Source organism: Vulpes lagopus, chromosome 7 (assembly GCF_018345385.1).
Source record: "Vulpes lagopus strain Blue_001 chromosome 7, ASM1834538v1, whole genome shotgun sequence".
NCBI lineage: Eukaryota > Metazoa > Chordata > Mammalia > Carnivora > Canidae > Vulpes > Vulpes lagopus.
Window position 1 is genome coordinate 10757156 of NC_054830.1, and position 57632 is coordinate 10814787.

The following is a 57632-nucleotide window of genomic DNA, read 5'->3' on the forward strand; positions in this document are numbered from 1 at the left end:
CTTGAAAAGAAGAATAGACTGCCAGGAGATAGCAGGCTGGGTCCCCACCACATGTCAATGCTTTGAAGATAAAGAGACCTAATCCAGGTGAGTTCCTGGGTCTTAGACTTGGAGACAATTTTACCTCAGAGATGAGATAAGGTGCTAAAAGATTCACACTTCAGGAAGGGGGCAAAGTGATGCAAAAGGACATTAAAAAAAAAACTGGGATGAGGGGCAAGACGGCGGAACAGTAGGGTCCCCAAATCACCAGTCCCCACCAAATTACCTAGATAACCTTCAAATCATCCCGAAAATCTACGAATTCGGCCTGAGATGTAAAGAGAGACCAGCTGGAACGCTACAGTGAGAAGAGTTCGCGCTTCTACCAAGGTAGGAAGACGGGGAAAAAGAAATAAAGAAACAAAAGGCCTCCAAGGGGGAGGGGCCCCGCGAGGAGCCGGGCTGAGGCCGGGGCGAGTGTCCCCAGGACAGGAGAGCCCCGTCCCGGAGGAGCAGGAGCTGCACCAACCTTCCCGGGCGAAAAGGGGCCCGCAGGGAGTTGGAGCAGGACCCAGGAGGGCGGGGATGCCCTCGCGCTCCCTGGGACACTAACAGGCACCTGCGCCCCGGGAGATGCGCCGAGCTCCCTAAGGGCTGCAGCGCGCACAGCTGGACCCGGAGCAGCTCGGAAGGGCTCGGGCGGCGGCTCCGCGGAGGGGGCTGCGGGGCGGGAGCGCGAATCCAACAGCGCAGGGCCCCGGAGCACCGGGCGCCGGGACACAGCCCAGGATCCGGCCTCCCCCGGGGACAGGCAGAGGCCGGGAGGGCCCAGGACAGCGAGGACGCTCCTGCCCCGAGCTGAGCAGATCAGCGGCCCCGCCCGGGAGTCCCCAGGCCCTGCAGACGGAGAGCCCCGGAGCTACTGCGGGGGCTGAATCCAGGGCTCCAGAGCTGCCGCCGCCACTGTGGCTTCCTCCCGGGGCCTCACGGGGTGAATAACACCCCCTGAGCCCTGCACCAGGCAGGGGGCTGAGCAGCTCCCCCAAGTGCTAACACCTGAGAATCAGCACAGCAGGCCCCTCCCCCAGAAGACCAGCGACACGGACCAGGTCCAGGGGAAGTCAAGGGACTTAAAGTATACAGAATCCGAAGATACTCCCCCGTGGTTTTTGTTTTTGTTTTTGTTTCTCTTTCTTTTTGATTTCTGATTGCTTCCCCCAACCCTTTTTTCACCTTTCTTTTTTCTTTTTCTCTTTCTTCTCTTTTTTCCTTTTTTTCTTCTTTTTCTTTTTTCTTTTTCTCTTTTCTTTCCTTCTCTCTCTCTTTTTTTCTCCTTTTCCCAATACAACTTGTTTTTGGCCACTGCACTGAGCAAAATGACTAGAAGGAAAACCTCACTTCAAAAGAAAGAATAAGAAACAGTCCTCTCTCCCACAGAGTTACAAAATCTGGATTACAAATCAATTTCAGAAAGCCAATTCAGAAACACTATTATACAGCTCCTGGTGGCTCTAGAAAAAAACATACAGGACTAAAGAGACTTAATGAGTGCAGAATTTAGATCCAATGGGCAGAAATTAAAAATCAATTGAATGAGATGCAATCCAAACTAGAAGTCCTAACCACGACAGTTAACGAGGTGGAAGAACGAGTGAGTGACATAGAAGACAGGTTGATGGCAAAGAGGGAAACTGAGGAAAAAAGAGACAAGCAATTAAAAGACCATGAAGACAGATTAAGGGAAATAAACGACAGCCTGAGGAAGAAAAACCTACGTTTAATTGGGGTTCCCGAGGGCGCCGAAAGGGCCAGAGGGCCAGAATATGTATTTGAACAAATCCTAGCTGAAAACTTTCCTAATCTGGGAAGGGAAACAGGCATTCAGATCCAGGAAATAGAGAAACCCCCCTAAAATCAATAAAAACCATTCAACACCTCGACATTTAATAGTGAAGCTTGCAAATTCCAAAGATAAAGAGAAGATCCTTAAAGCAGCAAGAGACAAAAAGTCCCTGACTTTTATGGGGAGGAATATTAGGGTAACAGCAGACCTCTCCACAGAGACCTGGCAGGCCAGAAAGGGCTGGCAGGATATATTCAGGGTCCTAAATGAGAAGAACATGCAACCAAGAATACTTTATCCAGCAAGGCTTTCATTCAAAATGGAAGGAGAGATAAAGAGCTTCCAAGACAGGCAGGAACTGAAAGAATATGTAACCTCCAAACCAGCTCTGCAAGAAATTTTAAGGGGGACTCTTAAAATTCCCCTTTAAAAAGAAGTTCAGTGGAACAATCCACAAAAACAAGGACTGAATAGATATCATGATGACACTAAACTCATATCTGTCAATAGTAACTCTGAACGTGAACGGGCTTAATGACCCCATCAAAAGGCGCAGGGTTTCAGACTGGATAAAGAAGCAGGACCCATCTATTGCTGTCAACAAGAGACTCATTTTAGACAGAAGGACACCTACAACCTGAAAATAAAAGGTTGGAGAACCATTTACCATTCAAATAGTCCTCAAAAGAAAGCAGGGGTTGCCATCCTCATATCAGATAAACTAAAAGTTACCCCGAAGGCTATAGTGAGAGATGAAGAGGGACACTATCTCACACTCAAAGGATCTATCCAACAAGAGGACTTAACAATCCTCAATATATATGCCCCGAATGTGGGAGCTGCCAAATATTTAAACCAATTAATAAACAAAGTGAAGAAATACTTAGATAATAATACGCTTATACTTGGTGACTTCAATATAGCTCTTTCTACCCTCGATAGGTCTTCTAAGCCCAACATCTCCAAAGAAACGAGAGCTTTAAATGATACACTGGACCAGATGGATTTCACAGATATTCACAGAACTTTACATCCAAACTCAACTGAATACACATTCTTCTCAAGTGCACATGGAGCTTTCTCCAGAATAGACCACATACTGGGTCACAAATCGGGTCTGAACCGATACCAAAAGATTGGGTTCGTCCCCTGCATATTCTCAGACCATAATGCCTTGAAATTAGAACTAAATCACAACAAGAAGTTTGGAAGGACCTCAAACACGTGGAGGTTAAGGACCATCCTGCTAAAAGATGAAAGGGTCAACCAGGAAATAAAGTAAGAATTAAAAAGATCATGGAAACTAATGAGAATGAAGATACAACCGTTCAAAATCTTTGGGAGGCAGCAAAAGCAGTCCTGAGGGGGAAATACATTGCAATACAAGCATCCATTCAAAAACTGGAAAGAACTCAAATACAAAAGCTCACCTTACACATAAAAGAGCTAGAGAAAAAACAGCAAATGGACCCTACACCCAGCAGAAGAAGAGAGTTAATCAAAATTCGAGCAGAACTCAATGAAATCGAGACCAGAAGAACTGTGGAACAGATCAACAGAAACAGGAGTTGGTTCCTTGAAAGAATTAATAAGATAGATAAACCATTAGCCAGCCATATTAAAGAAGAGAGAGAAGACTCAAATTAATAAAATCATGAATGAGAAAGGAGAGATCACTACCAACACCAAGGAAATACAGGGATGTCCACTCTCACCACTGCTATTCATCATAGTATTGGAAGTCCCAGCCTCAGCAATCAGACAACGAAAAGACATTAAAGACATTCAAATTGGCAAAGGAGAAGTCAAACTCTCCCTCTTCGCCGATGACATGATACTCTACATAGAAAACCCAAAAGCCTCCACCCCAAGATTGCTAGAACTCATACAGCAATTTGGTAGTGTGGCAGGATACAAAATCAATGCCCAGAAATCAGTGGCCTTTCTATACAGTAACAATGAGACTGAAGAAAGAGAAATTAAGGAGTCAATCCCATTTACAATTGCACCCAAAAGCATAAGATACCTAGGAATAAACCTAACCGAAGAGGTAAAGGATCTATACCCTAAAAACTATAGAACACTTCTGAAAAAATTGAGGAAGACACAAAGAGATGGAAAAACATTCCATACTCATGGATTGGCAGAATTAATATTGTGAAAATGTCAATGTTACCCAGGGCAATTGACACGTTTAATGCAATCCCTATCAAAATACCATGGACTTTCTTCAGAGAGTTAGAACAAATTATTTTAAGATTTGTGTGGAATCAGAAAAGACCCCGAATAGCCAGGGGAATTTTAAAAAAGAAAACCATCTCTGGGGGCATCACAATGCCAGATTTCAGGTTGTACTACAAAGCTGTGGTCATCAAGACAGTGTGGTACTGGCACAAAAACAGACACATAGATCAATGGAACAGAATAGAGAATCCAAAAGTGGACCCTGAACTTTATGGTCAACTAATATTCGACAAAGCAGGAAAGACTATCCTTTGGAAGAAAGACAGTCTCTTCAATAAATGGTGCTGGGAAAATTGGACATCCACATGCAGAAGAATGAAACTAGACCACTCTCTTGCACCATACACAAAGATAAACTCAAAATGGATGAGAGATCTAAATGTGAGACAAGATTCCATCAAAATCCTAGAGGAGAACACAGGCAACACCCTTTTTGAACTTGGCCACAGTAACTTCTTGGAAGATACATCCACGAAGGCAAAAGAAACAAAAGCAAAAATGAACTATTGGGACTTCATCAAGATAAGAAGCTTTTGCACAGCAAAGGATACAGTCAACAAAACTAAAAGACAACCTACAGAATGGGAGAAGATATTTGCAAATGACGTATCAGATAAAGGGCTAGTTTCCAAAATCTATAAAGAACTTATTAAACTCAACACCAAAGAAACAAACAATCCAATCATGAAATGGGCAAAAGACATGAATAGAAATCTCACAGAGGAAGACATGGACATGGCCAACACGCACATGAGAAAATGCTCTGCATCACTTGCCATCAGGGAAATACAAATCAAAACCACAATGAGATACCACCTCACACCAGTGAGAATGGGGAAAATTAACAAGGCAGGAAACCACAAATGTTGAAGAGGATGCAGAGAAAAGGGAACCCTCTTACACTGTTGGTGGGAATGTGAACTGGTGCAGCCACTCTGGAAAACTGTGTGGAGGTTCCTCAAAGAGTTAAAAATAGACCTGCCCTACGACCCAGCAATTGCACTGTTGGGGATTTACCCCAAAGATTCAGATGCAATGAAACGCCGGGACACCTGCACCCCGATGATTCTAGCAGCAATGTCCACAATGGCCAAACTGTGGAAGGAGCCTCGGTGCCCTTCGAAAGATGAATGGATAAAGAAGATGTGGTTTATGTATACAATGGAATATTCCTCAGCCATTAGAAACGACAAATACCCACCATTTGCTTCAACGTGGATGGAACCGGAGGGTATTATGCTGAGTGAAGTAAGTGAATCGGAGAAGGACAAACAGTGTATGTTCTCATTCATTTGGGGAATATAAATAATAGTGAAAGGGAATGTAAGGGAAGGGAGAGGAAATGTATGGGAAATATCAGAAAGGGAGACAGAACATAAAGACTCGTAACTCTGGGAAAAGAACTAGGGGTGGTGGAAGGGGAGGAGGGCGGGTGGTGGGGGTGAATGGGTGACAGGCACTGAGGGGGGCACTTGATGGGATGAGCACTGGGTGTTATTCTGTATGTTGGTAAATTGAACACCAAGAAAAAATTAATTAAAATAATTAAAAATAAATAAAAGTAAATAAAAAAAAAACTGGTTTCACTTGACCTCTAACCTAGTTGTTTGGGAACTGAAGTTCATTAGAAAAATATCCTTCCTAAAAAATAAATAAATAAATAAATAAATAAATAAATAAGAAAGAAAAGAAAAGGAAAGAGAAGAAAAGAAAAGAAAAGAAAAGAAAAGAAAAGAAAAGAAAAGAAAAGAAAAGAAAAGAAAAATATCCTTCCTGTCCAGAGGACTTTTCCACTTGGGAATCGTGTGCTTAGAGGTTGGAGTCACAAGTGGTAAGTGCACCTGATGAGCAGACACAGGGAGCTGTAAATATCTCCTCATCTCTAGTCCTTCAGTTTCTGCAACGTTTGACAGAAAGGGCTATGCTTCTTGTCTCTGTTCCAAATCCTACTTCTGGCTGGGGGACAATGCTTTACTCCTTCCTGCTGCCTTGGCTGAGGACAGAGCTTTAGTCCCTATCATCTACTGTCCATGGAGAAAGTCAGACTTCTACAAGGTGACCTTTTTGTTAGACATCCAGCCAGGTAAGCCCAACACATCAGTGGGCTGTGGATCACAGGGTCAGAGAGAATGGAAGCCAACAACATTGACCCATCTTCATCTGAGAGCCAATTCAACTTAGCCCAGAACTAGTGATCACTATGTTTGTTGGTTTGCTTGATTAAGTACTTAATGTATTAAAACAGTGCAAGTATCAGTTTCACAGAGTGAAAGCTTCTCACACTTTTGAAAGTCTCTGATACTCTTTATCATTAAACTTCTATTATAGCAATGCTAGAAAAGGTATGCTGAGATTGTTAAACTGAATGTGTGGAACTAATCAGTTGTGATTTTGTCCCCTGGGCATTATTGATCACTTGTCTGGAGCCAGCTTTGCCTGCCACACTGGAGAGGGGTTGGTGGAGACCAGGGATGCTCTTAACACCCTATCATGCACAGGACACACCCCACCCCAGGGCAGCCTCTGGCCAGAATGTCCTTGGTGCAGAGACAGAGAAATTTTGATTTAAAGACTATCAGTATTTGGAACATAGAAGCCCTCAGGTTCTACCTTCAACCTTGTAACACTTACTGTCCTGGCAGAGAATTCAGGTAACCCATTGGCGACAAGTTTAAAAGTTCCAATCACAAGGAATGTAAAAGCTCTGTAAGTTTCTTCAGCAGGCTGCTGAGTGAAAGAGACATTTCTTCTTAAATTATCCCTCAGGTTCAGCAAACCTCATATATATGATGGCCATTCTGATTGGCCTTTATAATTATATGCCCATATGTTGTGCTCTTTTTTTGTTGTTTTTGTTATTTTAAAGTTTTACTTGAATTCCTGTTTGTTAACACAGTATAATATTAGTTTCAGGTGTGCAAGATAGTGATTCAGCTGTTGGATACAATGCCTGGTACTCATCTCCAGTGCCCTCCATCATCCCCATCCCCCATTTCCCCATCCCCCGCTCACCTTCCTCTGGTATTTATTAGTTTCTCCTCTATGTTTATTTTTTTATTTTTTAATAATAAATTTATTTTTATTGGTGTTCAACTTGCCAACATACAGAATAACACCCAGTGCCCATCCCATCAAGTGCCCCCCTCAGTGCCCATCCCCTATTCACCCCCACCCCCCGCCCTCCTCCCCTTCCACCACCCCCAGTTCGTTTCCCAGAGTCAGGAGTCTTTATGTTCTGTCTCCCTTTCTGATATTTTCTCTTTTATTTTTAAAATATCACCATTTCAAATGATTTCCTCAGATCATTGTTTCTCAATTGACTTTTGGAACATATTTTGACCATAAATACTTTACATTTTATATAAATATGTCTACCTACCTACTTCTGCTTTTCTTGCTTTATTTAGTGGTGTTGCCCAACTGTAAATTTTATATGTATTTTTCTTGATATTTTGCTGTATTATATGGTTGCACTTATTCTAAGATCATAAGCCCTTTGGTTTTTGAGGATCTGAGGCAGTGGACAGATTTCATATTCTTTCAGACAGATACCGCTTTAAGTCATCATTTATTTAGCAATTGAACCTTTTCCAATGAAATTTAAATACAACCTTGCCATATGGTCAATGTCTTTATACATTGAAACCTAATTTCTAATTCATTTAACAAATAAAAACTGAGCATTCTAGAAACATTATATATTATATCCTTTTGTGTCTAGGATTTTTACAATTTAATTATTGATCCATGTCGATATCATTAATGCTTGCTATTTTATATGCTTTTTCAGTTCATTTTGGTTTTTCATACAATTTTGCCTGGGACGGCTGTTTTGAAACTACAGATTTTACATTTTAACCTGGTTTTGTGATCCCCTCACTCTTTTCATTCTATACCTTTTCATATTCATAGGATCTTATATACTAAATACATATATTCACATTACTTGGTGAAAAAAAGTGAAAAGCTGAGGTCCCTGCACTTTTGAATCATGTATCATAAGAGTGAGGACAGAGAACAATGAAATAAATGTGTGTGTGATATGATGTCTGCAGATAGAATGATATGAAGCAAATTATTGAGTACAAAAGGATATAATTGTCACGGAGCAGACAGGATTTATACAGCATGAGCTGGAGATTCCATTACATATTAGATGAAATCCAGAATGAGGATTACAGTGTGTCCCATGGGTTTGTCAAAGGAGAGATCAATATTCAAAGCCCAAGAATATTAATGAAAAGATGGCACATAAGAGAAAGGAGAAAGGGGCTAACCTCATCCCCTATCATACCACATAGAGATGAACCGGCCAAATAATGATGAAGGAGGTAGAGGAGAAATAAGTCTCCTGTGCTTGATATAAAAATGCCCACCTTTTGTTGAATTGTGTATACTTTCTTTTGTGAAGTGTTGCTTTATCCTTTTGCTCATTTGAGGGGGCATTTATATACATTATAAATAATTATATATATCTTAATATTATAATAATAAATATATTACTATATATCTTAATATATATATTATTTTTCCTTAGGAGGCTTAAGAATTGGAATTTATGTATTTTGCAGGGGAAAGATCACTGACTTGACCTACTTGAGTTGGATCCATTTCTGCCATCACCAGGATGACAGAGGCTGAGAAAGACAGGGGAATAACACAACACAGGAGGCCACAGAGTCCTGTGGGTGTGTGACTTGTGGAGTGTGAGAAGTCCCCACATAAGGGTGCCAGGACTCATAAATCTCAAGATGACGCAATACAGGGGCCAGGACTCAATTGAGGGAGGCCACTAAGAAGAGGATCTGGTTCAATTCCTGGAATACTTTTGCACAATATGATGAACACAGTGGGAGAGGCAGTGTGGACAGATAAGTCCCTGTGCCTTGAGGTTTCAGAGGGAACAGAGAAGCTACTTCTCTCCTCAGCATGTCTGACTGTGTCTCTCCTCAGTCTCCCTCCTGCTCCTTCCCCTTGCAGCACTGGCTGTGCTTCTTCAACTTGAACATTAGAGACAAATACCTTCCTCGGGGCCTTTGCACTGGCCACTCCCTCCGCTGAGAACACACCTCTCCAAAAATCCTTCATCTACCTCCTTCTCTAACTTGAGTTCTATGAGCCAAGTCACATCGTTTGCAGAATTGGCCTCCGTACCCATGAAATAGCATGCTCTATTCACTCTCTGCTTTATACCTCTTTTCTTTTTCTTTTTTTTTTTTTACAAAAATAAAATTTTTATTGGAGTTCAATTTGCCAACATATAGCATTACACCCAGTGCTCATACCGCCAAGTGCCCCCCTCAGGGCCCATCGCCTAGTCACCCCAACCCCCTGCCCACCTCCCTTTCCACTACCCCTTGTTCATTTCCAAGAGTTAGGTGTCTCTCAAGTTTTGTCACCCTCACTGATATTTTCACTCATTTTCTCTTCTTTTCCCTTTATTCCCTTTCACTAATTTTTATATTCTCCAAATGAATGAGACCATACAATGTTTGTCCTTCTCCGATTGACTTATTTCATTCAGCATAATACCCTCCAGTTCCATCCACGTTGAAGCAAATGGTGGGTATTTGTCGTTTCTAATGGCTGAATAATATTCCATTCTTCATACCACCTTCCACCATATGAAATGTTTATTTTTTATTTGCTAAAGTATTCTTTCTCCATTATCAAATGATAGGGATTTGTTCTTTAGCACCCTATATTCCTTGCCTAGACAATGCCTAAATCATGGCCAGCACTCAATTTATATATCTGAAATTTGAAATAATTTTTATTAAAACTATAGAATATGTGACCGTTTGCAACATAAGTGATTGGAACAAAACTTCCATAACTATGGTAGTAAAGAATCCCCTGGTGTGGACATTATCCTTGCACAAAATACTAAAATATTTAGACTACAAAATTAAAAAGGTGGCTATTCAAATCTGTGAGTAATACAAATATGTGAAAATTAATCATGATATTTGCTTCTGTCTTTGAAGTCACCTCTACCACATAAAACCAAGCAACAATACACAAATTTCAGAGTTTTTTCTTCTGGGATTTTCAGAGGAACCAGAACTTCAGCCCCTCATTTTTAGCCTTTTCCTTTCCATGTGCCTGATCACTGTGATTGGGAACCTGCTCATTATCCTGGCATGAGCTCCGACCCCCGCATCCACACCCCCAATACTTCTTCCTCACCAACCTGTCCTTTGTAGAATCTGTTCTACCTCCACCACCATCCTTAAGATGCTAATGAATATACAGAGAGCAAAGTCATAACCTATGCAGGTTGCCTCACACAGATTTATTTTTTCATACTGTTTGCCATGTTGGATGTCTTTCTCCTGAGTGTGATGGCCTATGACCGGTATGTGGCCATCTGCCACCCCCTGCACTACACAGTCATCATGAATCCCCAGCTCTATGGACTGCTGGTTCTGGTGTCCTGGATCATATGTATCCTCAATTCCTTGTTACAAAGTTTAATGATGTTGTGGCTGTCCTTCTGTACACAGGTGGAAATCCCTCACTTTTTCTGTGAACTCAATGAGATAGTCCAACTTGCCTGTTCTGACACCTTTCTTAATAACTTGGTGATGTATTTTGCAGCTGTCCTGATGGGTGGGGGTCCTTTTGCTGGGATAATTTACTCTTATTCTAAGATTGTTTCCTCCATACATGGAATTTCATCAGCTCAGGGCAAGTATAAAGCATTTTCCACCTGTGCGTCTCACCTCTCAGTTGTCTCCTTATTTTATTGTACAATGCTTGGTGTATACCTTAGCTCTGCTGCTACCCAGAGCTCCCACACAAAGTGCAGTAGCCTCGGTGATGTACACCGTGGTCACACCCATGCTGAACCCCTTCATCTACAGCCTGAGAAACAAAGGCATAAAGAGAGCTCTGAAAGCATTCTTTGCGAAGGAAACTCTACATGGCCAATTGTGGTAGGACTGAACAATTGCCTACAATTGCTTAATCTCAGTTAACTGAGAAAATTTTATCGATACATGTTTGTATTCAAATCCTAATGCTAATGTAAAATGATTATGTTACACATTTATGCTCTTACAGTTTGGGGTGGCAGATTCTGAAATCATTTTCACTGAGCTAAAAAGATGTTCACAAGGCTTGAATAATTATGTAAGTAACAGGGGAGAATCTATACTTATCTATTCCAAGCTTATAAAATAGTGCAAAAAATCTAAATATCTTTCTTATCTTTAACAAATGCTTTACAATGAGGGACCAAATGAAAGCTCTTAATTATGCAAGTATGAAATTCCCAGTAGTTTGGCAAATGTGTCATGAAGCTGAGATATGTCTTGCTCAAGGTTTATATCAACAAAGTTAGTTCTCCTTGTTGAAAAGGAAAACAGCAGTATTCTGTTGGTGGCAGGGTTGTATGCTCACCACAAGTCAACATTTTGGAGACCTGAGAGATCTAATACAGAAGGATTGCTCAGTACTATACTTTGTGGAAAAGTTAGTCAGGATTGGGATATGGTGCTGAGAGGTCCAAACTCTGGGAACAGCAGAGATCCTAAGGAAGCAGGAATTCACTTGGATTCATTTGGTTATAACCTGGTCTATTGGGAACACACAATCTCCAGGAAAACTTTCCTTTGTGTCTACCAGTGTCCCACAGGGAAATCATGCACTTAGAGGTTGGAGGAGCAGGAGAGAAACTGCCTCATGAATAGAGGAAGCTCTAAATATCCCGGGTGGCAACCCCTCTGCCTGTGCCACCGTGGGCTGGATGGGACCTAGTTGTTGCCTCTCGAGTCCTAAGCTTGTCTGAGAGACTAACACTAGCCTCTTTCCTGTTGTCTTGTGTGGGGACAGAGTTTAGTCACTCCACCCAGGAGGAATTCAGACTGCCACACGGAGACTTCATCAGAGTTCCCATGCAGGTGAGTCCCAGAGCCCAGCAAGTCCTCCAGGAAAGGGTCAGAGACAATCCAAGCCAGGCGCATCAACATAAGGTCAGCTGACAGCCACCAGCCTAGCCCAAAACCAGAGATTTCTATGCTCATTTGCTTGCTGATGAGTTGGTTGATGGATTCACTGATGATATTTTTAAAAAGAAGTGGATGTAGAGCTAGCAGCACATGGGTGATTGCTGACAATGAAGTAAGGGGGTGTGAGGCATAAAGTACTTCCAATAAAAGTAGCACTCAACCAGTGAGTTTAGCAATTAAAGGGAGTAGAAATATTAGGGATGGAGGGATGACCAGTGAAATCTGATGAAAATTTCTTTTTCATCTTTAAAAAGGGGCTTATTGGACTCTGTTTCCATACTGATGAGAAAAACCTAGACCGATTCATGGCTTGCAGATAAAGGTAATTCATGAGATACACTTTTTCACACCATCCCCATTACTTAGGGTATTCACTCAAAAACAATTATCTGACAGGTGAAAGCTATGCTAAGGAGCATTGATTGCAATAATTTCATTACCAGGAAGCTAAATATTTGTAGATTAGTTATTCATTGGTTTTCTCTATTATACATTGTCTCTATCAGGTCTTTGCATTTGTACAGTGGGTCCAGGGAGGTATTATTTTCATTTTTTATTGCATTTTTTTCAAACAACGAATTAGAAGAAGGTTTTGTTCTTGTTTTAACAACTTTGCTGTTTGCATTGAGTTCTATTGTGTATGTGTAAATATATATGTAGGAAATTGTGTTTATTAGTACTATGGGCTCAAGTCTGTCACTTGGTTATATGGTGTTCTCTACATTGGATTTTTTAAATAAATTTATTTTTTATTGGTGTTCAATTTGCCAACATATAGAATAACACCCAGTGCTCATCCCATCAAGTGCCCACCTCAGTGCCCGTCACCCAGTCACCCCCACTCCCTCCTACCTCCCCTTCCATCACCCCTAGTTCGTTTCCCAGAGTTAGGAGTCTCTCATGTTCTGTCTCCCTTTCTGATATTTCCCACTCATTTTTTCTCCTTTCCCCTTTATTCCCTTTCACTATTTTTTATATTCCCCAAATGAATGAGACCATATAATATTTGTCCTTCTCCGATTGACTTATTTCACTCAGCATGATACCATTTTTATTTCATTATCTTCACTTTAAATTGAGTTGTCACTAATATTCTTCACTTGCCAATCCTTGTGATAAACATAAAAATAAATTGTATTTTGTACATTGAGTGCTAATAAATCATCTCTATACATATTTCTCACTTGTTTTCACATCTCTGTCATTCCCTGTGGGCCCTTTTGGCTCTTTGTGATGAAATCTATTTCCAAAAGTTATATCATCTTTGACCATCATCTCTTCTTTACATTTGACTGAAATCACCTTTACCTTCCATAAACATATTTGAATCAATATACCTTTATGTAAGAAAAAAATTATCACTTAGAAATTATTTCCTCCTCAGTTGTAAATGTCATTCTCTCATGTTCCTTTATTCCAAGTCTTTGGTCATTGAATCTGGAATTAGCAACCCATCTTGATAACACTCAATTATTCTTTTATGGCTTTATATACATCAGTTTTAGATTTTCATATACTTTGATTTCACACAGTTGTTTTGAAACCACTATACTTGACCTAATTTCATTCATCCTGACAATCTTTCTTCCTTATGTTCTTAGTGCTTTTCAAATCAGCACAGATGATGCACACATACACATTCACACACCATACAAACAGAAGAGTAGTATCCTGTATTCATCATGAATGCTCTTTAAGCTCTGATGAAGTCTTATTTTCTAACTGTTTCCATTCTTCCTTCTTACTCAGTAATACCTCGTGCACCTCCCTCAGTCAACTAGGGTAGTTCTGAGTCTTTATTTCAACATCTGCATAATATTTCACAATATGGTTGTGCCACTCACACTTTAAAAGTGTTTTCTTTCTCAATACCTTGCTATTATAAAAATCCTACAAAAATATTTGTAGATTGTTATGTTAAAAATCTGGTTCTCTACCAGAGGAGATCTTGTTCCCCAGGAGACACTGAACAATTTGGAGTCATATGAGAGGTATCAGGAGAGGCCAGGGATGCTCTAAACATAGCTACTGAGCCCAGGACACACACCACTACAGAGAACAGACTGGACCAGAATGTCAATAGTACTGAGATTGAGAATCCAAGAACTGAAGAATATGTGTATTTTCATACTTATTCCTATCTTTAGGTTGTTTTCCTAACATTGTAACAGTTTACATTTCTGCCAACAAAATTAGAGAAATTTATTTTGCTACCTGTTTAAACATCCAACCCAATCAGCATGAGAGATCTTTATACTATCCCATAAACTGATGGGTGTGTAAGAGATTTCTTTTTTCCCTGTGTTGTTATTTTATATTTTATCTAAATTCAATTTGACACCATAACACCTAGTGCTCATCTCATCATGTGCCCTCCATAATGCCCATCAATCATTTATCCCGTCCCCCCACCCACTTCCCCTTCTGTAAGGGGGACTTCATTTTTTCCCCCAGAGTTAGGAGTTTCTCATGGTTTGTCTTCCTCTCTAATTTTTCCCCATTCAATTTCCCTCCTTTCCCTTATTGTCCCTTTCACTATTCCACATATGAGTAAAACCATGTGATAATGGTATTTCTCTGATTGACTTATTTCACTCAGCATACCTTCTAACATATGGACCAAAATACACTCAGAACCAAGTAGAGTGTCGTGTTGGGCCACACTGTGAAATTATACTCTCAATTCCTTCCCATTCTGCCCCCATCTTTTGTCTTATTGTTTTGTTTTTGTTTGTGGTCTCTTTATATGTTTTTTTTAATTTTTTTATTGGAGTTCGATTTGCCTACATATAGTATAGCACCCAGTGCTCATCCCATCAAGTGCTCTCCGCAGTGCTCATCACTCAGTCACCCCATACCCTTGCCCAACTCCACTTCCACTACCCCTTGTTCATTTCCCAGAGTTAGGAGTCTCTCATGCTTTGTCGCCCTCTCTGATTTTTGTCTTCTTGTTTTTGTTTTTGCAGTTGTGTTGTTTCTCTATATAAGTTTTGCTTGTTCATATAAATTGTAATTTATCACCCTCTAGTATACAGACCAAAATACACTCAGAACCAGGAGGATCACCATCTTGGTCAACTCTGTGAGACTATATTCTCTTTCCCCCACCACTTCCTCCTAACTTCTTTAAAGTTTTTACTATTTTTTAATTTGTTTTTCACTTTTATGGTATTTTCCTTTCTTTCTTTTTTTAAATTTTTTGGTCCCTGACCTCTTTGTAATTGTCTAGGATGTATTTTATTTAGTTCATGGTTGGTATTTTTGACTCTGCTCACTCATACAATCATACTTCACAGGAAAAATGACTAGAAGGAAGAATTCACCAGAAAAGAAAGAACCAGAAGTAATACTCTCTTCAACGGATCTAATGTATATGGCTTTAAGTAATATGTCAGAGATAGAACTCAGGATTACAATTATAAAACTACTGGTGACTCATGATAAAACAAAAAAGAGTCTAGAGATTCTCTTACTGCAGAATTGAGTTCTAATCAGGCCTAAATCAGAAATACTGTAACTGAGATGCAGTCTAAACTTGGTGCTCTGACAGCTAGGGTTAATGAGTCAGAGGAGAGAGTGAATGACATGGAATACAAGTTGTTGGGGGGGAAAGGAAGCTGAGGAAAAGAGAGGAAAACAACTAAAAGCCCATGAGGAGAGACTGCAGGAACTAAGTGATAGTTTGAGAAAGAATAATATTCATTTTATTGGGATTCCAGAGGATGTGGAGAGAGAGGACCAGAAAGTATGTTTGAACAAATGATGACTGAGAACTTCCCTAATCTGGAGAAGGAAACAGGCATTCATACCCAAGAGGTAAAGAAGACCCCCCAAAATAGACAAAACCCAATCAACACCCCAACATATAATAGTGAAGCTTACAAATTTCAGAGATACAAAGAAAATCCTAAAAGCAGCTCAAGACAAGAGAGCTGCTAATTTATATGGGGAGAAATATCAGATTAACAGCAGACCTATCCACAGAGACCTGGCAGGCCAGAAAGAGCTGGCAGGATATATTCAGGGTACTAAATGAGAAAAACATGCAGCCAATAATACTATATTTAGCAAGGCTGTCATTCAGAATAGAAGGAGAGATAAAGAGCTTCTAGTATAGGCAGAAATTGAAAGAATATGTGACCACCTGTAAGAAATATTAAGGGGGGCCCTGTAAGCAAAGAGGGATCCCAAGAAAACAATCTGCAGAAACAGGGAGTGTATAGATGATACTATGTCACTAAACCCATATCTTTCAATAGTTACTCTGAATGTGAATTGGCTAAATGATCCAATAAAAAATCACAGGATATTGGACTGGATAAAAAGCAAGACCCATCTATATGCTATCTACAAGAGACTCATTTTAGACCTAAGGACACCTTCATACTGAAAATGAAGTGGGAGGAGAACCATTTACCATGCAAATGGTTCTCTAAAGAAAGCCAGGGTAGCAATCCTCATATTGGAATTTAAGCCAAAGACTTAATAAGAGATGAAGAGGGAACACTGTATCACACTTAGAGAGTCTGTCCAAAAAGAAGACCTAACAATTATGAATATGCCCCTTATGTGGAAGCATCCAATTATATCAATTAATAACCAAAATAATGAGATTTTTTTGTTGTCTTCTCTTTTTTTGTATATTTTTATTGGAGTTCAATTTGCCAACATATAGTAAGTATAACACTCAGTGCTCATCCCGTCAAGTGCCCCCCTCAGTGCCCATCACCCAGTCACCCCATCCCCCTGCCCATATCCCTTTCCAATACCCCTTAGTTTCCCAGAGTGAGGAGTCTCTCATGTTCTGTCACCCTCTCTCATATTTCCCCCTCATTTTGTTGTCTTCTTGAACCACCACTAAATTTGAGCAAATATTTATGTACTTGTCACCATGTTCATTGTTAGATGCCCCTGATTATTGTATTCCATAAGTTATATGCCTATTCTGCAGCGAGCAGCATTCCTTTTTTAAAAAGGGTTTTATTTATTCATTTGAGAGAAAGAGCACACATGAGAGCAAGAGAGAGTACAAGCAGAAGGGAGGGGTAGAAGGAGAGGGACAAGGAGACTCCGCATGGAGTAGGGAGCCAAAACTGGGGCTCACTCCCAGGACCCTGGCATCATGACCTGAGCCAAATCCAGATGCTTAACCCACTGAGCCACCCAGGCACCTGATAGCAGCATTTCAAATGCAGTTGACAGATTATTGTTTATTGACTTTTGGTTGATTATATTGTCCATAAAAAGTTTTAAATTTATATACGTAAATATGTCTGTCCATTGGAAGCTTGCTAATTTGAATGTCAGGTAGCATTTTACACTGTTTGGGGGAAGGATCTCTCAACAGCTTGAGTTACTGCCACTCCAGCTTCATCATGGAGGCTAGGAGTGAGGAGTCATGGTAAGAACACAGCCCAGGGACCAATGATCTGGAGTGTATGTGTGCACACATGCATGCATGCAAGAGCACATGTGCATGTATACATGTACCTTGTGGAGTGAGAACAGTCTTCAGAGCAGGGATACATAGTCTAATATTCCAAAGTGACTCTTACAATACATAGGCCAGAACTCAATCACCAGATGGTACTCAGGAGGGACTCTATTTCAAAATCCAGGACTTTTTTGCAAATAGATTATAAAATACAAGAAGCGTGTAATGTGAGTGAGTGACCAGCAGCAAAGTGATCTCTTTCTTTAAAATTGCCTGAAACCATCCCTCATCACTCTCCTGCTTATTCCCCTTCCCACACTTGCTTCCTTTTGTGGATTTGAGTAGCTCAAAGTAGTATAATCCTCAGGACCTCTACAGAGGCCATTCTCTCTGCCAGCACACAGTTTCCCAGACATGTTCACGGCTCCTGCACTCTCTTCCATGGGGTCTCTGTTCAAAGGTCACCTTGTTTACTGGTCTTGCCTGAACTCCAATTACAAAATAGCACTCATATCCACCCTCTCCTTGATACCTGCTCTAATTCTCTTCATAGCACTTGATACCTGCTAATGTATTAATATTTTTATTTGTTTCCATTCTCTTTCCATCATTGGATTATACTGGCTTTTGATTTTCAGGATCCCAAACTCATCACCTATACATTGCCTGGAGAATGTTTGACCCTCAATACATATTCCTCAAATGTACAAAAGATATTTCTAATAAAGCAGTAGCATGTATGACCTCTTTGGGGGAAGGTGGGTAATGAGAACTAATGCCTAATCAGAGATAAAACGGAGGAGGGGAATCTCTTCAAGGAGACAGTCCCTACACAAGATACAGAAATTAACTTCTTGATGGTAAAATAGAAATTATCGTATTTCAGCCATGTGAGCAATGCACTTCATGTAATAATTAATTTCCTTTTCTTCTTCCCTGGGAGTCAGTGCAACCACATGAAACCAGCCAATGCTACACGAATGTCAGAATTCCTTCTTCTAGGGTTTTCAGAGGAACCAGAACTGCAGCCCCTCATATTTGGGCTTTTCCTATCCATGTACCTGATCACTGTGTTTGGAAACCTGCTCATCATCCTGGCCATCAGCTCTGAATCCCATCTCCACACCCCCATGTACTTCTTCCTTGCCAACCTATCCTTGGTGGACATCTGTTTCACCTCCACCACTGTCCCAAAGATGCTGAGGAATATCCAGAGTCAGAGCAAAGTCATCACCTATGCAGGCTGCATCACACAGATGTATTTTTTCATAATCTTTTCAGGTTTGGACATCTATCTCCTGGCTGTGATGGCTTATGACAGGTTTGTGGCCATTTGTCAACCTCTACACTACATGGCCATCATGAACACCAGGCTCTGTGGACTGCTGGTTCTGGTATCCTGGACCACGAGTGTCTTGCATTCCTTGTTACAAACCTCAATGGTGTTGCGGCTGTCCTTCTGTACAGAGGTGGAAATCCCCCACTTTTTCTGTGAACTCAATCAAATGATCCAACTTGCCTGTTCTGACACCTTTCTTAATAATGTGGTAATGTATTTTGCAGCTATGTTGCTGGCTGGTGGTCCCCTCACTGGGATCCTTTACTCGTATTCCAAGATTGTTTCCTCCATTTGTAGAATCTCATCAGCTCAGGGCAAGTATAAAGCTTTTTCCACCTGTGCATCTCATCTCTCAGTTGTCTCCTTATTTTTTTGTACTAGCCTAGGAGTGTACCTTAGCTCTGCTGCTACCCAGAGTTCCCACTCAAGTGCAGTGGCCTCAGTGATGTACACAGTGTTCACACCCATGCTGAACCCGTTCATCTATAGCTTGAGGAACAATGACATAAAGACGGCTCTGAAAAGAATCATTGGGGCTCCAGTGATACTGGGGCTGAAGATGTGCCCAAGATTGCAGGGCTCATAGGGTCAGAGCCAGGAACTGTCATTCTTTGATCAGATTGGGGAAGTAGAATCAGCTTCTTGTATTTATTTCCTGGAATTTCCATTTGTTTGAATTCAATTTCTCCATACATTTAATTAACTTACTTTATGAATATTCTGCTCTGTCCGATAAATTGCAATAGCAGAGAAATCATGAAATCTGTCCCCAAATTTCAGTACAAATGCTTTTCCCTATAATAGGGAAAAGCAGATTTTTATAATTTCTCTCAGTTCTGGTGGCTTTTATATTTGTATCTGTTCACTAAGACTGCATAACCAGCTATTCTGAAAACATGTATCTTCACATAACACCTTTATTATTGAATGAGATTGTCTGGTAGGGAGTTGTTCTGATCTATTCTGAACTACTTATCAGTCCCTACATTGTGTTCCTAAAGGTCACCCATGACGTTGTGTGGGGCTGTAGTTCATGTCTTTCTTCAACTAACAGATGATATTTATTTCCTTTATATATGGAGGTTAATCTTACAGCTTATTGAAAAAGTAAGTTACCAAATATAAATCACATTAATTTAATTTTGCTATTTCTATATCATATGTCACACTTTGCCTTTTCCCAGTGATAAGACATTTCTCTCATCTCTGTCAGGTGTGACCCAGCTACATGTCCTTTTGATCCAATGTGAGTCATAAACCATTAGAATTTTAAATCTACCCCCCCCCCCCCCCCCCCCCCCCCCCCCCCCCCCCTAAAAAAAAAAAAAAAAAAGAATTTTAAATTCTAACTAATTTTTGTAGCATAATTACATACAGTAAACTGCACATATATGAAATGTATAATTTTCCAAAGGGGATTACAGGTGCCATAGTTGAATTATGCATACGGACTGTATGGATCCATTTTTAAGAAAATGCCCAAGAAGTTTTATTTATATTTTTCTGTTATTTTTAAAAATATTACTCACCTGGACATCCATTTCCTTATTACTGAAGGTAATGTAGAACTTGAAATGAATGTTGTGAGAAATAAATAAAATGTTGGATACACTTTTTTTAGTCCAAAGAAAACATTTGAGAGTGAGGAACGTGTGTATGTACATGAATGTGTTCACATGCACATGTTTCTTTCAAATAAATATGCTCACACAAATGTGTGCACATATACACACACTGGATTATAATCCCATCTGTCCTGTTGAAAGAAAAGTTAAAGTTGCAGAAAATGAAATGAAAAGGAATGTTTCCATAAATGTGAAATAGAAAAAATGTAGAAATTTTGACAAAAAGATTTAAAGTAGAATGAGTGATTTGTATAAAAAAAAATTTACAGCAGGGTACCTGGATGGTGCAATCAGTTGAGCATCTAACTCTAAGTTTCAGCCCAGGTCACAGGGTCATGGGATCAATGCCCACAGCAGTCTCCAGACTCAGTGAGGAGTCTGCTTGAGTTTCTCTCTCCCCCCTAACCATCCCCTCTCTCTCTAAAATTAATAAATCATTTTTTTAAATTTAGAGTGAGTTAGTTTTAATAATTAATTACTTTCCCCTTTTTGTATATTTTTCATTGGAGTTCGATTTGCCAACATATAGTATAACACCCAGTGCTCATCCTATCAAGTGCCCCTCTCAGTGCCTGTCACCCAGTCACCCCACCCCCCTGCTCACCTCCCCTTCTACTACCCCTTGTTCATTTCCCAGAGTTAGGAGTCTGTCATGGTTTATCACCCTCTCTGATTTTTCCCACTCATTTTCTCTCCTTTCCCCTATAATCCGTTTCACTATTTTTTATATTCCCCATATGAGTGAAACCATATGACGATTGTCCTTCTCGGATTAACTTACTTCACTCAGAATAATACCCTCCAGTTCCATCCACATCAAAGCAAATGATGTGTACTCGTCATTTCTAATGGCTGAGTAAAAATAGAGCTACCCTATGACCCAACAATTGCACTACTGGGGATTTACCCCAAAGACACAGATGCAGTGAAAAGCTGAGACACCTGCACCCCAATGTTTATAGCAGCAATGTCCAAATTGCCAAACTATGGAAGGAGCCTCGGTTTCCACCAAAAGATGAATGGATAATGAAGATGTGGTATATATATACAATGGAATATTACTCAGGAATTGATTACTATTCCTATCCTAATGCTCCAAAGGCCTCAAAACTAAAGCCATATTTACATTTATGCACTAGGAAATTTTCTGTACCATCGAATAGGGCTGAATATCTCCAAATCAACTCCAATTTCTCTCCTTAATTTGGAATTACAACACAAAACATCTTGGCCAAAGAGAAGCTAACTGAATGCTTTGAGAGGCTTAAACCCAGTTCCTGTGAACAATATCTTATTGGGTAAATATCTGTATTGGATTATTTTCACTCTCGTCACAAATATCCACACTCCCAATTCAAAACAAATAATTCTCTGAAAGTTCTAGAGATCAGAAGCATAAAAGAGGTGTCATTGGCCTAAAATAATGATGGCTGTGGGTCAGGATCCTTCTGCATGCTCTGGAAGAGAGCATCCCCTTTCTTGCTCCTATGTCCAGTGCCCCCCCACATTCCTTGGCTCGTGGCCTTTCTTCAATCTGCAAAACCAGCACAACAGTAGCTTCATATGTCTGACTCCATTCTTCTTCCTCACTCTTCCACATTTAGAGGACCATTGTGATTGTACTAGTCCAATGTGGATAATCCATATTATCTTCTTATTGTAAGATAATGACTAGTAGCTTTATTCAATCTACTGTCTTAATTGCCCGCTTAAGTAAGCTAACATTTTCAAAGGTTCTTCAGGATGACACCTTTTGGAGGCCCTTCTTGTGCCTACTACAAAATCTTTTTCATAGAAATTATTTGATGTCCCTCAAGAGCCCTTCTATTTAAAAAAAAAAATTGAGCACAGAATTTTTCACCACCCAAATACTGAGTATAAAACTCTTCTTTTTCAAATATCTACAAGGAAGATTCCTGGTAGAGACAACCTAAAACTAACTACATCTGTCTCTAACACAGAACCACAGCCTTGCTCTCAAACTGTGCTCACCAGACCAGGACCTGCAGCATCAACACCACCTGGGGGATTATTAGCAATGCAGAGTCTCCAAGGACATCTGGGGAGCTCAATACTTTAAACATCTACTCTTGGTATTTGCTCAGGTCATGATTAAGGTCATGTGATAGAGCCCAATGTTGGGCTCTGCCCTCAGCACAGAGTCAACCTGACATTCTCCTTCTCCCTCTCTCTCTCCCTCTCTGCCTTCTCCTGCTCTTGATCTCTTTCTCTCTCTCTCTAAATAAAAAAAATTAATTAATTAACTAATTAATTAAAACTTTTTAAAATGTGCAGAGTCTCTGGACCCACTGGACAACTGATGAGGCAGAATTTGCATTTTAACTACAAACTTTGCTGATTTGTATGCACAATGAAGGTAGAGAAGACCTGGTCTAGAATCCTATTTCTCCCCTTCTCACTATTGACACTAGGGCTGGATAGTTACTTTCCTGAGTGCTGGCCTATGGGTTACAGCTGTCTGGTAGCAGCCCCTCAGACATGGCCAATGATCCTAGTTGAGAACCACCATGTCAGAATTTCATAATTTTAATTTCAACATTCTGACAGATCTGGCAGATCTATTTTTAACTCTTTGAGGAACTTCCACACAGTTTTCCAGAGTGGCTGCACCAGTTCGCATTCCCACCAACAGTGCAAGAGGGTTCCCTTTTCTCCGCATCCTCTCCAACATTTGTGGTTTCCTGCCTTGTTTATTTTCCACATTCTCACTGGTGTGAGGTGGTATCTCATTGTGGTTTTGATTTGTATTTCCCTGATGGCATGTGATGCAAAACATTTTCCCATGTGCTTATTGGCCATGTCTATGTCTTTCTCTGTGAGATCTGTTCATGTCTTTTGCCCATTTCATGATTGGATTGTTTGTTTCCTTGCTCTTGAATTTAGTAAGTTTCTTTGCTCTTGAATTTAGTAAGTTCTTTATAGATCTTGGATACTAGCCCTTTCTCTGATAGGTCATTTGCAAATATCTTCACCCATTCTGTAGGTTGTCTTTTAGTTTTGTTAACTGTTTCTTTTCCTGTGCAAAAGCTTCTTATCTTGATGAAGTCCCAATAGTTCATTTTTGCTTTTGTTTCTCTAGCCTTAATGGATGTATCTTGCAAGAAGGCAATTTACACGTTTAATGCAATCCCTATCAAAATACCATGGACATTCTTCAGGGAGTTAGAACAAATTATTTTAAGATTTGTGTGGAATCAGAAACCACCCCAAATAGCCAGGGGAATTTTAAAAAAGAAAACCATAGCTGGGGGCATCACCATGCCAGATTTCAGGTTGTACTACAAAGCTGTGGTCATCAAGACAGTGTGGTACTGGCACAAAAACAGACATATAGATCAATGGAACACAATAGAGAATCCAGAAGTAGACCCTCAACTTTATGGCCAACTAATATTCAACAAAGGAGGAAAGACTTACCCACTGGAAAAAAGACAAGTCTCTTCAATTAATGGTGCTGGGAAAATTGGACATCCACATGCAGAAGAAAGAAACTAGACCACTCTCTTTCACCATACACAAAGATAAGCTCAAAATGGATGAAAGATCTAAATGTGAGACAAGATTCCATCAAATCCTAGAGAAGAACACAGGCAACACCCTTTTTGAACTTGGCCATAGAGATAACTTTAAATCAAGGTTGTAGTCAAGTGCTGAGAAGTTTAGACCTCTGGAAATAGGAGAATAATTAATGGAGAAAAAGTATGAAAACTGAATCACCTGATGTACAGTGGGGTCTCCTAGGAACAGAGAATCAGCCAGGAATATTTCCATTCTGTCCAGACTAGTATACCCCGGAGAAATCATGTGCTTAAAGGCTGGAGCGCCAAGAGAGAAATGTGCTTAATGAGCAACGTGGGTAACTGTAAATACCTCTTCTGCTACAGAACCTCAGAGTGTGCATTTTGGTTGGACAGAACATCATTGTTGCTTTTGGAGTCATAAGTCTGGCTAGGAGACCAATGCATGAGACCTTCCCGCTGTCTTGTCGGGGACGGAGTTTAATCTCCATCATCAACTATCCAGGGAGGAATTGTGACTTGCAAAGGGAAAACTTGCTCTCTGAGTTCCCATGCAGGTGAGTTCAATAGCCCATCAGACACTGCAGGAGAGGATCAGAGGGATCTGAAGGCAAGAACTTGTAGTGCTGAGTGCTGAGGGCAGCACTCAGGAAAGTAACTATCCACTGAGGCCACTGAGAATCCATTCAGCATAGCCCAGAATGCAGAGATCACTGCAGTTGTTTGCTGGGTTTATCAGCAAATGAGTGTATTTATTTAGGATGCTGAAAAGAAAAGTAAACCTTGCAATCAGAAGTGCAGTATCAATGTTGACAATTGGATCGTATTAATGGAAGCTTAGTTAAAAGGAATGGGGAGGCATAATATGCTTCCAGTAAAGGAGTGCAAGGATTTTTCTCGTTAACAGGAACCACAAATAGGATATTAGCTGTGGAGAGAGATACAGTGAAGTGAGGACATGTCCTTTTATTTTAAGACAGGGCATCTTAAACTATGCTTCTGCATAGATGAGAAAGATCCAGACCAAGCCATGATTGCAAATACATCCTTGCCATAGCGGTGTGTGAAACATACACACATTATCTTCTCTCATTCTGAGAACTCACATGAAAAAACTATATGAAATAGATAAAGTGGGTATGCTAATGACCTTTAGTTTGCATTATTTTAGAACTTGTGAGGCTGACTGTATTTGTGGGTTTGTTGGTCATTTGGTAGCTTCTTTTTTTTTATTTATTTTTTTTTTTACACAACTATGTGATTTATTTATATATTTGGTAGCTTCTTTTAAATTTTTTTCTATGCATGTCCTTTGTTTTTGGATAGTGTTATAACAGTGGGGTGTTTTTCTCTTTTTTTGTATATTTTTTTAAATTGGAGTTTGATTTGCCAACATATAATACCCAGTGCTCATCCCGTCAAGTGCCCCTCTCAGTGCCTGTCACCAAGTCACCCCATGGTTTTTTTTTTCTTTTTTAAAAATTTGATAATTGGGGTGCCTGGCTGACTTGGTCAATGAGGCATGCAACTCTAGATCTCAAGGTTGTGAGTTTGAGCCTCATGCAGTGTATAGAGATTGCTTTAAAATAAAATCTTTTTAAAAATAAATAAAATAAAACTGTGATCCATTATAACAAAGAATTGGAGTTTTTATACAAACTGTTGGCCATTTAGTTCTTTTATGTCTGTGTAAATGTATCTGTGGGGAATTTGTGAAAGGTTATGAATTTTGTGTGGTCAAATCTATTAGTCAGTGATATTGGGCTCTCTCTCAATTGCTGGATTTTTTGTTGTGGTAGTACAATTGACATATAACATCCCTATTAGTTTTGGATATAAAACATAATGATTCCATACTTGTATACATGACAAAATGATCACCACACTTGCCACCATGCGTTGTCACAAAGTCCTTACCTTATGATGAGATCTTTTAAGCTCTACTCTCTTGGTGACTTTCCAATCTATGATGCTATTATTCACTGTAATCACCACTCTGTACATTCTGTCTCTTGCGTTGCTTTGTCATTTTCTTTTTCTTACTAAGAGTCGAGCAGACACTTTAATATTCTTCATGTGTCAGTCTTTGCTATACATGAAAAAGAAATTGCTTCATCCTTAGCAGTGATAAATTACCCTTTACACATGTTTATGCCTTGTTTTCACATCTTGGTTATTCCTTAGTGTTTTTTGGACTTTTGTGATTGGATCTGTTTCTGGAGGTTGTGTCTGTATTTTTAATATCTATAGCTGCCTTCAGATAGTTTCCCCATCATTCCACGTTTCCTATTTCTGCCAACAAAATTACAGAGTACCCCCTTCACTGACAGATTAGAAGTTCCAGCCCCAATCTACATGGCAACTCTTCATTGGCTTTCTTAGCTGATGGGCATGAGAAAGAAATCTTACTTGTTTTTTCTAACTATCACCACCTTGAGAAAGATTCATATATTGGATCCCCATTCATTTGTCCATTATTATCGTTATTGTTGTCCATATATTTCATGCCCATTTCTCACAGCTACATTTCAAATTATTTTTACAAAATTGTTATTATTAAACCGATTTTTGATTTGGTATTACTGATCTTTAAAAAATGTTAAGTTGATAAAGTTAAATATGTCTTCCTTTTTGTTTCTGATTTTTTCACCTTAATAATGATGGTTTAGCCCACCTATAGATTTTTATGTACACTTTTTTATATGTTCATTTACAATATTTTATTTACTTTTACACTGGTATCTTTAATCCCTCTGATTTCCTTAAGAGTGAATAAGATAAGGAACCACCTCATTTCCTTCCAGACAGCCCTTTGTGCCCATTTTCATTCAACAATTCAGTCTTTTCTAATTGAAGTACAACCTTCTCATCTATCCATGTCTATTGTGACCTAATTCCTGACTCATTCAACAAATAATTACAGAACAATCAGTATGTGCCAGAAAGTTCTAGATACATTTTATGATATATTCTCTTATTTCGAGGTCTTCACTACTAATTGATGTTGATATTGTTGAGTGTGTGGTATGTCATGTTCAGTTTGTTTTTGACGTTCCCTTTAGTTTTAATATAGTTGTGTAAAATTACTGTAGTTAACAGGTTTATCTCCTTTGCCATTCTTATTGTTCTATAGCATCTCATTTTCTTAAGTGTGTTTATATAAAAGCACTTAAGACACATACTCCCATAGTTTGGGAAAAAAACAAAAGTGAACAATGCAGATGACATGTCTGCTCACTTGGTACTGCACGTAATGGCAAAGGCAGAGTGGCATAAAATAAATATGCATGTCATGTAAGGTCCCTATGGAAAAATCACACAGAGAAGCAATCTTGCATAAGAGGATAGATTGTCATGGTGAGTGCAGGAGGTAGAGAGCTGAATCTGGGGCAAAGACTGGAACCAAGACTTGTCAAAAAGATCAAACCTCAAAGAACAAGAATAACAAAGAAAAGATGTCACATAAGATAAATGAGGAAGTGGCTTGCTTCACCCCCCCCCACTAGACCATATAAACAGCAATTGGTCAAATAAATATGCACTGGACATGAGCAAAGCAATCCTTCTCCTCCATGATATTAAAATAGTTCACCTGCTGTTCTACTTTGTATATTTCCTATTGTTAAGTGTTAGTTTATATCTTTTGCTCATTTTTCTCTCATAGCATTCCATCTATAATGTGTTTCACACCATGAAAATATCACTACTTTGGCTTTTTCTCCTTATTACTTTTGCTGGGCATCAAGGGGATCTAAGGAGGTCAGAAGTGTCACCAGAACCAAAGATGCTTTTTCTTCCTCTTGGTCAGTTTCTCAGGGGCCACCTGCACTATTGGATCTGTCTTCCCTCTCATGTCCATGTCATTCCTCTCTTTTCTCTCTGTCTTTACTAAGAAGATTGCCCATGTTTCTTTAAGTTGGTATTAGGCATAAAAAGAGCATACCAATAGGCATCCTCAAGTTTATTTGCCCATAAGAATTTCTGGGTACCATTTCTGCATTCTTTAGGGAAAAGATAACAAAATCTGGCCAGATTGATGTGTATCAACTACTGGTCTATATAGTGTGGGTGGGGTTGGAAAAGTCATGGCAGTCAGTAGTACAGGAGGCCATAAGTGGGTCATGGTGTGTGTGTGTGTGTGTGTGTGTGTGTGTGTGTGTGTGTATTGATGGCAGTCCTCAGAGCATGATTACCAGGGCTCACATATTCTAGGCTGACTCTAATTGACAGAAGCCAGAACTCAACCAACAGTAGTTACTAACAGGGGTTTCCATTTCAACTCACAGGACATCTTTATAACAAAATTAAGAAAGTCCTGCAAAACTAATAAAATGAGGGATTCTGTGTGTCTTGAATTTTCAGCCATAGTGGATGGCTGCTTCTTTCCTCAACACACACTGCCACCACCTCTCATTACACTCCTTCTTGCTACTTCCCCTCGACACCCTGGCTTTCTTTTGAGCCTTGGTTTTCTGAATCAAGCAGCTTCCTCAGGACATTGGCCCTGGCTATTGCCCCTGCTGGGCACACACTTCCTGAGATAAATTCTACCCCCTTCCCTACCTCCCTCAAGGTCTTATTCACCCATCACCTTCTTTGCAGATCTTGTGTGAACATCCAGTAACAAGAAATGAAAGCTTGTTAACCCTCTCCTTTATGCCTGCTTTCCTTGTCTTCACAGCTCCTCTCATCATCTGACATTTAATTGTTTTTTGTATTTGCTTACAATCCACATCATAGGATTATAAGGACATTATTTATCAGCACCCTGTATATATTGTCTATACAGTGCCTGGAACATGGTCTATACTCAGTACATATTCCATAAAGGAATGAAAAATATTCTCAATAAAACAAGAGTGTATATATATATATATATATTTGAGGAAAGGACTGAGGTGGAAACAGAATTCCCGATGAGAAATGGTGCAAGGGATGGCCTAATGGAGACAAGACCACACACATATATTGAAATTAATTTCTTGACTCTAAAATATGGTCAAGTGGTAGCATTTATGCTAGGTTACTAACACTTGCTTGTGTGAAATTAGTCATTTATTTTTCTATATCCTGATAGTTACCTCCCACCCGTGGAGCCAGGGAACCTCACAGAAGTTTCAGAGTTTCTTCTTCTGGGATTTTCAGAGGGACCAGAACTGCAGCCTCTCATCTTTGGGTTTTTCCTCTCCATGTACCTGATCACTGTGTTTGGAAACCTGCTTCTCATCCTGGCTGTCAGCTCTGACTCCCACCTCCACACACCCATGTATTTCTTCCTCGCCAACCTGTCCTTTGTAGACATTTGTTTCACCTCCACCACCATCCCCAAGATGCTGATGAATATACAGACAGAGAGAAAAGTCATTACCTATGCAGATTGCATCACCCAAATGTATTTTTTCCTACTCTTTGCAGGATTGGACAACTACATCTTGACCGTGATGGCCTATGACCGATTTTTGGCCATCTGTCACCCCCTGCACTACACAGTCATCATGAATCCCCAGATCTGTGGACTGCTGGTTTTGGTATCTTGGATCATGAGTGTCTTGCATTCTTTGTTACAAACCTCAGTGGTGTTGCGGCTGTCCTTCTGTACAGAGGTGGAAATTCCCCACTTTTTCTGTGAAATTAAACAGTTGGTCCAACTTGCCTGTTCTGACACATTTCTTAATGACATGGTGATGTATTTTGGAGCTGGGCTGCTGGGTGGTGGTCCCCTTGCTGGGATCCTTTACTCTTATTCTAAGATCATTTCCTCCATATTTGGGATCTCATCAGCTCAGGGCAAGTATAAAGCATTTTCCACTTGCGCATCTCACCTCTCAGTTGTCTCCTTATTTTACTGTACAAGCCTAGGAGTGTACCTTAGTTCTGCTGCTCCCCAGATGTCACACTTGAGTGCAACAGCCTCAGTTTTGTACACAGTGGTCACACCCATGCTGAACCCCTTCATCTACAGCCTGAGAAATAACGGCATAAAGAGGGCTCTGAAAAGATTCTTTGGAAAACAAAGTATAAAAGGGCCCATTTTTCTGGGGCTGAAGAAATACACGTAATAGCAGGGACTCAAACCCTGAAAGCCAGTCATGGTAATTCTTTGATCAGATTATGGAAGTAGAATTTATTCCTTTCTTGATTTCCCGGAATGTCCCTTTCAGGGATATCAACTTCTCTGTACAACTTAAGTAACTGACTGTATTAACCTTTCTGCTCTCTGGTATCTCACAGTGTTTTCCTTAATTGTTTTCCTACACTCCCAATTTGTTTCCCAATTTTGGACAAAATATTTGAAATTCCCATTTATCCAAGAGATTCTACAGATTTTTTAAGAATAATTTCTTCTGAAATGAAATACATCATACTAAGGAAGCTTTCTTTTGTTTTCAAAAAAAAATCATCATGAGTAAAACTACTTTTATGAAAAAAAATCCACATTTGGCATGCAAATCCACTTATAATTTCATAAGAAAGGAAAGTCTGACACCTCAGGTAACCATTTTTCTGTCCATTATTCCTTTAAATATCTGTTCTTCCCTGAAAATGTAGACTTTAACATGTAGTGTGTTTTGTAACAAGTCATTGGGTTTTTTTTTTCCTTATTAGGATCCTGTTCTGTTATTCGGCTCAGTGACCACATTGCCTACCATGGTCACTGGCAAAACTGATAAGCAAATACATGTCTCCAGTTGTTTTCTACACAGAAAGACAAATTTCACTAAATAATTTGGCATAATATGGCCGTAGAGTCAGAGATGAAGCAAAATTTAAGTCAGACATTTATTAATGTGAAAACTAATGTTTTCATCCTGCACATCTCTTTAATGATAATGTAAAACTGGCATCCATGTGTAAGAGAGTCTACCATTAGGGTGAAGAAGTGTTTGCATAATTATGTTTTCTGTTTCCTCTTCCTGCTTCTGCCTAGAAATTTCCATGTCTCCTTACGAATATGATTCATTGGAGTATAATTGCATACAAATAAGCTGCACACCTTTAAAGTATACAATACTCCTGGCTCAGTCAGTTGAGCGTTCAACTTTTGCTTTGCTTTGTTTTATAATAAATTTATTTTTTATTGGTGTTCAATTTGCCAACGTACAGAATAACACCCAGTGTTCATCCGGTCAAGTGCCCCCCTCAGTGCCCATCACCCATTCACCCCCACCCCCGCCCTCCTCCCCTTCTACCACCCCTAGTTCATTTCCCAGAGTTAGGCATTCAACTTTTGATTTCATCTCAGCTCATCATCTCAGGGTCTTGGGACAGAGTTTCCTGTAGGGCTTACACTGAACAGGGAATCTGCTTGGAGGATTTCTTTCTCTCACCCTCCCTCTAAAATAAATAAATCTTTGAAAAAAATAAAATATACAGTTTGCTGAATTATGGGAAGGATACAAAAAATAATATGATAGGGGGCACACAGGACTCTTGTCTGCACTGTGAGGGGTGCACCTCCTACAACATAGAGCACAGAAGGAGGACACTCAGCCTCAGGGCCACTGTTCTCACTTCATCCTTGCCACCTGGGAGGCATCTCATAACCCACGTGAGTGCCAAGGAAGACCAAGAGATAGAACTGTAAGCATGACCTTCTGTTTATGCAGGAGATGAAAGATTCTGAGAATTAAGTCCAGTTGCATTTCAATACAGGAGAGATGAAAATGGTGATCCCACAGTCTTCTTAATAGAGATTTCCTGGAAAGAAGCATAGTCTCAAACACCTCCAATTATATCTGTGAACACTTTTTTTTAGCAACATCCACATCATCAGCTGTAAAGCAGAGCATATCAGCCAAGTCAGGAAGCAGGTGGGGTTAATCTTGAGATGCTGTGACCTACACATTATTTGAATATGCCAAGGATACTAAAGAGCAGTTCATGGAGAATCACCATCCCATTAATTCTACCACACTCATAACCAGTATCATCTCCACTGAAACTCCTAATACAGCCCCATCAAGTAAGAACATGGACAAAGACAAAACTTTCAAAAGCCCAGAAATGTAAGCTGGCAGATAAAGCAGATAGATCACAAAAGAGAACTTGCCCAGAGATGAGACTGGGTTGACGTGGTGAACCATTTAAGCAAAACTGGCTCTAAAGAGACACCTAACTCTGAGAAATGAACAAGGGGTAGTGGAAGGGGGAGTGGGCGGGGGTTTGGGGTGACTGGGTGATGGGCAATGAGGGGAGCACTTGGCAGGATGAGCACTGGGTGTTATGCTTATACGTTGGCAAATTGAACTCCAATAAAAATTTTTTAATTTAAACTGGATCTAAAGGTGATGACTAGTGCTTGGAACTGAACACAGGTGAAGAGCAGCCTTTAAACAGTAAACTGGTGTCAAAATCCTTCATTCCTCTTTTTTTCTGGAATTAAGACACCTTTTTGTATAACGTATTTTGTGTATGGTTCTTATGTTTAAAAAAATGTTTTAAGCTGGAAGTTCATAAAGGGATCTGGTTGTATTAAATTATTTTCACAAACTTGCCTTAAAAGGTGAAATGTTAAAAGAAAATAAACATACTACGTGGCTCCATTTGTGTAGAGTTCAAAAAAAGGTTGCAGTAAGTTTTAACTCTGTTATAGTATTGTTAAAATGTGATCACCCTGAGCCTCAATTTCCTTATTTCTGAAGGTGATGTGGGGGAATGAACCCTAACTCAAGAAAGACGTTGTAAGGAATAAATGAAACATGTAGAAGCACTTTGTTGAGTCCAAAGAAAATGTTCAAGGTTAGGAATGTGAGTATGTATATGTGTGTGTATATTTGTATACACCTTTTTCTCAAATAAACACATTCACACACATTTATGTAGACACACAGAGACTTATTTAAATCCCGTCTATTGTGTTGCAAAGAAACCTGAAAGTTGGAGGGGACACAAATGAATAAAAACTTTAATGAACATAAAAACAGAGTGTTGAGGGCAGTCGGAGTGGCTCAGCAGTTTAGCACCACCTTCAGCCCAGGACAGGTCCTGGAGACCCGGGATCAAGACCCCTTCTCACTCTGCCTCTCTCTCTCTTTCTCTCTCTCTCTCTCATGAATAAATGAATAAAATCTTTTAAAAAAATAGAGTGTTGAATTTTGACACAAAGAATTTCTTGGCTGAGTTGGTTCTTTGAAAGAATTAATAAGATAGATAAACCATTAGCAAGACTTAATAAATAGAGAAAACACTCAAATTAATAAAATCATGAATGAGAAAGGAGAGATCACCACCAATACCAATGAAGACAAACTATTTTAAAAACTTACTATGAACAGCTATACGCCAATAAATTAGGCAACCTAGAAGAAATGGACGCATTTCTGGAAAGCCACAAACTACCAAAACTGGAACAGGAAGAAATAGAAAACCTGAACAGGCCAAACGAGGGAGGAAATTGAAGCAGTAATCAAAAACGTCCCAAGACACAAAAGTCCAGGGCCAGATGGCTTCCCAGGGGAATTCTTTTTCTTTTTTTTTTTTCAAATTTTATTTTTTTTAATGATAAATTTATTTTTTATTGGTGTTCAATTTGCCAACATACAGAATAACACCCAGTGCTCATCCCGTCAAGTGCCCACCTCAGTGCCCATCACCCTTTCTTCCCCACCCCCCGCCCTCCTCCCCTTCCACCACCCCTAGTTTGTTTCCCAGAGTTAGGAGTCTTTATGCTCTGTCTCCCTTTCTGATGTTTCCCACACATTTCTTCTCCCTTCCCTTATATTCCCTTTCACTATTATTTATATTCCCCAAATGAATGAGAACATACCCTGTTTGTCCTTCATCGACTGACTTACTTCACTCAGCATAATACCCTCCAGTTCCATCCACATTGAAGCAAATGGTGGGTATTTGTCATTTCTAATGGCTGAGTAATATTCCTTTGTATGCATAAACCACATCTTCTTTATCCATTCATCTTTCGATGGACACCGAGGCTCCTTCCACAGTTTGGCTATTGTGGACATTGCTGCTATAAACATCGGGGTGCATGTGTCTCGGCGTTTCATTGCATCTGAATCTTTGGGGTAAATCCCTAACATTGCAATTGCTGGGTTGTAGGGCAGAGCTATTTTTAACTCTTTGAGGAACCTCCACGCAGTTTTCCAGAGTGGCTGCACCAGTTCACATTCCCACCAACAGTGTAAGAGGGTTCCCTTTTCTCCGCATCCTCTCCAACATTTGTGGCTTCCTGCCTTGTTAATTTTCCCCATTCTCACTGGTGTGAGGTGTTAACTCATCGTGGTTTTGATTTGTATTTCCCTGATGGCAAGTGATTTTCTCATGTGCATGTTGGCCATGTCTATGTCTTCCTCTGTGAGATTTCTTTTCATGTCTTTTTCCAGGGGAATTCTATAAAACGTTTAAAGAAGAAACCATACCTATTCTACTAAAGCTGTTCGGAAAGATAAAAAAAGAAGGAATACTTCCAAACTCATTCTATGAGGCCAGCTTCACCTTAATTCCAAAACCAGACAAAGACCCCACTAAAAAGGAGAATTATAGACCAATATCCCTGATGAACATGGATGCAAAAATTCTCAACAAGACACTAGTCAATAGGATCCGACAGTACATTAAGAAGATTATTCACCATGACCAAGTGGGATTTATCCCCAGGATGCAAGGATAGTTCAACACTTGTAAAGCAATCAATGTGATAGATCATATCAGCAAGAGAAAAAAAAGAACCATATGAGCCTCTCAATAGATGCAGAGAACGCATTTGACAAAATATAGCATCCATTCCTGATCAAAACTCTTGACAGTGTAGGGATAAAGGGAACATTCCTCAGAATCTTCAAAGCCATCTACAAAAAAGCCCACAGCAAATATCATTCTCAATGGGGAAGCACTGGGAGCCTTTCCCCTAAGATCAGGAACAAGACAGGGATGTCCACTGTCACCACTGCTATTCAACATAGTACTAGAAGTCTTAGCCTCAGCAATCAGAGGGGAAAAAAAGAAATAAAAGGCATTCAAATTGGCAAAGGAGAAGTCAAACTCTCCCTCTTCACAGATGACATGATACTGCACATAGAAAACCCAAAAGACTCCACCCCAAGATTGCTGGAACTCATACAGCAATTTGGCAGTGTTGCAGGATACAAAATCAATGCCCAGAAGTCAATGGCATTTCTATCCACTCACAATGAGACGGAAGAAAGAAAAATTCATGAGTCAATCCCATTTACAATTGCACTGAAAAGCATAAGATACCTAGGAATAAACCTAACCAAAGAGGTAAAGGATCTATACCCGAAAAACTACAGAACACTTCTGAAAGAAATTGAGAAAGACACAAAGAGATGGAAAAACATTCCATTCTCATGGATTGGGAGAATTAACATTGTGAAAATGTTAATGTTACCCAGGGCAATTTACACTTTTAAATCAATCCCTATCACAAAAGACATGAACAGAGGAAGACATGTCACAGAGGAAGACATAGACATGGCCAACAAGCACATGAGAAAAATGCTCCGCATCACTTGCCATCAAGGAAATACAAATCAAAACCACAATGAAATACCACCTCACACCAGTGAGAATGGGGAAATTTAACAAGGCAGAAAATCACAAATGTTGGAGAGGAATGTCGAGAAACAGGTACCCTCCTGCACTGTTGGTGGGAATGTGAACTGGTGCAGCCACTCTGGAAAACTGTGTGAAGATTCCTCAAAGAGTGAAAAATAGATCTGCCCTATGACCCAGCAATTGCCCTGTTAGGTATTTACCCCAAAGATACAGATGCAGTGAAACGCCGGGACACCTGCACCCCGATGTTTATAGCAACAATGTCCACAATAGCCAAACTGTGGAAGGAGCCTCAGTGTCCATCGAAAGATGAATGGATAAAGAGGATGTGGTTTATGTATACAATGGAATATTACTCAGCCATTAGAAACAACAAATACCCACCATTTGCTTTGACATGGAGGGACCTAGAGGGTATTATGCTGAGTGAAATAAGTCAATCGGAAAAGCACAAACATTATATGGTCTCATTCATTAAGGGAATATAAAAATTAGTGAAGGGGAATAAAGGGAAAGGAGAGAAAATGAGTGAAAATATCAGTGAGGGTGACAAAACATGAGAGACACCGAACTCTGAGAAATGAACAATGGGTAGTGGAAGAGGAGGTGGGTGGGGCCCTGAGGTGACTGGGTAATGGGCACTGAGGGGGGCACCTGGCGGGATGAGCACTGGGTGATATGCTATATGTTGGCAAATTGAACTCCGATAATTTTTTTTTTTAATTCAGAAGAAAAAATACATAAATAAATAAATAAAATCTTTTTTTGAAAAAGTTTTTTTTTTACTTCTACTTTCAGCAGTGGAACACAGTGACTGAGTTTATGACATAGGGATGTTATGGAAATTCTACTCCACAGGGACAGGCTTTCTTCCACATGTAAATATAGCCTCCTTATCTTGTCTGTAGAATACCATTCCTAGTCTAAGAAAAGATTTTCTTTCCAGATACCTCATAGAGACCAGGGACTTCATATCTAACTTACTGGTTGATGGAGCTAAGAACTATTGAAATAATAAATAAATAAATAAATAAATAAATAAATAAATAAATAAACTGTTGTATCACTGATGCTACCTACATGATATTCTTATGTAGATACTCTTTCCTGTTGATTGATCTTCCCAGTGACATATACATAAACATTTCATTTTCATCCTGGTACTGTGGGTTTGTTTGTTTTTTTAATGGGGAAATTTGAAATTCAAATAGAAGACAGAGACATAGGAATATTTTTTCTTCTTCTTTCCAGTTTTATTGAAATGAAATCAACATATAAAATTATAACCGATGATTTCATATACCTATACTTGTGAAGTGATCACCACCATAGGTTAGTGAATACATCCATTACTTCACGTAGTTACCATTTCTTTTTTGTGTAAGAACATTTACTCTGTACTCTGTTAGCAACATGCAAGTATACAACACAATATATTTGACTTATCAAAATGACCATGTTGTAATGATGTTCCCAATATACATTCATCTTATAACTGAAGGTTTGTAGGATTTCACCAGCATCTTTTCATTTCCCCAAACCCAAGCCACAGGCAAACATCAACCTACCCTCTATTTCTGTGAGTTCAGGTTCTTGTATTTACATATAAGTTAAACCATGCATGATTCATCTTTCTTTCTCTGATTAATTCACTCGGTATAATGCCCTTGGAGTCCATTCATGTTTTAGAAAGGAAAAGAAAAGATGTCTTCCTTTTTTATTTGTTGAATTCCACTCTATGAATATGCCATTATTATTAATTCATCTGACAATGTTTCCTTGTCTTGGCTATTGTAAATAATGCTGCAATGAATGTAAGAGTACACATACCTGAGATATTCACAACTACCTTGGAATTAAACCACCCAATCATGAACAGTCAGTGGGTGAAAGAAGAAACCAAAAAGGAAATTTGAAAGTCTTCAGTTAAATGAAGATGGAAATACGGCCTATCAAAACTTATGGGATGTTGCAAAAGCAGCTCTAAGAGGCAAGTTTATAGTAATAAATGCCTACATTAAGAAAAACAAATGAGGCTAAGTAAATAACCTCACTTTATGATTTAAAGACCTACAAAGAGAAGAATAAACTGAGGCCAAAGCAGGAGAGGAAAAGAAATAAATATCAGAGCAAACATAAATGATATATGGACCAGAAAAACAATAGAAAAGATTAACAAAGCTAGGAGCCAATTATCTGAAAAGCTAAGCAAAATTAACAAACCTTGAGTAAACCAAAGAAAAGGGGTGGGGGAGAAGATCCAAATAAATGAAATCAGTAGCAGGACACCTGGGTGGCTTAGTTGGAAAAGCATCTGACTCTTGGTTTCAGCTCAGGTCATGATCTCAGGGCCCCGTTTAGGCTCCGTGCTCACTGCAGAGTCAGCTTGTCTTTCTCCTTCAGCACCTTCCCCCTTCTCTCTCTCTGCCTCTCACTCATTCTCTCTCTTTCTCCTAAATAAATAAATACATAAATAAATAAATAACTTTTTCAAAAAATTGTTAAAATAAAAAATTAAAATGCAGGAAACATATACCTTATGACAAATATCATAGAAAGACAAGAATCCTAGGAGAGCACTATGACCAATATCCCTCCAACAAGTTGGACATGGATAAATCCTTATAAACTTATAAACCACCAGGCCTAAATCAAGAAGAAACATAAATATGAACAAACCAATGATGACTAAGGCCATTAAGACAGCAATCAAAAGTCTCCCATCAAAGTAAACCCCAGGACCAGAGAACTTCCCAGGTGAACTCTACTAAACTTTTAAGAAGAATTAATAAAAATCCTTCTCAAACTCTTCCAGAAATATACAGAGGGGGCCATATTTTCAGCCTCATTTTACAAGGCCAGCATTACACTGATAGCACAGTCAGAAAAGGTCAGTACAAATATCCAATATCCCTGATGAATATAGACACAATGTTTTTCAATAAGCTATTAGCTAGCTGAATGACACAGCACACTGAAGGGATTATATGCCATGATCAGGTGCAATTTATCCCTGAGATCTGAGGATGGCTCAGCATAAACAAATCAATAAATGTGATACAACCCATTAAGAGAACAAAATATAACAATATTATGATCATCTCAATAGATACAGAAAAAACTTTTGACAAAACACAATATACTTTCATGATAAACAAACAACAACAATCAACAACAACAACAACAAACCTTCAACAAACTGATTGTAAAAGGAATATACCTCAACTTAAAAGAGGACTATACATGTCAAACTCACAATAGAAAGGTTAGAAAGGTTAGAAAACTTTTCCTTTGCCATCAGGAGCAAGACAAGGGTGTCCACTCCCACCACTCCTATTCGACATAATACTGCACGTCCTAGCTGGAGCAATCAGGCAAGATAAAGAATAAAATCCATCTAAATAGAAAGAAAGAAGTAAAATTATTTATTTAAAGATGAGATGAACTAAATATAGAAAATCCTGCAGACTCAACCCTTAAGAACACACTCACCAGGATGAGCACTGAGTCATGTGTAGAATTATTGAATCACTACTTTGTACTGTACTGTATTGTTTTGTTGTTGATTTTGTGTCCCGCACCAATAAAACTTGATTGAATTGAACATTACACTTGTGGTAGACCTTTTGCAGAGATGTCCCCAATTCACTTCTCTCTGTATTCATGTACTTTACAATGTGACTGTGAAGCTCCTCCCATTGAGAGATGGAGATTATTCTCCCACTTTGAATCTGACCTGAAATTAGTGGTTTATTTGCCTTTGCTAAAAGTGTACAATGAAAATGACAGTGTGCTTCAAGGGACTTTGGTGTGTTTCTGCTGCTGTCTTGTAACCTGGCCTCTGCCATATATACAAATCCAGGCTAGCTTACTGTAGGAGGAGAAAACAAGTGAAGCAGAGCTCAGCTGCTCTAACATGGACCAATTTAGACCAGCCTACCACCAGCAAGCCTCCAAATGTGAGAACACAGCCAGGATTAACAGAGTACTTCCAGCTGACCCACAGCTGACCATAGCCTCGTGAGAAGGCCAGCAGAGACTAGAACATTTTCCCAACATAGGCCACCATGCAATTTTAAAAGAATCATAATCTTATATCTTTTACCTCTGGCATAGCTTCTTCAGCAGCAACAGCTGATACAATAATCAATGTAAACAGAACTGAGAATATTAAGAATAATCTACTGCTTCTTATTTTTGATATTTGTTCTGATATTTGAAAGCAGTATTCATAATGGCCTGGTTATTCACATTTATTTCAGGTAACTGTACTAAAAAGTGACTACGATTGAGATTCCCTTCCAGGTAACTGGTACAGAAATAACTTGTGGGAACCTCAGTCACATGTTTCCAGTCTCAGAGCATTACTGGGCTGGAATTCCAGTCTTGTCTGAGTTAGCTTGCACTCACAGGATAGAAGAGAGTTTAGGGCATAAGGAATGAAACATATTAATGAGAGTGAAAACACAAATGGTTCACTCACACTGTAACATTTATGGCAATATTTTTAAAGGGGGAGATATTAAGTTTAGAGCAATGGAAGGAGTAATATTAGAAATTTTCAAAGAGAAACAGCAAAATCATCCAATTAAATAATACAAAACCTGCCACAAAATTCTTCAATTAATAAAACTCTTTTTTAAAGATTTTATTTATTTATTCATGACAGACACACAGAGAGAGAGAGGCAGAGACACAGGCAGAGGGAGAAGCAGGCTCCATGCAGGGAGCTCGACATGGGACTTGATCCGAGGTCTTCAGGATCATGTCCCAGGCCTAAGGCAGTGCTAAACCACTGGGCCACCGGGGCTGCCCCAAATAATAAAACTCTTTAACATGAACACCAAATATCCCACACTTTAAGGAGTGTATGTTCATCATCAAAACACATTTTCCACAATAAAATATGGTATGCTAGAAAATTTTACTTCATCCTATTTCATGTCTTCCATGCCAAGCCCTTGTTTAACCAATTGGTTTATGCAGATTTGTCTTTTTTATAGATTATACTTGGAGGGTGTTTTTCGTAAGCAATTTTGGCCTTACTATTCTGTGCCAGGGATACTCTGGATACTGAGCTAATGAAGGAATATGATCTTAATGAGTATCATAAAGCCCCATGACTAGCTAAAAACAAACTAGCAGGTTAAAGTGTATTTTATCAAGAAGAGCATTTAAGGTAGTAATGTAGAAAGGAATGACAGACACAGAGTGAAAGCTGTGATCTCAGATTTCCTCTAAATAAAATTATAAAAATGGCCTCAGTTACCAGTGTAGTTTATTTCGTAAAATTAGGACAATTCATCACTATATAAGGCAAATGGGAATCTCAAAATTGTTTCTTACTGAAGGTTGGGACTCACTTTGGTAGAAAAGAAAAAAAAAGGAAAATCGTTGACTATCAAAAGGACCAGAAAGAACAACAAAGGGACTTACTTAGTTAAATTTGATAGCGCAGGGGATGCCTGCGTGGCTTAGCGGTTGAGCATCTACCTTTGGCTCAGGGCATGATCCCGGAGTTCTGGGATCAAGTCCCACCAACAGGCTTCCTGCATGGAGCCTGCTTCTCTCTCTGCCTCTCTCTGTGTGTCTCTCATGAATAAATAAATTAAAATCTTAAAAAAATAATTTGATAATGCAGTTGAAATTTAGAAAAATTGAAACTCCAGGAAAAAATAGAGGGATTAAGTTCTTCTTTCATGATTTCATAAAGAATCACAATTTCTGGCTATCAGGCATTAAGCCTGCAATCACAGATACTTGTTGGAAAATAGCCTTTTTATGTCTTCCCTCTGAAAAACACACTTAGCGCCTCCTTTATATCTTTGTTCCTCAGGCTGTAAATGAAGGGATTCAGCATGGGTGTGACCACCGTGTACATCACTGAGGCTACTGCACTTGAGTGGGAGCTCTGGGTAGCTGCAGAGCTAAGGTACACACCTAAGCTCGTACAATAAAATAAAGAGACAACTGAAAGATGTGATGCACAGGTGGAAAATGCTTTATGCTTGCCCTGAGCTGATGAGATTCTACGTATAGAGGAAACTATCTTACAATAAGAGTAGAGGACCCCAGCCATGGGGATACCAGCCAGCAGCATAGCTGCAAAGTACAACACCATGTTATTAAGAAAGGTGTCAGAACAGGCAAGTTGGATCATCTGATTGAGTTCACAGAAAAAGTGGGGGATTTCCACCTCTGTATGGAAGGACAACCGCAACACCATCAATGTTTGTAACAAAGAATGCAGGGCACTCATGATCCAGGACACCAGAACCAGCAGTCCACAGAGCTGGGGGTTCATGGTGACCATGTAGTGCAGGGGGTGACAGATGGCCACAAATCGGTCATAGGCCATAACACTCAGAAGAAAGTTGTCCAAACCAGCAAAAAGTAAGAAAAAGTACATCTGCATAATGCAGCTTTCATAAATTATGACTTTTCTTTGTGTTTGTATATTTACCAGCATTTTGGGGAGTGTAGTGGAGGTGAAACAGATGTCTACAAAGGACAGGTTGGCAAGGAAGAAGTACATGGGGGTGTGGAGGTGGGTGTCATAGCTGACAGCCAGGATGATGAGCAGGTTCCCAAGTATGGTGACCAAGTACATTAACAGGAATAGTCCAAAGAGGAAGGGCTGCAATTCTGGTTCCTCTGAAAATCCCAGAAGAAGAAATTCTGAAATTTGTGTATCATTCTCTGGTTCCATGTAGTGGACAGGACTACCAAAATAAGAGAAAAACAACATGACACAATTATTCGTTACTAATTGAGAGATACATTATTGTTTATGTTCTGCATCAAGAAATTAATCTTTATATTTGTGTATAGAACATGGTAAAACACTAAGAACTAGGAATAGAAGGAAACTATCTCAACATAAAGCTGTTCATGAAAATCTCATAGCAAGCATGACACTCAATGAGCATTTTTCCCGTATGATTAGGAACACCGCATCTGATTTCACAACCTTCTACTCAACATAACACTGGTGGTTCTAGCCAGGCAATTATTTTTTTTTTTAGCCAGGCAATTAAAGAAAGAAAATGAAATAAAAGTCAACCAAACTGGAAAGGAAAAATCAACTATGCATGCAGTGTGATCTTATGTGTAGAAAATCCTAAAAATCCCACAAAAACACTGACAGAACTAATAAATCAATTCAGCCAAGTAACTGCATATAGAGCCAACCCTCAAACTACCAGTTGCATTTCTACATAAAAAGAATGAACAATCTGAGAAGGAAATAAAATAGGAAATAAAATAATTCCATTTATGTGACTTCCAAAAAATAAGACTATCACCTCACACTAATTAGAATGGTTAGTATAAAATCAAAACCACAATGAGATACCACCTCACACCAGTGAGAATGGGGAAAATTAACAAGGCAAGAAACAACAAATGTTGGAGAGGATGTGGAGAAAGGGGAACCCTCCTGCACTGTTGGTGGGAATGTGAACTGGTGCAGCCACTCTGGAAAACTGCGTGGAGGTTCCTCAAAGAGCTAAAAATAGATCTGCCCTACGACCCAGCAATTGCACTGCTGGGGATTTACCCCAAAGATACAGATGCAGTGAAACACCGGGACACCTGCACCCCGATGTTTCTAGCAGCAATGTCCACAATAGCCAAACTGTGGAAGGAGCCTCGATGTCCATTGAAAGATGAATGGTAGAAGATGTGGTTTATGTATACAATGGAATATTACTCAGCCATTAGAAACGACAAATACCCACCATTTGCTTTGACGTGGATGGAGCTGGAGGGTATTATGCTGAGTGAAATAAGTCAATCGGAGAAGGACAAACATTATACGGTCTCATTCATTTGGGGAATATAAAAAATAGTGAAAGGGAATAAAGGGGAAAGGAGAAAAAATGAGTGGGAAATATCAGAAAGGGAGACAGAACATGAAAGACTCCTAACTCTGGGAAACAAACTAGGGGTGGTGGAAGAGGAGGTGGGTGGGGGTTGGGGGTGACTGGGTCGCGGGCACTGAGGTAGGCACTTGACGGGATGAGCACTGGGTATTACTCTGTATGTTGACAAATTGAACACCAATAAAAAATAAATTTATTTAAAAATAAATAAATAGATTTATAAATAAATAAATCAAAAGAATGGTTAGGATAAAGAGACAAGAAATGAATGACAAGTGTTGGTGAGAATGTGGAAAAGAGAGTACTCTTGTGCACTGTTGGTGGGAATGCAAACTGGTGCAGCTACTGTGGAGACTGTATGGAGGTTCCTCAAAAAATTAAAAATAGAAATACCACAGGAAAAAAAAATAGAAATACCACAGGATCAATTAATTCCACTACTGGGTATTTAACCAAAGAAGACAAAAACACTAACTGGAAATATATAGGCACCCCACGTTTTGCGGCATTGTTTGCAATAGCCAAGACATGGAGGCAGTTGTCTCATTGAAAACACAGAATAAATGAACAAGCAAACAGACAGAAAAAACTGGTTGTTGCCAGAGGGTAGGAGGAGAGGGAGTAGATACAGGATATAAACAGGTACAAATAAGACCCTACCATTTGCAACAACATGGATGCATCTAGAGAATACAATGCTAAGTGAAATCAAAGAAAGATAAATATCATATGATTTTACTCATATATGGAATTTAAGAAACAAATGAACAAGGAAAAGAGAGAAAAAGGAAAAAACATAACTTCAATATAGAGAACAAACCACTGGTTTAAGAGGGGAGGTAGATGAAGAGATGGGTGATTGAGGTGAAGGGGATGAAAAGTACACTTATCATGATGAGCACTGAGTAATGTATACAATTGTTGAATCAGAGGGGAAACAGGCAAGGTGGCGGCAGAGTAGGGTCTCCAAGTCACCTGTCCTCAACAAATTACCTAGAAAACCATCCAATCATCCTGAAAATCTACGAATTCGGCCTGAGATTTAAAGAGAGACCAGCTGGAACGCTACAGTGAGAAGAGTTCGCGCTTCTATCAAGGTAGGAAGACGGGGAAAAAGAAATAAAAACACAAAAGGCCCCCGAGGGGGAGGGGCCCGCGAGGAGCCGGGCTGAGGCCGGGGCGAGTGTCCCCAGGACAGGAGAGCCCCGTCCCGGAGGAGCAGGAGCTGCACCGACCTTCCCCGCGGAAAGGCCTCCCGGGGAATTGGAGCAGGATCCCCAGAAAGGCGGGGACGCCCTCGGGCTCCCTGGGACAGTAACAGGCACCTGCGCCCCGGGAGATGCGCCGAGCTCCCTAAGGGCTGCAGCGCTCGGCGGGACCCGGAGCAGCTCGGAGGGGCTCGGGCGACGGCTCCGCGGAGGGGGCGGCGCGGCTCCGGGAACAGCTCAGCGGCGGCGGCTCGGGCGGAGGAAGAAGCTCCGCGCGGAGGGGGCGGCGCGGCTCCAGGAACAGCTCGGAGGGGCTCGGGCGGCGGCTCCGCGGAGGGGGCTGCAGGCGGGAGCGCGAATCCAACAGCGCAGGCCGCGGAGCACAGGGCGCCGGGACACAGCCCGGGATCCGGCCTCCCCCGGGACAGGCAGAGGCCGGGAGGGCCCAGGACAGCGAGGACGCTCCTGCCTGGAACTGAGCAAATCAGCGGCCCCGCCCCGGAGCCTCCAGGCCTTGCAGACGGAGAGCCCCGGAGCTACTGCGGGAGCTGACTCGAGGGTCCCAGAGCTGCCCCCGCCACTGTGGCTTCCTCCCGGGGCCTCACGGGGTGAACACCCCCACCGAGCCCTGCACCAGGCAGGGGAAGAGCAGCTCCCCCAAGTGCTAACACCTGAGAATCAGCACAGCAGGCCCCTCCCCCAGAAGACCAGCGACACGGACCAGTTCCAAGGGAAGTCAAGGGACTTAAAGTATACAGAATCAGAAGATACTCCCCCGTGTTTTTGTTTTGTTTTGTTTTGTTTTTTTGTTTTGTGCTTTTTTTTCTTTCTTTCTTCTTGATTTCTGATTGCTTCCCCCACCCCACCCTTTTTTTTTCTTTTTTCTCCTTTCTTTTTCTTTCTTTTTCTTCTCTTCCCCCCCCCTTTTTTTTTTCTTCTTTCTCTTTTTTCTTTTTCTCTTTTCTTTCCTTCTCTCTCTTTTTCTCCTTTTCCCAATACAACTTGTTTTTGGCCACTCTGCACTGAGCAAAATGACTAGAAGGAAAACCTCACCTCAAAAAAAAGAATCAGAAACAGCCCACTCTCCCACAGAGTTACAAAATATGGATTACAATTCAATGTCAGAAAGCCAATTCAGAAGCACTATTTTACAGCTACTGGTGGCTCTAGAAAAAACCATAAAGGACTCAAGAGACTTCATGACTGCAGAATTTAGATCCAATCAGGCAGAAATTAAAAATCAATTAAATGAGATGCAATCCAAGCTAGAAGCCCTAACGACAAGGGTTAACGAGGTGGAAGAACGAGTGAGTGACATAGAAGACAAGTTGATGGCAAAGAGGGAAACTGAGGAAAAAAGAGACAAGCAATTAAAAGATCATGAGGATAGATTAAGGGAAATAAATGACAGCCTGAGGAAGAAAAACCTACGTTTAATTGGGGTTCCTGAGGGCGCCGAAAGGGACAGAGGGCCAGAATATGTATATGAACAAATCCTAGCTGAAAACTTTCCTAATCTGGGAAGGGAAACAGGCATTCAGTCCAGGAAATAGAGAGATCCCCCCCTAAAATCAACAAAAACCGTTCAACACCTCGACATTTAATAGTGAAGCTTGCAAATTCCAAAGATAAGGAGAAGATCCTTAAAGCAGCAAGAGAAAAAAAGTCCCTGACTTTTATGGGGAGGAATATTAGGGTAACAGCAGACCTCTCCACAGAGACCTGGCAGGCCAGAAAGGGCTGGCAGGATATATTCAGGATCCTAAATGAAAAGAACATGCAACCAAGAATACTTTATCCAGCAAGGCTTTCATTCAAAATGGAAGGAGAGATAAAGAGCTTCCAAGACAGGCAGGAACTGAAAGAATATGTAACCTCCAAACCAGCTCTGCAAGAAATTTTAAGGGGGACTCTTAAAATTCCCCTTTAAGAAGAAGTTCAGTGGAACAATCCACAAAAACAAGGACTGAATAGATATGATGACACTAAACTCATATCTACCAATAGTAACTCTGAACGTGAACGGGCTTAATGACCCCATCAAAAGGCGCAGGGTTTCAGACTGGATAAAAAAGCAGGACCCATCTATTTGCTGTCTACAAGAGACTCATTTTAGACAGAAGGACACCTACAACTTGAAAATAAAAGGGTGGAGAACCATTTATCATTCAAATGGTCCTCAAAAGAAAGCAGGGGTTGCCATCCTTATATCAGATAAATTAAAATTTACCCCAAAGACTATAGTGAGAGATGAAGAGGGACACTATCTCATACTCAAAGGATCTATCCAACAAGAGGACTTAACAATCCTCAATATATATGCCCCGAATGTGGGAGCTGCCAAATATTTAAACCAATTAATAGGGATCCCTGGGTGGCGCAGCGGTTTGGCGCCTGCCTTTGGCCCGGGGCGCGATCCTGGAGACCCGGGATTGAATCCCACGTCGGGCTCCCGGTGCATGGAGCCTGCTTCTCCCTCTGCCTGTGTCTCTGCTTCTCTCTCTCTCACTGTGTGCCTATCATAAATAAATAAAAATTAAAAAAAAAAAAAAATTTTTAAAAAAAAAAAAAAAAAAAAAAAAAAAAAAAAAAAAAAATAAACCAATTAATAACCAAACTCAAGAAATACCTTGATAATAATACACTTATACTTGGTGACTTCAATCTAGCTCTTTCTACCCTGGATAGGTCTTCTAAGCACAACATCTCCATTGAAATGAGAGCTTTAAATGATACACTGGACCAGATGGATTTCACAGATATCTACAGAACTTTACATCCAAACTCAACTGAATACACATTCTTCTCAAGTGCACATGGAACTTTCTCCAGGATAGACCACATACTGGGTCAGAAATCGGGTCTGAACCGATACCAAAAGATCGGGATAGTCCCTTGTATATTCTCAGACCATAATGCCTTGAAATTAGAACTTAATCACAACAAGAAGTATGGAAGGACCACAAACACATGGAGGTTAAGGACCATCCTGCTAAAAGATGAAAAGGTCAACCAGGAAATTAAGGAAGAATTAAAAAGATTCATGGAAACTAATGAGAATGAAGATACAACCATTCAAAATCTTTGGGATGCAGCAAAAGCAGTCCTGAGGGAGAAATACATCGCAATACAAGCATACATTCAAAAACTGGAAAGATCTCAAATTCAAAAGCTCACCTTACACATAAAGGAACTAGAGAAAAAGCAACAAATAGACCCCACCCCCAGCAGAAGAAGAGAGTTAATTAAAATTCGAGCAGAACTCAATGATATCGAGACCAAAAGAACTGTGGAACAGATCAACAGAACCAGGAGTTGGTTCTTTGAAAGAATTAATAAGATAGATAAACCATTAGCCAACCTTATTAAAAAGAAGAGAGAGAAGACTCAAATTAATAAAATCATGAATGAGAAAGGAGAGATCACTACCAACACCAAGGAAATACAAACGATTTTAAAAACATATTATGAACAGCTGTACGCCAATAAATTAGGAAATCTAGAAGAAATGGACGCATTCCTGGAAAGCCACAAACTACCAAAACTGGAGCAGGAAGAAATAGAAAACCTGAACAGGCCAATAACCAGGGAGGAAATTGAAGCAGTCATCAAAAACCTCCCAAGACACAAGAGTCCAGGGCCAGATGGCTTCCCAGGGGAATTCTATCAAACGTTTAAAGAAGAAATCATACCTATTCTACTAAAGCTGTTTGGAAAGATAGAAAGAGATGGAGTACTTCCAAATTCGTTCTATGAGGCCAGCATCACCTTAATTCCGAAACCAGACAAAGACCCCACCAAAAAGGAGAATTACAGACCAATATCCCTGATGAACATGGATGCAAAAATTCTCAACAAGATACTAGCCAATAGGATCCAACAACACATTAAGAAAATTATTCACCATGACCAAGTAGGATTTATCCCTGGGACACAAGGCTGGTTCAACACTCGTAAAACCATCAATGTGATTCATCATATCAGCAAGAGAAAAACCAAGAACCATATGATACTCTCATTAGATGCAGAGAAAGCATTTGACAAAATACAACATCCATTCCTGATCAAAACCCTTCAGAGTATTGGGATAGAGGGAACTTTCCTCGACATCTTAAAAGCCATCTACGAAAAGCCCACAGCAAATATCATTCTCAATGGGGAAGCACTGGGAGCCTTTCCCCTAAGATCAGGAACAAGACAGGGATGTCCACTCTCACCACTGCTGTTCAACATCGTTCTGGAAGTCCTCGCCTCAGCAATCAGACAACAAAAAGACATTAAAGGCATTCAAATTGGCAAAGAAGAAGTCAAACTCTCCCTCTTCGCCGATGCCATGATACTCTACATAGAAAACCCAAAAGACTCCACCCCAAGATTGCTAGAACTCATACAGCAATTTGGTAGCGTGGCAGGATACAAAATCAATGCCCAGAAATCAATGGCATTTCTATACACTAACAATGAGACTGAAGAAAGAGAAATTAAGGAGTCAATCCCATTTACAATTGCACCCAAAAGCATAAGATACCTAGGAATAAACCTAACCAAAGAGGTAAAAGATCTATACCCTAAAAACTATAGAACACTTCTGAAAGAAATTGAGGAAGACACAAAGAGATGGAAAAATATTCCATGCTCATGGATTGGCAGAATTAATATTGTAAAAATGTCAATGTTACCCAGGGCAATTTATACGTTTAATGCAATCCCTATCAAAATACCATGGACTTTCTTCAGAGAGTTAGAACAAATTATTTTAAGATTTGTGTGGAATCAGAAAAGACCCCGAATAGCCAGGGGAATTTTAGAAAAGAAAACCATAGCTGGGGGCATCACAATGCCAGATTTCAGGTTGTACTACAAAGCTGTGGTCATCAAGACAGTGTGGTACTGGCACAAAAACAGAAACATAGATCAATGGAACAGAATAGAGAACCCAGAAGGGGACCCTGAAATGTACGGTCATCTAATATTCGATAAAGGAGGAAAGACTATCCATTGGAAGAAAGACAGTCTCTTCAATAAATGGTGCTGGGAAAATTGGACATCCACATGCAGAAGAATGAAACTGGACCACTCTCTTTCACCATACACAAAGATAAACTCAAAATGGATGAAAGATCTAAATGTGAGACGAGATTCCATCAAAATCCTAGAGGAGAAAACAGGCAACACCCTTTTTGAACTTGGCCACAGTAACTTCTTGCAAGATACATCCACAAAGGCAAAAGAAACAAAAGCAAAAATGAACTATTGGGACTTCATCAAGATAAGAAGCTTTTGCACAGTAAAGGATACAGTCAACAAAACTAAAAGACAACCTACAGAATGGGAGAAGATATTTGCAAATGACATATCAGATAAAGGGCTAGTTTCCAAAATCTATAAAGAACTTATTAAACTCAGCACCAAGGAAACAAACAATCCAATCATGAAATGGGCAAAAGACATGAAGAGAAATCTCACAGAGGAAGACATGGACATGGCCAACATGCACATGAGAAAATGCTCTGCATCACTTGCCATCAGGGAAATACAAATCAAAACCACAATGAGATACCACCTCACACCAGTGAGAATGGGGAAAATTAACAAGGCAGGAAACAACAAATGTTGGAGAGGATGCGGAGAAAAGGGAACCCTCTTACACTGTTGGTGGGAATGTGAACTGGTGCAGCCACTCTGGAAAACTGTGTGGAGGTTCCTCAAAGAGTTAAAAATAGACCTGCCCTACGACCCAGCAATTGCACTGTTGGGGATTTACCCCAAAGATTCAGATGCAATGAAACATCGGGACACCTGCACCCCGATGTTTCTATCAGCAATGGCCACAATAGCCAATCTGTGGAAGGAGCCTCGGTGTCCATCGAAAGATGAATGGATAAAGAAGATGTGGTTTATGTATACAATGGAATATTACTCAGCAATTAGAAACGACAAATACCCACCATTTGCTTCAACGTGGATGGAACTGGAGGGTATTATGCTGAGTGAAATAAGTCAATCGGAGAGGGACAAACAGTGTATGTTCTCATTCATTTGGGGAATATGAATAATGGTGAAAGGGAATATAAAAGAAGGGAGAAGAAATGTTGGGAAATATCAGGAAGGGAGACAGAACATAAAGACTCCTAACTCGGGGAAACGAACTAGGGGTGGTGGAAGGGGAGGTGGGCGGGTGTTGGAGGGGAAGGGGTGACGGGCACTGAGGTGGACACTTAACGGGATGAGCACTGGGTGTTTTTCTGTATGTTGGTAAATTGAACACCAATAAAAATTAATTAAAAAAAAAAACAATTGTTGAATCACTATATTGTACCCCTGAAACTAATAGAACACTGCATTTCAATTACACACTAATTAAAAATAAATTTTAAAATATACAAAACATCTGCCAAAAGTCCTTAAATTACAAAAAAAAAAACCACAAAAATAAAAAAATAAAATCTGCAGGCAAAACCATTTAATTAAGAAACTGAGAAGGAAGAAGTTACACATTAAATAATAGAATTTAAAACATTCCTTTTGGTCATTGTCTCCATAGAATTCGATAAAGAAACAGGAATCTATAAAAATCATTTGAAATGCTGACACCTGTAGAAAACAAGAACAGAATATATGAGCATATAGTAATGGGCAAATCATAATGGTGACCAAATAATGAATTTTGCTCAAACCACTAATTGTTTATGAAAACAAGAACTCCCTTCTACACCTATCAGTCTATCAAAAAACTTCAAGAATTGTCACGTCGAGGCTATTATGCTGAGTGAAATAAGTCAATCGGAGAAGGACAAACATTATATGGTCTCATTCATTTGGGGAATATAAAAAATAGTGAAAGAGAATAAAGGGGAAAGGAGAAAAAATAAGTGGGAAATATCAGAAAGGGAGACAGAACATGAAGGACTCCTAACTCTGGGAAACGAACTAGGGGTGGAGGTGGGTGGGGGGTGGGGACAACTGGGTGGCGGGCGCTGAGGTGGGCACTTGACGGAATGAGCACTGGGTGTTATTCTGTATGTTGGCAAATTGAACACGAATAAAAAATAAATTTATTTAAAAAAAAAAAAGAATTGTCACGTCAATTGGAATTGGAACTTTAACCAGGTAGCAGAGTGCTACTCTAATTTTCATAGCAAAAATGTGACGTGCTATAACATTTGGGGGAAATAATCTTTTAAAAAGCTGTAAGTATTAAAAATATAGATATGTCTTCTTTACCTCAGGGTTTCTCAATCTCAGCACTACTGACATTCTGGCCCAGATCAGTTTCTTTTTTTTTTTTTTTTTTAAGATTTTATTTATTTATTCTTGAGAGATAGAAGGAAAGACAGAGCCAGAGACACAGGCAGAGACAGAGCCAGAGACACAGGCAGAGGGAGAAGCAGGCTCCATGCACCGGGAGCCCGACGTGGGATTCGATCCCGGGTCTCCAGGATCGCGCCCTGGGCCAAAGGCAGGCGCCAAACCGCTGCGCCACCCAGGGATCCCCTCAGATCAGTTTCTATGGTAGAGTTTGTCCTGGGCTTTGTAGGGTATTTAGAGCATCCCTGGCCTCTATTGAGAGCTCTCTTATCTGACAACCTAAAATACATCTGGACATTGCTCAAGATCTCAGGAGGATAAAATTGCCTCTGCTGGAGAACCAGCATTTTAACTCAATCTCAAAATATTTTTGTGTAATTGATAAAATAGCAATTTAATGAGAAAGAATATGAAAATTCCCCAACAATGTAAATGACACAGCACACCCTGAAATACTTTACAATCACTGAATAATGAATTAGCGCTATACTAGTTGATGGAGGCAAGAGATAAACTATAAAAATAGACTGCACCAGAGTTAAAGACTATTTACAATGTGCACGAGATTCTATTCATGAATTTGTATAAAAGTGTATGAATAGGGGTGCCCTCATGGCTCAGTTGGTTAAGCGTCTCCCTTTGACTCAGGTTATGATCCAGGGCTCCAGATCCTGGGATTCAGCCCAGCATCAGGCTCCCTACACAATGGAGTGCCTACTTCTCCCTCGCCTCTACCCCTCCACTCTGCTCATGCTATCTGGCTCTCTCTCTATCAAATAAATAAATAAAATCTTTTTTAAGTATATGAATTTTTTGTGTGCATAATATAGAAATATACAAATTTTTTTAGAGAAAGAGAGAGCACAGAAGCTAGGTGGGGGAAGGACAGAGGGAGAGTCAGAGGGAGAAACTCAACCAGGCCTCACAATCAGCCCAGAGCCCGACTCAGAGCTCCATCTCATGACCCTGAGATCATGACCTGAGCTGAGATCAAGAATCAGACACTAAACCAACTGAGCCACTCAGGTACCCCTAGAAATGTTAAGTTTTAAAAGAAGCTCAGAGCTTATGGAAAAAAGGAGAGCAATAGGAGTGAGACTAGCTTAGGCATGGAGCTGTCTCAAAAATAGACCGAAACACAGACCAGCTCAAACCGACTTTGTAGAGAGGCATAAAATATTACTAATGTAATAACATCACATGGATCACTAATTCAAAGTTAAAGTGCTAAAGACTTGGAAACAGGAGGGCCTGGCTGGCTCAGTCAGTAGACTGTTGGCTCCTGTTTCTGGACGTGTGACTTTGAACCCCATGCTGGGTATTCAGATTAGTTTTTAAAAATGTAAAATTTGGTAATAAAAGAATATAACAAAAAAGTAGGTAGGAAGCATTATCTAAAGTGATGCTTTCATTTCATATAGAGATATATTAATTCATATTTACTTAGGAATAGAAGATGAATGTTAGTCAAAAACTAAAGAATACCTTATAAATGATAGCTGCAGGAGACATGATTTTGAGAAATATCTAATCATAAAAGGCTAAAAGGTACAATAAGTAATAACAGAACTGTGAAGACAGGTTGGAAATATGTATAAAATTGATTTATTAATCCAAATAATGCAGAAGAATTTCTACACTTAAACAATCAACAAGGGGGAGGATAATATGACCAAATGATAGGTTTGAGCCCACAAAATATGTTAACTTTCCTACTACCCTCTGATACATCTACAGATGCATAAAGCAACTGAAGGTCAAACAGAAAAGTTGATGGGGAAAGTCCAATTCTTATGTTTGAAAAAATATAATGAACAAGAGAAATATAAACACTCCACCCCACCAAACAAAAACACAGAATCAGCACAGACAATTTGCAATAGGGAAAGCAAACATCTAAGAAACCACAAATATACTCATTCTCACCAGTAAGAAAATAATCACAATGTAAAGCTTTTTGAGTATACCTCTTTTCACCTATTACATTTTGTTACATAATTGATTAGAATACCCAGCATGAAAAAGGACACTGTGAAATGTATGTCTCGTGATCCATTGGTTTGGGTCTTTCTCATCAATGTAGGAACATACTCAAATTTTCCCTGGCTTAAAAGAATAAAAGGAATGCCCTGAATTGACTGCATATCCCTTGTAGCTAATACCTTATATCTCTATTCCTCTTAATAGCAAATATCTTGGACTTCTTTTCTACTCTTACAGGGACCACTTTCTGCCACCCATCACTGCTCTGCCATCATCACTAGTTAATCTTCAACAATCTCCCTTGCAAGGCTGATTTCAATGTTTACTTTTCTTTTTAGGATCATAAATAAGTCGATTCATTCATTAAGTAACTCAACAGCTATGATGATGTCCTAGGCTGGACTGTCTCTCAGGTGACTTCAGGTAAATGTTCTAACCCTTCTATTCTCTCTGGGCCTTTCCTACATTACCTGCTGAGTTTTCAGACTCACCTGCATGGGGGTCTCTGTGATGAAGTCCAAATTCCTCCCTTGATGGTTGATGATAGACACCGAAGCTCTGTTTTCCAACAATACAGCAGGAGTCCCCTAGCCAGCCTTAGGACTCCAGAAGAAATACCCATGTCCCATTCTGCCCAAGTTTGCACCTGCTAAGGGACAACAGTAGGAGAGATAGTTACATCTTCCCGTCTGCTCCTTAGGCATCTTTCCCTCCTATTTCTGCAACCGCTGAGCACATCATTCCACATGGGACATTGCTCTGGAGAGTTGAATTTTTTCCAGCAGTTTCCTGTTCCCAAGAAACCAGCTTACAGGTTAGGTGAATCCAGTTCTTACTGTTTCCTGAACTCATCTGCCTCCCACAGAACTAATCTCCTAGCACCTTATCCTAACCCTGAGTTAAAGATTTCTCCAAATCTAATAGTAAACAGGGTTTTTTTAATTTATTAATTTTTTAAATTAAATTCAATTTGCCAAAATATAGTATAACACCCAATGCTCATCCCATCACATACCCTCCTTAGTGCCCAACACCCAGTCACCCCATCTGCCCACTCCCCTCCCCTTCTGCAATCCATTGTTTGTTTCCCAGAGTTAGGAGTCTCTCATGGCTTGTCTTCCTCTCTAATTTTTCCCCACTCAGTTCTCATTTCCTTTATGGTCCCTTTCACTATTTCTTATCTTACACATCTAAATGAAGCCATATGATAATTGTCTTTCTCTGAATGACTTATTTCACTTAACCTTATACCCTCCAGTTCCAACCAGGTCAATGTAAATGTATGTATTCACCCTTCCTGATGGCTGAGTAATATTCCATATGAGATATACATATCTCACATCTTTTTTTGTATATTTTTATTGGAGTTTGATTTGCCAACATATAGAATAACACCCAGTGCTCATCCCGTCAAGTGCCCCCCTAGGTGCTTGTCACCCAGTTACCCCATCCCCCCGCCCACTTCCCCTTCTACTACCCCTCGTTCTTTTCCCAGAGTTAGGAATCTCTCATATTTTGTCTCCCTCTCTGATATTTCCCACTCATTTTCTCTCCTTTCCCCTGTAATCCCTTTCTCTATTTTTTATATTCCTCATATGAATGAAATCATATGTTTGTCTTTCTCCGATTGACTTGCTTCACTCAGCATAATACCCTCCAGTTACATCCATGTTGAAGCAACTGGTGGGTATTCATCATTTCTAATGGCTGAGTAATATTCCATTGTATACATAGACCACATCTTTTTTTATAATAAATTTATTTTTTATTGGTGTTCAATTTACCAACATACAGAATAACACCCAGTGCTCATCCCGTCAAGTGCCTCCCTCACTGCCCATCACCCATTCACCCCCACCCCCCGCCCTCCTCCCCTTCCACCACCCGTAGTTCATTTCCCAGAGTTAGGAGCATAGACCACATATTTATCCATTCATCTTTCGATGGACACCGAGGCTCCTTCCACAGTTTGGCTATTGTGGACATTGCTGCTATAAACATCCGGGTGCAGGTGTCCCGGCATGTCACTGCATCTGTGTCTTTGGGGTAAATCCCCAGCAGCGCAATTGCTGGCACATCTATTTTTAACTCTTTGAGGAACCTCCACACAGTTTTCCAGAGTGGCTGTACCAGTTCACATTCTCACCAACAGTGCAAGAGGGTTCCCCTTTCTCCACATCCTCTCCAACATTTGGTGATTCCTATCTTGTTAATTTTCCCCATTCTCATTGGTGTGAGGTGGTATCTCATTGTGGTTTCGATTTTTATTTCCCTGATAGCATATCACATCTTCTTTATCCATTCATCTGTTGAAGGACATCGTATTTCTTCCCCAGTTTGGGTATTGTGGACATTGCTACTATGAACATTGAGGTGCAGGTGTCCCACAGTTTCACTACATCTGCATCTTTGGGATAAATTCCCAGTAGTGCAATTGCTGGGTCATAGGGTAGGTCTATTTTTAATTTCTTTAGAAATCTCCACACTGTTTTCCAGAATGGCTGCACCAGCTTTACATTCCCACCAACAGTGAAGTGTTTTTCAATACTAGGATCCTTGGGTGTCCCAAATATTGACTCATAGTGGGACATAGCACTGGTATCTCCAGAAGATTGCTACTCCCCCCTTCAACAAGGTGAAAAACTGTATTCCTTTGACATAAATCCAGGAGTACTGTGGTCCTTGGCTTCCGTGACACTTTTGCCAAGACAGCTAAGAGTTCAATGCTTTAAGATAAAATAAGAGTTGTTGTTTTGTCTAAATTTATAAAATAGTTTGGAGGGATCCCTGGGTGGCGCAGCGGTTTGGCGCCTGCCTTTGGCCCAGGGCGCGATCCTGGAGACCCGGGATCGAGTCCCACATCGGGCTCCCGGTGCATGGAGCCTGCTTCTCCCTCTGCCTGTGTCTCTGCCTCTCTCTCTCTGTCTTTGACTATCATAAATAAATAAAAATTAAAAAAATAAATAAATAAAATAAAATAAAATAGTTTGGTAATTAAAAGTTATATATATTTAGGTATAGAGCTTCAAGTTCACATAATGAAAAGAGTTCTGGAGATGGATGGTGGTGCCAGGTGCATAACAATGTGAATGTATTTAATCCTGCTGAACTGTGCACTTAAAACCGGGTAAGAGGCACCTGTGTGGCTCAGTGAGTCCAGCCTCTGGCTCCAGATCCCATCTCAGTCTTCATCTCAAGATCTTGAGTTCAAACCCCATGTTGGGCTCCTTGATAGGCATTGAGCCTACTTAAAAATAAAATAAAATCAAAATTAAAATAAATGGTTAAGATGTGGGTGAAAAAGGCATTAGGATTGAAGATCACACTTGCCATGTTGAGCACCAAGCTGATGTATGGAAGTGTTGAATTAACTAAATTGTACTCCTGAAACTACTATTAGGGTGTATGTTAACCTAATGAAATTTATTTTTTTAAGATTGTATTTATTTATTCATGAGACACAGAGAGAGAGAGAGAGAGAGAGAGAGAGAGGCAGAGGGAGTAGCAGGCTCCATGCAGGGAGCCTGACGTGGGACTTGATCCTGGGTCTCCAGGATCACAACCTGGGCAGAAGGTGGCACTAAACCGCTGAGCCACCCAGGGTGCCCAACCTAATGAAATTTAAATAAAAACTTTAAAAAAGGATACACTTAATAAGTATTAAGAAGTGTATAGAATTGTTGAACCACCATATTGT

At 40.0% G+C, this 57632-nt stretch overlaps 3 protein-coding genes and 2 pseudogenes across 3 annotated transcripts; 4 read left to right on the forward strand and 1 right to left on the reverse strand.

The window, feature by feature from the left end:
* Positions 1 to 6099: 6099 nt before the first annotated feature.
* LOC121495083 lies at positions 6100 to 11011 on the forward strand (annotated as a pseudogene).
* Positions 11012 to 18465: 7454 nt separating this feature from the next.
* LOC121495084 (olfactory receptor-like protein OLF4) lies at positions 18466 to 19440 on the forward strand. The gene has a single exon (XM_041762377.1). It carries the CDS (start codon positions 18472 to 18474, stop codon positions 19438 to 19440), a length of 969 nt encoding a protein of 322 aa, XP_041618311.1. The 5' UTR covers positions 18466 to 18471.
* Positions 19441 to 29114: 9674 nt separating this feature from the next.
* LOC121495320 (olfactory receptor-like protein OLF4) lies at positions 29115 to 30740 on the forward strand. Its single transcript, XM_041762603.1, has 2 exons — positions 29115 to 30016; positions 30707 to 30740. Exons 1-2 carry the CDS (start codon positions 29208 to 29210, stop codon positions 30738 to 30740), a joined length of 843 nt encoding a protein of 280 aa, XP_041618537.1. The 5' UTR covers positions 29115 to 29207.
* A 686-nt stretch (positions 30741 to 31426) lies between these two features.
* Positions 31427 to 32147, forward strand: LOC121495085 (annotated as a pseudogene).
* A 9185-nt stretch (positions 32148 to 41332) lies between these two features.
* Positions 41333 to 42262, reverse strand: LOC121495087 (olfactory receptor-like protein OLF4). Its single transcript, XM_041762378.1, has one exon. The coding sequence runs from the start codon at positions 42260 to 42262 to the stop codon at positions 41333 to 41335; it is 930 nt and encodes a 309-aa protein (XP_041618312.1).
* Positions 42263 to 57632: the final 15370 nt, after the last annotated feature.

What these genes read in the sequence shown, in the direction of transcription:
- LOC121495084 (XM_041762377.1), top strand. Translation starts at nt 18,472, where the DNA reads ATGAAACCAGCCAATGCTACACGAATGTCAGAATTCCTTCTTCTAGGG.
- LOC121495320 (XM_041762603.1), top strand. Translation starts at nt 29,208, where the DNA reads ATGTACCTGATCACTGTGTTTGGAAACCTGCTTCTCATCCTGGCTGTC. An exon ending in ATAAAGAGGGCTCTGAAAAG is followed by an intron (nt 30,017 to 30,706) that starts ATTCTTTGGAAA and finishes TACATGTCTCCA; the next exon opens with GTTGTTTTCTACACAGAAAG.
- LOC121495087 (XM_041762378.1), bottom strand. Translation starts at nt 42,262, where the DNA reads ATGGAACCAGAGAATGATACACAAATTTCAGAATTTCTTCTTCTGGGA.